We start from the raw sequence: 72,089 nt of genomic DNA, 5'->3' as shown, positions 1-72,089 counted from the left end.
AAGCCTCTTGGCAAACTGAATCCCATTGAGCGGTGTTGTTCTTTCGGAGTAATCTAAAGATAGGCTCAGCCTTAGTAGTGAGGTTGGAAATAAATCTCGAAATGTAGTTCAGCTTTCCCAGGAAACTGCGCACCTCCCTTTCTGTCTTTGGGGATGGCATTTATTGAATAGCTCGAACTTTGTCTGGATCTACTTCTATTCCCTTCTCACTCACTATGAATCCCAACAACTTCCCAGATTTAGCTCCGAACACACATTTGGCAGGGTTCAATTTTAGCTGATACTTCCTGAGTCTCTCGAATACTTTTTTTAGCACCTGCACATGGCTTTCTCCTTCCCTGGATTTGATGATCATATCATCCACATACACCTCCACTTCTTTGTGCATCATATCGTGGAATAATGTGACCATAGCACTTTAGTAGGTAGTGCCTGCATTCTTTAAGCCAAATGGCATGACCCGATAACAGAATACCCCCCATTGAGTGACAAAAGCGGTTTTCTCCTTATCCTGTTCATCCATGAGGATTTGATTGTACCCGGACGCTCCATCGATACATGAACATCTGCCCAATCCTACGGCATTGTCTACTAGCACGTCTATGTGCAGGAGAGGGAAATCATCCTTCAGGCTTGCTTTATTAAGATCCCTGTAATCAACGCACACCCTGACTCTTCCGTCTTTCTTCATTATCGGGACAATGTTAGCTATCCATTGAGGATACTTGACTACTTCTAGAAACCCAGCATCATACTGCTTTTTTACTTCATCCCTGACTTTGAACAGCGTCTCAGGGTTCATTCTTCTCAACTTCTGCTTTACCGGGATCGTTCCGAGAATTAGGGGAATCTTGTGTGTCACAATCTGGGGGTCTAAGCCGGTCATATCGTCATAGCTCCATGAAAATACGTCCAGGAATTCTTTGAGCAGACTGACCATATCTTCTAATTCTTCACTCTCCATAACTTTAAGTTCTCTTTTTATTTCTTCTATTCCAAAATTCACGATGTGCATTTCATCCCTGTAAGGTACCAGAGAAGGTTCATCTCTTTCATCCCTTTCTTTTACTAGTTCCTCCTCAGAATTACTTGAAGTAATGGCAGTTATGGGGATTTCAAAATTAACCAGAGGAATTTCTGAGTCTATTGGATTATTAGGTGTTAATTGATGAATGGTCCTAAAGAAATGAAAGCGGAATATATGATAAGAATGGATTTCAAAAGGAAAGGAAAAGAGAATTGGATATAAAATGCGTTATTAATTCATTAATATTCATATCATAAGAAAAAGGTCCATTTACAGTATTACACTTGTCACCATGGACAAAATGTTGAAAACCAAAAGTACTTTACTCGAAATTGAGTACAGGAATGTCCTCTGCCGTCCAGTTGTCCAGTTTTTGCCCTTCAGTTATTGGCGAGATTAGGGCTTCATACAAGGAATCGAGATGGATGACATTAATGGATGGTTCATCGGGTGATTCTTCAGTTTCCGTCGGATTTTCAATAACCGGCTTGGTGAAGACCTCTGCGATTTTCGGGACTACCTTCATTTTCCCGATCTTCTGATCAAATCTCTGATCCCGAACATACTTCTCATCCAGAATCGTCCATCCATGAGGGCGTCTTCCTCATAACCCAAACCGTAATGACCACCTTTTGGATAGCTGGTATAGGTTCGACAATCCCCTGTAATGTAGCGCCTAACCCCTTGCCCATCTCATACCCATTCTTCAGCATCACCTTTGCTACCATAGCCGTAGCCCCTTCATCCCTCAGGATAGTTTCTTGCAACACTAAAGCTTGAAAAGAGCTTTCCAATGATTCCTCAGCTGCTTCCACATAAGGAAGTGATTGCGGCTTGGTGACCAGCATGGCTTCCTCCCCTTTCACAGTGATGATTTTGCCATCCATAATGTATTTGATCTTCTGGTGTAAAGTCAAAGGAATGGCATTTGCTGAATGGATCCAAGGCCTCCCCAGCAACATAGTGTATGCAGGTTCAATGTTCATCACTTGGAACGTGACGTTGAAGGTGCATGCGCCGATTTGGAGTGGCAAGTCAATGTCTCCTAGTACCTCCCTCCTTGTGCCGTCAAAAGCTCTTACCACCATAGCACTTTGAAGTATGTTTGACCGGTCGACCGGTAGCCTAGCCAAAGTGGCATTAGGCAAGACGTTGAGTGCGGATCCATTGTCAATGAGGACCTTGGCAACTATGCAACCTTTACACTTTACTGTCACATGTAGAGCCTTAGTGTGCTTTAGGCCTACCGGGTCTATCTCTTCTTCTAAAAAAGTGACAAAGCTGGATGCCTGAATTTGTCCCAATATTTTCTCAAATTGCCCCAGTGTGATGTCGGGGTTTACGAAGGCCTGATCCAGAATTTTCTGCAAGGCTTGATGGTGCACCTCTGAGCTCAGAATCAGCGACAATAGTGAAATTCGAGCAGGTGTCTTTCTTAACTATTCAACAACGTCGTACTCACTTTGCTTCATTATTTGAAGCAACAGCTCCTCCTCTTCGTTTGATCCAGCAGGTTCTCCTCTCTCCACTTTCTCAACCTCCTCTTCTGTATTCTCTCGGGGCTCTCCCATTTTTACTTTCCCTCTCTTCTTTTCTTTCTCTTCACCCCCGTAACATCTCCCACTTAGGGTTATAAACTCAACTTCTTGCTCAAGTGGGGAGGATTTTGTGGTAGTGACGGGCTGGGGGTTTGATTTAGGAGTAGCATTGCTAGAGGGTCTGGCGTAAATCATCTTGAAGTGCTCATGAGGAGTGAAGCATGGTTTAGGAGGTACTGAAGGTGAGGCAAGGCTAGGAGCCGGTGCACTGCTTGACGCTCCTTGGGTGAAAACTTGGAAATCATAGTTCTAGGGTACAGTACGAGTGTTTATAACTGGGAGCTGGGATGGGGTTCGGATGATTGTTACTGGTGGTGATGATGTTGGGACAGAGAAGGTCATTCTGTGATTAGAGGCATTTTGGCTGAATCGGGCTCCATTTACCCTCCATTTTCGACCTTGCTTGGCATCTTAAGACCTTGAGGGACAGTAGGTTCTGGACCTCTTGTTTGAACTCCTCACAATTTTACAGCTCGTGGTCAGCTGCTCCTCCATGATAGGGGCATCCCGCATTATTTTCAGGCTCTGGTGTTTGAGGGTAGAGATAACCTTCCCTCAATGCCATTGTAAAGATTTCTTCAAAGTGAGGAATCAGTTGATCTATCTCCAAAGTTGACCCTTCTCCTTCTGAATCTATCATATTCACGCCACTGCCCGTACCGTGATTGGGCAATGGGTTTGAGGTGACATTGGGAAGAGAGCCATTCCTTTCGATTTTTAACCATCCGTTTCTGATTAGGGCGTGCATTCTCCCTCTGAGTGCCCCACAATTATCAGTAGAGTGCCCCTGTGCCCCTCCGTGATACTCACACTGGGCACTAGCATCATACCACCTGGGGTATGGCGGCTGAATTGGGTCAAGGGGAATCGGCACTATTTGATTTATACCGACGAGGTATCGATATATTTCGCTAAGTGGCAGGAGAAGAGGTGGATCAGGATTTCTTTGTGGTCTCGGGTTATTTTGAGGTGGTCTGGGTTGAATAGGTTGAGGAGGTGGTCTGGGCTGGTAAGTTGTCGGGGGTGGATACTGTGGGCGTGGGTGAGGATAATTTGGGAAAGGGGGTGGAATGTTTGCAATGGTTGGGCCATGAGGGGGAGGATATGGCCGGTAGTTATTTGGAGGTAATGAAGATTGGGTGTTCTGTCGGGTGATGGAATGCACATCACCCTCTTTCTTCTTGCCAAAACTGGCAGTTTTCTTTACAGGATTCTCAGTCAACTCCTGCAGTCATCCATCCTTAAGTTAGCTTCTATCCTCTCACCAGCTTGGATGATGTCTGAGAAGCTATTGGAAGTGTTTCCAATCATCAGATTGAAGTATGGAGCCTTCAATGTCTCGATGAACAGGGAGCAAAGCTCATTATCAGTAACCGGAGGATATACTTCTGCCGCTTTCTCTCTCCACCTATGGGCATATTCTTTGAAGCTTTCTCTTTCCCTCTGTATCAGGTTTTGGAGGTCCCTCCTTGTGGGGGCCACGTCACAGTTGAACTTGTATTGTTTCAAGAAAGCGTTAGCCAAATCTTTCCAGAAGCATAATTTGCTCCTGTCTAACTGAACACACCACCTCAAGGCTGCCCCAGAGAGACTCTTGTGAAAGAAGTGAACCAAGAGTCTATCGTCTTTCGTCGGGACAGACATTTTAGCGATATAAGTGGCCAAGTGAATGCGAGGGTCTGAATTCCTGGTGTATTTGTCGAAGTCCGGGACCTTGAACTTAGGCGGCACCACCACATCAGGCACTAATCTTAGTGACGCCACATCAACTGAAGCATACATGTTCAGTCCCTCTATCACTCTTAATCTCTCTTCTAGAGCGAATAGCTTCTTATTTTTTCTCGTCTTATTTTCCCCTCCTACTGCATGAAATACTCCTCCAGTTGGAAAATGAGGGGCGGAATGAACCAGAGGGATCAGGATTAAAGGGTATGGCTCTGCATTTGGGACAGTCGGGTAATGGGAGAAAGGTGGATCATTATTCAGGGGAGCCAGATTGACGGTGATTGTCGGATCCAGGATAGGTGGCTGAAAGGTGAAAGAGGTTGAAGCATGATGAGAATCAACCATTGTAAGAGGTGGGTGAGGTAGTGGTAAGTTAGGCTCTGAAGCAGGCTTATTATGGGACATCTCTCTCATTAGTCTCATGAGCTCTGAGACCTGGTCTTTCAATTCGAACAATTGTCCTTGTAGGTTCTGGACTTGTTCCTGGTCTTCCATTAGCCTTCTTGTTCATGACCTCATTAAGTACACTCGTCTAGGTTAAACTGCGTGTCTAGTCAGGCTTGCTTTGTTTGAAGCAATGTTGATTTTCTGTAGGAAGGAAAAAAAACCTTTTAGTAAATTTTGAATTTTGTTAAAAATTAAAAGGGTCCTGGTTTGGACAAAGGATACGGTGGCATCTGAGAGCCAAGAATGAAATCTGCAGAAGAATAATTGCATCAATTTTATCATGGCATCGTTCGATAGTTCGACGGTGAATGACTGGATTGAATGCGCATCCATGATACCTGTCCATATGGCGCATCCAATTTTTCGCATAACCCTAGCGAGAGGGTTCCTACGGGAGTCATACTATTCATTCACAATTTTGCTAAAAAATGGCCCAAAAGTTGTTCCATTAATTGAATAATTCGTAAATGGCATTCTTTACATTGGTCTAGGCTCAGGGAGGTTCTTTATAATGTAATGACATTTCCTGAGATATTCATAAAGCCTTTCTTCTTGTCTGGCGGGGTTGAATATCCTCAGGGCATACTCGGATTCAGGTAATATTTCTTGTTTCCCTTATGCTATCATTCTCTCCAGTTAGTTAACATTTTCTTTTAGCTCTTGATAGAGAGTGGTTTGTCTTTCTTTTTCCTTCCTTTCTTTAGCACATTCTCTCAGGATATCATTGATAAGCTGTACTTGCTCCTTCAGTTCAAGCTTCTTCTTTTTACTTTCTTGTTTATACTCCTCCATGAGTATCTCTTGGTATTTCATTTTCTCTTGAAGCTTGCCATTTTATACTTTTGCTTCTTTTATTATAGCATGGAGAGAGCTCTTTTCCCTTTCCCATCGTGTTTCTTGCTCTTCAAACCCTATCTTTTCGGTCCTTGCGTCTTCCCTGAGCCTTCTTACTTTTCTTTTGAGGATCTGTTGTTGGTCCTCTAACTATTTTATTTGTTCTTGTAATTGCGAGTTTTCGGTATTCGCCTTTTGTAGAGAGTCGGCCAAACGAGCGCTAGCTTCTTCTGAAAGGATGTTTTGACGAGGGTCGCTACCTTCAAATTTAGTTGGATCTGCAGTTAAGTGTCCTTGATCCCTGCTAGCCCTCCATTTAAGATAATCGAGCGTGACACTCGGACCTTTAGGCAACCTTTCCATCATAGTGATGTTTTCCCAGGATTTGCGAGCTACTTTCAATTCTTCTTCATTATCAAGCTCATGATAGAAATGACCTCGGTGGTATTCTTCAATACTGATTGCGGACTAGGTTGAACTGAACTGTCTCATTACTAATGCTGGGATATAATTTGTGTGTCCGGTCACTCCAATTAGAGACACAGAACAATTACTCCCTGTGCTGAACAAAATGGGTTGACTCGACGTCCACAATTTCTTCCAACAGTAGTCATGGCTGTTGAAACTAAGAATTTGTTCTCACTACTGCAGCTCATCCTTTGGGCTGATTACTAATCTGGTCATCTTTTCGATAAAAGGCTGGTCAAGATACCAAGTTAACCCCTTTGTCTCTACAGGCCACATGTGACTGATGATCCAGAGGTGCAACAATTGAGAACAACACTTGATGGACCCCTTGCCTTGTTGTCGACAGTAAGTAAGGGTTAATAAAGTCTCTGCAAGAATTGCTGGTATTGGGTTGACCTTCTGCTTTTCTACTGCCTAGAATATCTCCACAACGCTGCAGGTTATAATTCCCAGAGGCCCAGGGAACAATATCAAGCCATAGATCCCCAAAGCAAGTGCCAATGAAGCTCACTCCCATTGTTCATTATGGATGTGTTTATCTAACCACTTCTTGAGGTAAGTCCAATACCATCCATGCGTGTTCCCTTTAACAGTTTCTCTTGCCTTTGCTTCTTCTGGGGGAATTCCCAACATATGTGCGAACCGTTTCCAGGTCTGCCTATGTTCAAGGTGTAGGTAGATCCGATTCTGCACCGCATAAGGAATTTCTAGCAATGCCTAATATTCTTCCATAGTGGGGGTCGTATCGATATCATTGAAGGAAAACACCCCATACTTGGGATTCCAAACTAACAGCATGGCCTTCAATACTAGGACTTGGACTTTGACTCGCATCAAGGGCGCAATCCTTCCATATTTTTTCTCAAATTGTGCCTTGACCTGATCGGGAAGCGACCTCTAACTACTGGATAAACCTTCGAGGCAGGTGCTTTTGACTTCGACTTTGCTCAGATCCAACGGGGGTAACGAGTTGGCATCTGCCCTGATGATATCACTTCGTGGAGGTATTAAACTATGAGGCGATTCGGACCACGGTTTAGCATGCTATTCCGGTCTAGGAATTTTTTCTACCGACTGACTCGAGGATGCCATGTTAAAAAATGATGCTTATTCTTTTACAGACCTTAATTTGGTGATGCCTGCAAGGAAAATTTGTTAGCAGAACGAATTTAGGTAATTTTGAATTATACTGTTGGCAGGGTAACACCTACACATTTATCAAAGTAGAAAAGTGTGTAGGTCTTCCTAACAGTATGATCCAAGATTACCCTTAAAAATAAGAACATAAGAAAACACAAACAAAATAGGGTGAGAGCAAGCATGTCCCTTTTGTCCTAAAATAAGGAGAGTCCTAATATCGGATAGGTGCTACCTAATTGGATAGTTCTATCTTATGAGGTAGTTTGCTACGGCTTCCAGCTATTGTGATAGTTTAGCTCAAGGTCTAAATTTCTAAAAGCCACAAGTTCCCAAATTGCCCCCACTGTAAACAGTAGAGCCCCATTCTACCACCATAATACTAACGGGAGAGTTCCACGCGTATCACAGTAAATAGAATGAGTTTCAATCTAAGCAGAAGCCTTCACAGATACTAACGGGGTGAAACCCACGGGTACCGCTACATGACTCCCTCCTATTTTCCTAGAGGATGAGAAAGCCTGGGTATAGGGCTGAAGTGTGTGAGGACTTTGTGTGAGTGTTTAGTGTGTGAAGGGACACCTTTACCTCTTCCCAATACGGGGGAGTTTTTTTTTCTTTTTTTTAGACGAAGAGTGCTGTAGGAGATAAGACAATCAAGACAAGCAAAACTATTAGCAAAAATAGCAATAATTAACATATGGAATTTTGTAAATTAAGCCCACCTAACTTACGGTTTGATCATAAAATTAAATCTGCCTTTGGACCTCTGAACCGGGGTTAAGGTGGAAAGATTTTAACCTCCCCAGTGGAGTCGCCAAGCTGTCACAAGGTATTTTGCGGTCGCCTGGACGAACACTCAACGAAGTGGAAAAGAGTGAGGAGTCGCCACTTTAATTTTGAGGGAAATTAAAGAAAACCATTTGTGAAAATAAATTAAAATGAAACCACTTCAAAAACAGAGATTCTAGATTCGGGGTCCGTAAATGGGTGGGGAAGGTGTTAGGCACCCCTCCTCGTCCCTCAATGAGGGTGAGCAGATTTAACCTTACGCTCTTTATTAAAATCGATAGTTAGGGGGGGGGGGGGTTAAGGTGAAGATGTTAATCCCTTTGATAAAAGGGAATATTTGATTTTTCACTAATTCGGGTTACCCAGATACATAAATAAATGAGATGATCCTTAGTGAGTTGGTGTTGTGTATCAGTTTTATTTAAGGGGTTACTTTGCATTTTGTGCTGTCTTAGTTTGAATTTGAGAAAATCCGGGTAAAAGCTTTTCCGATCTCTAGGGATACTCTACTTAAAGTTTGAATGATGGATCTCGGATAAGAACTCTCCTCCAATCTCCACATATTTATTAAAATTCTGGTTGAGAATCGGATAAGAACTCTCCTCCGATCTCTTTAAATGATTATTAAAAGTTTTGATTAAAGATCGGATAAGAACTCTCCTCCGATCTTTTTTAAATATTTAGTAAAACTTTTAATTGAGAATCGGATAAGAACTCTCCTCCGATCTCTTTAAATGATTATTAAAAATTTTGATTAAAGATCGGATAAGAACTCTCCTCCGATCTTTTTTTTAATATTTATTAAAACTTTTAATTGAGAATCAGATAAGAACTCTCCTCCGATCTCTTTAAATGTTTATTAAAACTTTTAATTGAGAATCGGATAAGAACTTTCCTCCGATCTCTTTAATATTTATTAAGATTTTAGAGTTTTGATAAAGGATCTCGGATAAGAACTCTCCTCCGATCTCCTATTTGGTTTGGATGAGGATAAGGTAAGAACTCTCCCCCGACCTCTTGAACTTTAATTATGTTCGTGTCGCGCAAGGACCTTAGGCTAAGGGTTCTGGCATCCAAAGACACTGGGAACCCGGATTAAGCTTCTTTTAACTCATCGGTACCTTGTGACTAGATAGGGGAAACCAGACTTAATTTTTACCGATCTCCTATGTGGTCGCCTTACCAGTACCTTTTGGCAAGCCATATTTGCCCTATTTCATTTGCTAGTCTGAAATTCGATTTTACTCCGACTCCCCACCTTACCCAGTCACCTTCTTGAGCTAGTTTAGTGGCTCGTCTTTATAATTTTCTCTGATTTATTATCCGAACTTTCATTTAAAGAAACTCTTGTGTTAAGATATGGTTACCAACATTTTATCAAACTACCTATACGCTACCCGTAACCAGAACACCTACATTAAGACATAATAAAAGACCAAGAACAAATAAATAACATGAACTAATGTATCAAAAGATAAACTTAAGAGAATAACCACCTACGTGGGACCTTCTAACATAAGACAAACTTTAACGAAAATTACGAGCATAAAAAAAAAAAAAAGAAAATAGAGGCAAACATTGAATAGTGCAACGGTTCAGACACTCACCTGTAGGAAGTTGAACCTATTGAACTAACTATGGAGTCACGAATGTTGCAGAGTTGCGTGCTAATAATCTGGGGACTAATGTTCGCCTTGGAATGAAGAGTACCAAGTTAAAATGCAATCAAACCGAAATGACAACAACCAAGTTTGAATGAGGTTGAGCTTGGAAAATGAAAGTGGAAATAAAGGCAGAACTGAAACTAAGAAAGGATATCACAAAGTAATGAACGAACTAAAAATGGAGAGTTTTAGTATTCAATACTTCTTCAAAGAAAATACTTTAGAAAACTAGTTTCTGAAGTTTTTCCTATTTTTGAAAGCTTAAAAATAGCAGAGTAGCAAAACTGAATTAAGTTTCAAAGCCTTTCCACTATAGTCACCACCCTTTTCTTCGTTTCTCTTTTTTTTCCTTCAACAGTTTTCATGTAGGTATTTATAGGGACCGGGTGCTCCCAATGAAGGGTTAGGATTTTCTTTGAGGGAGATGGAAGGTTTGGATTTTAAAGGACATGATCTTATGCTTGGGAATTAAAGAGAATCAGAATGAATGGCTGAGATCCTTTTCAGAATATTTGTCCTTTCTCTTTTCTAATCTGACGGCTCAAAATTTTCTTGTCAAGGGAGATCCGAGGGCTAGGAATAAAAAGCGCCAGTCTTATCGCCTTCTTCTTTGATCCAAGGGCTCCGGGCTTGTCCTTACAAGTAAGATCAACGGTGGAGATCGAGATGTACAAGACTGCCATGACACGTCCTGGCGCCTGTCAGTAATGTGGGCAATTCTGCAAAGGAGGCGTGCGGTGGAGATTTGATCTCGTCTTCAACGCTTTAACTACCTCGGCTCTGATTATGACGACAGTTATTGGAAGTTGTCTTATTCTCTTTGCTTTTCGTTCTCCCCTCCCTTCTGATCTTTCTAATACGATCCTTTTCCGATCTCTCATACTGGGCCCACCTCTCCCGATCTTTCCCGCTCCAAAGTCTTCTCCTTTGTCCAGGCCGGTTCAGTCAAAGCATTTATTCCTTTGTTTTCCAAAGCGTCCGCTTCGTTTTCTGCTAGCAATAAATGCCCATACCTTCTCTATATATATACCTTCAACGAGACATTCTTCTGCATCTCATTTCTCCTCTCGCTTCTCACTTTCCTGTTCTAGCCGCTCCGGCAACTATCCCAGCCATGGCAGCTGCTTTTGATCTTTTTCTGACTGTTTACTTTATTCATCGACTGAAAGTTTATGACCCTGGTGATCGGAAAACTATGATGGCCATATTTGATGACAGTGAGAGAACCGGACTAATTTACTGATCCAGATCGAGAATATCGATCGTGTCAATCTTGAGTCAGTCGACCGATATAATCGGCGAACTGATTTCGGGTGAGAAGACTGCTAATTTCCTTCCTATTATTGGTGACAGCCCTTCGAAGTTCATTTGGCTTCTTTCCACATTGGGTGTCCCGACAGCGGCTCGGTTCGGAGTGATAACATTGACGATGACCTCTCCTATCCTCATGAGAGTCATAGTCCCCCCATCTGAGCTGTATATCTATCCGATGTCGATGGTCGGTCTCCTGATCAAACACATCTTTTGATTCAGCCACGAGACTAGGCTTTGACATAGGCCTTTACCAGATAGGATGTACTGCCGATCTCTAGAGATCGCCCAAATGATGTAATCTAACCTTTTGGAAATATAATCCAATCTCTTGGGATCACCCAAATAATGTAATCTGACCTTTTGGAAATGTAATCCGATCTCTTGGGATCACCCAAATGATGTAATCTGACCTTTTGGAAATGAAATTTTATTTTGATAATTATTATTTTATTATTATTGCATTGGTTATTTTTCGATCTCTGATATGTTTATTCGATCCGATTCCTTACTGGATAGCCCTTAGCCGATCTGTAATTCTAAACATCTACCTTAATCTGTCGGTCTTTAACCAGTCGATCTCCCTTTATTTAATTACAGAGTTTCCGAAATATTCGTGAGACGTGTTAGAAAAAGCTGGCGAATCCCGCTAACCGATGTACTGCTTGGGACACTGTGAGCATTAAATGCTCAGACGAGTATAAATAGGGGATGGGTCAGCCAGTTGCTCCCTTATATCATTTTCAGCATCCCACGAGTGATTCCAAAATTCTCTCGATTTTTCAAGTTCTTCCAACATCGATCACACTCCGGTAAGGGTTTTGATCTTTCTTTTAGTTTAAATTTTCTCTTTTCTTTGAAAATGAGCGGCGTCGATGGTCAGAGAGCGGCGAGCCCCCCTTCTGTTCACGTCTCATGGTCATCAGATGAAGTTGAGGTGGTCGGACCCAGTTGAGGTGGTCATCAGAGCGGCGAGCCCCCCTTCTGTTCCGAACCTCTTACATCCTCCATTCCAGCCCGTGGTCAAACAGCATCCTCAAGACGAACACATTCTTCAGGGAGAGAAAACCTTCCGGTGGATGAGCTGCCGTCAATCTTTCAAGAAACCAACCTGCAGTCATTTAGTGAAGAGTATAACATTCGAAGCAATTCATACGAACTTATCAGGTGTCATGGCGATCTCCGAACCGATCACTTCTTCAAAAAAAATGATATGATCATGGTATATGAAGAGCAATTAAAAGCCGGGCTGCGGTTCCCTCTTGACGACTTCTTCAAGGAAGTTTTGAAATTCCACCAAGTATGCATAGCCCAAGTTCACCCGAACTCATGGCGGATCCTAGTAGCCTTTAGAGGCCTCTGCCGAGCTAAGGGACTCAGTCCTACAGCGAAGGTGTTCGTCGATCTACATAGGCTAACTCGTCGAAAGGACGATGAGTACTGGTTCTTTCAGGCGAAACCGCATTGCGGGCTCTTTACTGACCTACCCTCCTCCCTGAAGAATTGGAAGAATCGCTTCTTTATTCTAAGGAGCAAGATTCCGAACGGTTTTGAGGGTTTCCCACGTAGCTGGCTGCATCTGGGCCCCTCACTTCTGAAGCGCATCACCTTAAATAGGGAAGAGGGCATAATGGTAATGGAGCTAAAAGATCAGGTGGCCACACAGAAGTTCTGTTGTTTAGATGCAGTGACGGCCGAACTGCATCATTGGACAATGCAGCTAATTATTGGCAAAGAAAGCGGGCTTCAGCTCTCTGACCTCAGCCTCGGTACTTTCTATATCTCTGATCTCTGGGCCTTAGCGAACTCACTGACTTTTTCTTTGTGCAGGCATGGCGGGCAGCGAGGCTTCCAAAGAGAGCCGAAAGCGGAAGAGAGAGGTCTCCAGAAAGGTGCGGGAGATGAAACACGCCAAGGCTTCTCAGACGCCCAGGCATGACTCAGTAGAGATGCAGGGAGGCTTATCCCGGCCCTTAGGACCGCCGGTTCCTGAAATAGAAGTGGTTCGGTCTCCTCCTCATCAATAAGAGCCACCACCACCCCCTCCAGTTGCTTCGAGTGTGGAAGGGGGTCCTTCCCAACCTACCTCGAGGACTCTCTCCCGCGGTGCTCAAGTACTGATCCATTCCCTAGAGAAGAACCGAACTGTTCGGGAGAATCTGGGTTTGGCTAAGGTTTTGGGGGCCTTCATCTGCCTTCGGGAGGATCGAGATAGGCTAACCCCGAACAGTCTCGATGATATCCTGACCCAGACTATGAGCCTGAGTGTGGAGAGTTTGGTGAACCACCACATTGTCCGGGAGAAGGCTCACCGCTTGAGGCAGGAGATCGAGAAGGTGGGTCAGGAAGCTGCTTCCCTCCGATCCCAACTTTCATCCGCCCAAAACTACATAGCTGAAATTGAGGGGTGGATGAAATTCTACGAGGATAAACTGGCTGAGCAAGCTCATGTTCTTGAAGAGGTTCGGGTGCTCCGAGCCGCTGATGTCGCTCGCCTCACTGAGGAACTCAAAGCAAAAGAATAAGAGGCAGTGACAAGGGAGGCCGGCGCTTATGTGAATGCCCATGGGGATCTCTTGGCCGAGCTCAGGAAGCGTTATCCCGAGGAGGACTTTTCCTGGATGGTGGACCTGGCTCCCCAAGACGAAGAGGATAGCGAGGAGGAGGCTGAAGGTGATAGAGGGGGTGAACAAAATGTAGAACAGGCTGGGGGTGACCTCCAGCCGAATGACTTGTATATATTTTAATTTGAAATGAAATGAAGTTCCTTTTTTGTTCTATGACTGGATGAGATCGGAAAGTATCTAAATTGCATAAGCGCCTGATTGTCTGAACATATTAGAATAGCTTGAAAGCCATTATTAATCTATGTATGAGAGATCGGTAAAACATTGTAAACATGAGATCGGCCTAAACCGAGAACAAACACTGAACGGAGCTTTAGATTATTAAAATTGGAAACCTGATCTGAACACTTAAGATCAGAAGCACCATTAAGCCGGATTAAAATCTTAACTTTATTGAACAACTATCTACAATATTTATGAAAGGGGGATCAGATGGCACGAAGACCTAATGTTGGTGCAATTTCATTTAATAAGAGATCGGATGTGTGATTGACTGGATAGGAAACTTGGTAATTGTCACACCCTACCCCTCTGTAAGGCATAACATGATCCCGTAGTATACCTAATGAATTACCAACTCCGTCTACTGATAACCCATTAAATATACTACAAGGGATTTTAAAAACTTTTCTTACTTCTTTTACTGTGGTGAGCACTATTTACAGGTGTTAAAAACTTTGGTGAACTGAAGTGAAACAACTAACTCAATTGGTTTATTTGGAATTTCTGTAAAAATTTTGGCAGAGTGCCATCTGTATTTTGGATAAAACAGTTCTTGTAAAACTCAGAAAAGTACTTCAATAATTTTCCAAATCTCAACTCCAATACATTTCTCAACACAACAATTTATCAACTCAATTCCATAGAAATTTTTCAAAGTCTGTGATAATGAAATATAATATGACTTTTACAAGTCAAAACACTGTAATTATTTTACAACTTCAAGGTACAAATTGAATTTACAACTGCTCAAAACCAAAAACAAAATGTACATACAGTGTCATACATTACAGTACAAAATGCAAAATATTGGTATACTCATTATACCCGAAAAATCTCTCGCTGGAGGTATATGCAGCCTAGTCTGCTGCCCTGTCTGTCTCTCTACCTGCGACAGCAATTAAAAAGCTATCGCTGAGACAATGTCTCAGTGGTGCACAACATTAACCAAATACAATTTAAATCACAATTCATAAGTCATGTAAATAGTGGATACTTAAAATCATAGTTAAATTCAAGACAATAATGTCAACAAGAATTTAAACTCCATTTGTCAATATCACAATAGTTTTCCATAAGTCAGATCATGTTTGAATTCAAAAGACAGTATATGTCAATGAGAGTTTGAATCAATTTCACAATCTCACAATACATAATAATGCAATTTAGTCGAATAATTTAAGAATACAGTGTTGCCAATTCATTCACAACTTAAGCCATGACACAAATTTCCGATCAATGCCGTGTTGTACACCACGACAAAGCAATCACAACCCCACTAATCGAAATCAATGAGGAAGGGAGCTAGCTATATAATGAGTACTCATCCGATCACCTCAACTGGTAAACCAGAGAGGGAAAAATAAACGATCACGACTCCATAAATGGAGAAGGAAATAAACGATCACAACCCCATAATTGGAGAAGGAATGATACGATACTGTCATGCTAAGTGTGAACACAAAATCAATTCCAAACATTTTATTCAAATGATTTGTGAGAATCCAATAAATTTCCAAAGTCATAATTTCATTCACAAAATGGCAACACAATTCATAATTAACTTCGATTTTCACAAATCACACTAAACTAATTTTCCCACAATTTCAAACCATTTACAATGCTTTTAAGCAATAAGTATCCATCAATATCATTCAAACAATTTCTCACAGTTTCAAATCATTTACAATGCTTTTCAAGCAATAAATACCCATTCAAAGACATTTCCACAATTTAAAACAATAATGTACAAATAGTCAATATTTATTTCAATTGAAAAATTCAAAAGAAATATTCGTTGTGCACAAACACAATTTAAAACAATAATGTACAATAGTCATAATTCATTTCAATTGAAAAAATCAAAAGAAATAGCCGTTATGCACAAACCTCTGATGACTGTCTCCCTGGTCTGGACTCAGTGTTTCCTTCTCTTTTCCTGAGTCTTTAGTAACTGAGAAACACAATTTGAAGTGTTTCAGTACTAAATTAAATTGTCTCTAACGATAATGTTTGGTAAATAATGCATTGAACTCAATTATTCACTTAATCACCTAATATACCGACCCTCGTTGCGTTTTAGGTAAATTAGGTTTTAGTGTCGTTAATATGTCACATTTGATAGGGTTTTAGGTTTGGTACGTTTTACCAAAGTCATTTCCTTGCTTAGTGCATTTTAATGCAAATTGCTGGATTTCCGGGACACTGGTTTGACCTAACCGGACGACCTAGTTCCCTAGGTTTTCGGGTCTCGGTCGAAACTACAAACTTGTAGATCTAGGTCTTATGGACCGCGGTGCAAAATTTCAGGTCAATCCGAGTTAAGTAGACCGAGTTATGGTCATTATACTATTGCTGGTCAAATGGTACCATTTTAGGTCAATTTTTGGTCAATTTGGTCAACTCTGGTTCGGCCAGTTTTTGGACCCGAACTTGTGCAAGTTGTTTAACTTGCTTATGGTCATTTCTGGGCTTTGGTGTCTTCATAAGACTTGTAGGTATGGGTCTTAACTATTCATGGTTAAAATTTCAGGTCAATTGGACCTGGTTTGAGTGAGTTATGGCCTAAACACTCACTGCTGCCCAATTGGTCATTTTTCAGGTCCTAATTGCACCTAATCCGAATTGGTCATTTTTTTAGGTCACCTTGCAAGCAGAATTTTGGTATGGTTTCTCAATGAAAGTTGGCACATTTTGTGCCTAGTTTCACCTCAAATTGGTCTCATACCAATTGAGGTTACACATTTAAGGTTATAGGCTAAAATGTACACTGCCCTCACTATGCCTTTCACACCCCACTTCAAACACACATTTAACTTGCAAAGTTTACTTCCATACCCTACCAATCTGTTTTGGTACATTACCAAAAGCATTATCTACTTTACATTAACATTATTTTGGGCAGATTACCATTACCCTCAACACACCAAATATCATTCACAATTACAATTTCTAATTACCATTACAAACACACCTAACCATTACAAATTTTACATACACTTTACAATATCAATCTACATACATCTCATCAACCTTCTAGGTCAATATTCTGCCCACACTTCCTTCAATATATACCATTACTCAAGTGTCCCCAAGCTGCCGCAAACCATTCTTCAACATTAAAGTGCCATCCAATTTACCAATTCCCATCCAAGTGCATAAATCACCATATAAACATGAAATAATTCACTAGGTTACTAATTCATCATGATCAACACCATTTCTCATCAATTATATGCACAAATATCTCATCAAAAACGTGACTCATGGCTGTCCAAAATGAAAACAACAATAACCCTTCAAACTCAAAATTTTCCTTCACCAAACCAACACCCATAACATGAACATAAACTTTAACAAAGAAATTCTCAAAAATGCAAACTTACCTTTAATTGTAACTTGCTAAACCTTCATCAAACTTCTCAAAATTGGTATCAATATCTTCCTTGTGATGTGTAGACCATTTTTTATGAAGGAACTTAAAGGATTGGAGTTGAAATGGAGAGAGGAAATCAAGCTTTACACAACACGTCCATGGAGGTTTCAAGGTTCTTCATTTCGGCAAGTTGAATGCAAATGAGGAAGATGAATTATTCAGCTGCATTTTAAGTGTACACATGTCCCACTATGTATTTAATTAATCCCCTTAGTGGTCCACAAAAAAATTAAATCATATTTTAAGCTAACTTCCCACTTATTCCACATTTAACCCATGATTTTCACTATTTATTTTAGGTACCACCAATTTAATTTTTCATTTTATTTTCTAAGTGTAATATTATTTATTTTTAATGGAAATTTAGGTCAAAAGACAATTCGGGATGTCAAATGACCATAATGCCCCTGTTCGGGTGGCATTCCCGATTTTTCAAGATACTGGTTTTGTCTGTTTTTCGATTTCTCACTTTTCTATGTACTAATTATTTAATTTTTCTTTGATCTTTCTAATTATATTTATTCTTCAATAAGGTTCTATTTATGTCCTAAAAATGTTTTCCGTGGTTCCTCGATCAGTGGTACCAACGGTCCACGCCGTGACTTCCCGGTGCGGTCACCCATCGCTAGGTTTCCTGGCTCACTTACTCGGTTACATTTCTTTGCTATGATTTTTCCTTTGTTTTTCTTGTATTTTCCTTTCTTGTATTTCAATATTTATGTCTCCTCTCTCATATCAAGGTACGATTCTAGGCATCCTAGCTGTCCGGACAACACTGGTCACTGGAGCAGTAGAACGCACTACCGAACTTAGGGGTGTTACAGTAATTGATTTGAGAGATCGGTAAGGATTTAAATGACATGGAGACTTAGTACTGGTTCAATTCCTTTTGAAGAGGGATCGGAAATGTGATTAGTTAGCAAAGAGACTTGACTTTGGTTTGATCCCAAGGAAGAGAGATCGGAAATGAATTGAATGACAAGGAGGCTCGGTGTTGGGGGTCGATTTCAAGGTCTATTGATTTCGTGGATCGGCCAAAATATGGTGTCGACAAGGTGTCTTTGAACTTTCACTTCCTCTCAATTTTCTTCAATTCTTTGATGACCAATCTTCCTCTTAAGTGATTAAATCAAGTTTTTGTGAAGCAAGTATGGGAGGATTTGGGGTTTAATGGTGGTTTCAAAGCTTGAAGCAAGCTTTAATGGAGGTTTACAATGGTGAGGGAGAGAGAAACGTAAATGGTGAGGAAGATGAGGCTTTTTACTTTTTTTTTTCTTTTCTTTTCCTTTGTTTTTATCCTTATGGAAGACTCAAAAATCTGTTTAATTAATTTATTAATTATATGACTTATGGCATCATGCATGATGTCATCTTCCTACACCTTTTTAACTTTTTTATTTTCTCTTTTTTTTTATTTTTCTATTAGTTCTTTAATTTAATTCTCGATTCCAAAATTTTCTTTTCTTCGATTTTATTTGACAGTTAGGTCAGGAGTCAGCTCTCGGGGTCAATTGACCAAATTGCCCTTCGCCGGTTCAACCCGGTTTGTAAATAATTCCATATTTCTTCCGGCTCCCTGACCTAATTATTTGAGTAGCTTAACTGTTCTTTTTCACGATTTTCTCTTTTCCACTGTGTTTATAAGGGTCCTAAGGACCGCGGCGTCACATTTTATGGTTCGAAATTTGAGTTTAAAAAGACTTCAAAGTCCTTCCCGAGAAGGTCACCCATCGCTGACTCTCGGCTCGTTTAACTTCTTCTGTTCTGTTTTTCTTATTTGTACTCAACTAATTGAACATTAATAATTATTTGTGATTATGGTTTATCTAGTTGTCTTAAGTGTGGTTCTAATCCCCTTAATTGTCCGGACCGATTACGGTCACTAGAACAGTGAAATATACCAGGCTATACAAATGGGGGTGTTACATGACATGTTCCCATAGAATACCTAATGAACTACTGAACTTCACCTACCGATAACTCATTAAGTACCCTACAAGGGATTTTAAAATAATTTTCATACATTTTGGAAGTGGTGAACATTTTGGTAAGAATTAAAATTATTTATTCAAAGCTTAAATACAAGTAAAAATTTTTGTCCATTTTAATTTTGTCGCAAATTTTATAAAAATTTTAACAGAGTTCCGTCTGTATTTTGAGAAAGCAGTTCTTCAAATACCTGTGAAAAACACTTTCAATAATTTTACACAACTCCCAACCACCAAATAATTTCAAGTCAACTCAAAATTTTGAAAACAAACCATTTCAAATAATTCCATCAACATTGTATGCACAAATTAAATTTACAGATATAAAATCCAAAAATAATATTATTACAATTTATTATATAACTGCTCACTTTACATTGATACTTATGACATTATAGTATTTACATTAAAATAATTACAAGGGTATAAAACAATACCCGTACAAAAGTGATCAAGAGTTCTTGTCAATCCCACAGCTCACTCAGTTGCTTTCTCTTTGCTCTTATCTGCGACAGCAAAATAAGCTATCGCTGAGTATAAAAATACTCAGTGGTGCACAATAAAAATTTAAAATACAATACATAAATCATTCATTGACAAAACACAATTTAAATATTTCTTAAATTATCAAAACTCATAATAACACAATTTTGTCAAATAATTTAAGAAACACAGTGTTGCCAATTCATACACAACTTAAGCCATGACACAAAATTTTCGATCAATGTCGTGTTGTACACCACGACAAAGCAATCTACAACCCCACTAATCGAAATCAATGAGGGAGGTGGCTAGCTAGCTAATGAGTACTCATCCGATCTACAACCTCAACTGGTAAACCAGAGAGGGAGGAAAGATAACCGATCTCACCCCATAAATGGAGGAGGAATAATAAGATACTGTCATGCTAAGTGTGAATCAAAAATCAATTTCAAACATTTTATTCAAATGATTCATGAGAAATCCAATAAATTTCCAAAGTCATAATTTCATTCACAAGATGGCAACACAATTCATAATTAACTTCAAATTTTCATAAATCACACTAAATCAATTTTTCAATGACAAAAGGCTCAAATAAGGTTTATTGTGCACAAAACTAACGTTAGTCGCCTCTAGGCCTTGACTCAGTCTCTCCGAGCTTCCAAGTCTTTTTCAGCTAAAACACAGAGTTTCACAGTGTTTCAGTACCATAACTTAGCATAAATCCAAAAATAAATTTAACTTCACTTTTATCTAGTTATAATGTGCTAAACTCGACGTTCTTTAAAATTTGTGTTTCGGTGTTACTATTCACTACACTATTCAAGTCAATTTGTTGACTTTCTAAGGCTTAACTTCACTCACATACCACATTTTGGTCACTAAACTTGTTGGTTTTGGTCATTTTCTCAACACTTAAGTCTTTTAGGCAAAATTGTCAATTTTCAGTTTTTGGTGTCTAAGGTATCACTGTTCCATTGGTCACTTGTCTGTTGGAATTTGGCAAAACTTCCTTCAAAGAAAATGTTCCCTATTGTCTTAAGTTTATTCTCCTTTTTGAATCACTCCAATTGGAGTTTTTTAGCTCAAGTTATATCCAAATTATTGTTACTGATCATGCTACAGAATTTAGTTCTACAGATTTATTGATCCAACTTCGTTCAGCAATTTGATCAAGTTAAGTCCATAATTTGGTCTAATTTTCTTCATATGAAATGTTCTACTATGTCTTAGGTTTCCATCAGTTCAAGAATCACCTAAATTGGAGTTTTCTAGAGAGAGTTATAGCCATTGAAACTTTACTGTTCATATGGTAAATCTGTAGTTCTGCAGGTTCAGTGTTTCAACTTTGCTCAGTAATTTGATTGGGTTAATGGTATAATTTGGGTTTGTGTTCTTCATGAAAGTTTTAGATCTATATATCATCTAACCACTGGTAAAATTTCAGATCATTTTGACCTGCTTGGCTCGAGTTATGACCAAATGAACAAATACTGTTTATTTGGTCAGTTTGTGCAGGGCAGCCTGCAATTTTTCAACTTTGGTCAATTTGTTCACTAGGTTATAGTCACTTTTTGGGCATGCTTCCTAAATGAAAATTGTGTCATTTAGTTCCTATTTTCATCCCCAATTGGTCCCATATCAATTGGACTTGTAAAATTTCATTTTTGATCCTTCAAAGTTGACTTGGTCAATTTGGGTAGGCAAATTAAAATTGTATTTTGACATCATGATGATGTCATCCAATGAGGTAAGCATGAGTTAATAAACTTTTTTTTTTTCAATTTTCTTTTTTCTTTTATATTTATTTTTTTCATTAGTTCTTTAATTTAATTCCCGACTTCGAAATTTTTCTTTCTCCGATTTTATTTGACAGCTAGGTCAGGAGTCAGCTCTCGGGGTCAATTGACCAAATTGCCCCTCGCCGGTTCATCCCGGTTTGTAAATAATTCAATATTTCTTCCAGCTCCCTAACCTAATTATTTGACTGGCTTAACAGTTCTTTTTCATGATTTTCTCTTTTCCACTGTGTTCGTAATAGTCCTAAGAACCGCAGCGTCACATTTTACGGTTCGAAATTTGAGTTTAAAATGGCTTCGCAGTCGTTCCCGATACGGTCACCCATCGCTGTGACTCTCGGCTCGTTTAACTTCTTATGTTCTATTTTTCTTATTTATACTTAACTAATTGGCAATTACTAATTATTTGTATTTATGGCTTCTCTAGTTGTCTTAAGTATGGTTCTAATCCTCTTAATTGTCCGGACTAACACCGGTCATCGAAACAGTGAAATATACCTAGCTATACAAATAGGGCTGTTACAATTCTCCCCCCCTTAAATAAATTTCGTCTCGAAATTTTATCTGGTATTAATCTCTGAACAGCTGTGGGTGTTGTCTCCTCATGTCCTCCTCTCGTTCCCAAGTAGTCTCCTGGCCCGAATGATGGTTCCACAACACTTTTACCAATGGTATCTGCTTGTTCCGTAGCTGCTTCAGCTCATAAGCCAGAATCTCTATGGGTTCTTCTTCATATGTGAGGTCTGGATTCACTTCAATTTCTTCTACTGGTAGTACATGAGATGGGTCTGATCGATACCTCCTCAACATAGACACATGGAAGACGTTATGTATCTTCTCCAACTCTGGAGGTAATGCCAACCGATATGCCAAAGGACCCACTCTTTCCAGAACCTCATATGGCCCAATGAAACGAGGACTCAGTTTCCCCTTTCTGCCGAATCTCATAATTCTCTTCCAAGCAGAAACCTTGAGGAAAACTTTCTCACCCACTACATACTCAATATCCCTTCTCTTCAGATCAATGTAGGACTTCTGACGGTCTGATGCAATCTTAAATTGATCTCTAATCACCCTGATTTTCTCTTCAGTCTGCTGAATAATTTCAGGTCCAATCATCTTTCTTTCACCCACATCACCTCAACACAACGGGGTTCTACATTTTCTGCCATACAAAGCTTCATATGGAGGCATCCCAATGCTTGATTGGTAGCTGTTGTTATAAGCAAACTCAATCAAAGGCAAGTGTGTATCCCAACTGCCCTCAAACTCAATCACACAAGCCCGTAGCATATCCTCCAAGATCTGAATTACTCTCTCAGACTGGCCATCTGTCTGTGGGTGAAATGCAGTACTGAAGTTCAATCTAGTTCCTAGGGCTCTCTGAAGAATACCCCAGAATCTAGAAGTGAACCTAGGATCTCTGTCTGATACGATGGATACTGGCACTCCATGCAGTCTCACAATCTCATTGATGTACAACCTAGCCAATCTGTCCAAACTGTAGTCCATTCGGACTAGCAGAAAATGAGCAGACTTGGTTAGTCTGTCAACAATGACCCATACTGCATCATGACTCTTCTGTGTCCTCGAAAGTCCCATCACAAAATCCATTGTTATTCTGTCCCATTTCCATTCTGGCACTGGTAGTGGATATAATAACCCAGTTGGCACTTGGTGCTCTGCCTTCACTTGCTGACAAGTTAGGCATTTGGAAATAAACTCTGCCACATCTTTTTTCATACCCATCCACCAGTAATGCTCCTTTAGCCCTCTATACATTTTTGTACCACCAAGGTGCATGGCAAAAGGAGACTCATGTGCTTCCTTCAAAATGATCTACCTCAAATCAACATCATTAGGAACACACATTCTGCCTTGGTGTAGCAATAGACCATCATCTCTTATTGAGAATTCTGGTTTCTTGCCCTGCCAGACTTCTTCCAACAGCTTCTGATATTTCTGATCATTCTGAGCAGCCATTCTAATCTGATCAATCAACACTGGCTATACATGCCATGCAACTGTTGTCTGTCCATCGTCATTAACCTCTAAGCTGGCATGTAATGATTTTAACTCATGCACCAAAGACAAAGGAGTAACCCGTAGACTTGCCATAGTCTTGCGACTTAAGGCGTCAGCCACAATATTAGCTTTCCCTGGCTGATAGTCTATCAGACAATCATAGTCTTTTATCAACTCTAACCATCTCCTCTGTCTCAAATTCAGCTCTTTCTGGGTGCCCAAATACTTCAAACTCTTATGATCTGTGTAGATGTAGCACTTCTCCCCTTACAAATAATGTCTCTAGATCTTAAGAGCAAACACAATAGATGCAAGCTCCAAGTCATGTGTCAGATAATTCCTCTCATGCGGTTTTAGCAGGCATGATGCATAAGCAATGATATTTTGATCTTGCATCAATACACAGCCTAACCCATTGTGAGAAGCATCGCTATAAACTGTATATTCTTTACCCGGGTGTAGGTAAAGTCAGTATTGGAGCTTCAGTCAAACATCTTTTCAATTCATCAAAACTTTGCTGGCATTTATCCGTCCACTGAAATTTCACATCTTTCCTAAGCAGCTTGGTCAATGGAGATGCCAACATGGAGAATCCCTTCACAAAATGACGGTAGTATCCAGCTAAACCCAGAAAATTGTGAATCTCTGTGATATTTTTGGGTGGCTTCCAATTAAGGACAGCTTCTATCTTGCTAGGATCTACCTTAATACCCTCTACTGATACTATGTGCCCTAAAAAGGATATCTCCTTCAGCCAAAATTCACACTTCGACAATTTGTCATATAGCTGTTTCTCCCTCAAAGTCTGTAGTACAATCCGCAGATGTCTATCATGCTCTTCTGCATTCCTCGAGTAAACCAATATATCATCGATAAATACCACAACAAACTGGTCGAGGTATGGTCTGAAGATAGTGTTCATCAGATCCATAAAAGCAGCCAGAGCATTAGTTAACCTGAATGGCATGACCAAGAACTCATAATGGCCATAGCAGGTTCTAAAGGCAGTTTTAGAAATACACTGCTCTTGTACTTTCAGCTGATAATAACCTGATCTCAGGTCAATTTTGGAGAACACAGTTGTACCCCTCAACTGATCAAACAAGTCATCAATGCGGGGCAATGGGTATCTGTTCTTTATTGTCACCTTATTCAACTACCGATAGTCAATGCATAACTGGAGAGTGCCATCCTTTTTCTTTACAAACAATACTGGAGCTCCCCAAGGTGACACACTAGAGCGGATGAAGCCCTTGTCAAGCAACTCTTGCAACTGTACTTTCAATTCTTTTAGTTCTGCTGGTGCCATTCTGTATGGCGTTATGGAGATTGGGTCCACACCAGGCATAACATCAATTTCAAACTGCACTTATCTTTCTGGAGGTAATCCTGACAATTCATCAGGAAATACATCCGGAAAGTCACATACAGTAGGAATGTCCCTCAGTGCTGGACTATCCACTTGGGTGTCTATCACATGTGCCAAGTACGCCTCACACCCTTTTCTAATCATTTTTCTGGCCATTGCAGCTGAAATGATGTTTGAAGGCAGTAACTGCCTCTCCCCATGTATTACTACATCACCATACTGAGGGAGACCAAAAGTGATCGTTTTCGCCCAAATCAATCATCGTATGATGCCTGGCTAACCAATCCATGCCCAAGATAATATCATAATCTCTAAAGGGCATTTCAATCAAATCAGATAGAAAAGTGTGTCCTTGGATCACCAAAGGACAGTCCCTATATAGTCTATTTACCCTGACCTCCTGGCCTAATGGACTAGTTACTAGCACATCATAGTCCATTGGTACACACTAAATAGTAGTAGAACACATCACACTAGCACTAACATACGAATGTGTGGAGCGAGGATCAAATAACACATGTACATCTTGGTCAAGGATAGAGAAAATACCAGCTACTACGTCTGATGTTTCAACTTCCTCCCCTCTGACGCATGGTATACACTCTGACTGGTGCGCCACTGGATACTGGCTAGTTAACAGTGCTTTGACTCCCAAGATTGTTACCAGGACCCCTACCTCTGCCTCTACCTCTAGCAGCTGATTGTGACCCTCTAGGTGCAGAGACTTGGGTTCATCCTTCAGATGTAGCAGAAGGTCTAGACCGGCGAGGACTAATGCAATCCTTAGTGAAATGTCCGCTCCCTCCACAGTTAAAATATGCACCGGTAGCCTTGAAACAAACCCCACCATGAGTTCTACCACAAGTTTCACACTGCCGTACTGATAGAGCTCCTCAGGATGCTTGCTAGGTCTGCTGACTAGACCGGGGTGGTCTTTGGCTAGAGAATCTACCTCTGCCAGATCTACGGTAGCTGGATCCTCCAAACTGTTTCCTCTTCCCTAAACCACTCTCAGGTGCTTGTCCAGTAGTCTTTTCAGTCTTCTCTTTCTCTTGTATGCCCTTCTTCACTGCCCCTTCTGATTCTATCCTTTCCAATTCCAAGGGCTGTGAGATCAACTCAGAGAAATTCTGATGTCGGAAATTCACAACTTGCATTCTCAGATTTGGCCTTAACCCGGACTCAAACCTCCTATATCTGTCTCTGGGGGTGGAGACTAAGCTTCCAGCATAGTGGCTCAATCAAGAGAAGTCTCTCTCATATTCTGCTATGGTTCTGTCCCCTTGTTTTAAACTCAGGAATTCTTGTAACTTCATATCCACATATGCATCGGGAACCCACTTCTGTCAAAACTCCCTCAAAAAGTCTGACCAAGTAAGGACTGGAGGTTCTACTAGGCTGTGGGGGATGGTCTTCCACCATTCATATGCATCCCCTTGGAGAAGAAATACTGAATATTCAAATTTTAATTCTTTAGTACACTGCAGCTTCCTGAAAACCCGTTCCATTCTTTCCAACCACTGTTCTGCCTCCATTGGATCCACAGTGCCTTTAAACTCGGTGGCCCCAAATTTCATCAATTTTTCATATTGCCGAGCTGAGGGCTGTGGTTGTGCTACAGGTTCTTGCATCTGAGCTTGGGGTGGCATATTTCCCGCTATTTGCTGGAAAAACGCAGCCATCTGCTGTGCAAACTAAGTAGGGAACTGCAGTGCTGGAGTAGGAGCTGGAGTAGCTGACCCACTCATGTTCTGGAGTGCTGGGGCTTCCACTTGAACCTCAGCCTCAACAGATTGTTCCACGGAATGATCTCCTTCTTCCATTCCGTTTGTGACACCCCTTACCCGTGTATAGTATACCCGAGTAAGTAATGCCACACGGTGTACTGGCACACTCTAATATACCTTACTTAATTTGTGTCATGCTTTTGAAGCTAATTTATGAAATATGATTTATTTAAGCCATTTATCGAAATTATTATTTATTTGGGGTTCCGAAAATTTTAAAGGAAATCCGGCGGAGTACCGGCTAAAAATGGAGAAAACAGTTCTTCGGAACCTGTTTAAAAACACTTCCAAATAATTTCCAAACAATCCCAACTTCAATTTATCAACAAAATCTCAATATTAGGATCTCAACAACATTTCAATTCCAGTACTCAATCATCCATCACATGTGATGATCACATATAAATCACAAGTAAACATTTACTTTTCCATTCACAAGTACAATTTTCATAATTTACATAAACATCAATATACATTACACAAGTTTAATTACATATGAAGAAAAATCAATATTTAAGTTACAAAATGTCAAAATGACACCTATTGTCCTACCAATGCACAGCAGAAGTTGAGGTGACACGGACACTGAGTAGAACTGCTGGATGGACTCGCCCAGTCTGTGGTCTACTGGGCTCACGGTCGGTATCTCCAGTACCTACGCGTGGCAAAAGCAACGCGCTAAGCAATAATGCTTAGTGGTGCAATAATATAATAAAAGAAAATAGCAAGAATTTAAATGTGTTGTGAATGTATATGTTTCATTTGCTTGGTATTTGTATATTATTTACTTTGTCCACTTTTATTCATTTGGTTGCCCCAAGTAACCTACACTAGACGACTGGACTGGATAACGGGTAAACTGGCACTGGGTATCTAATACCTCGGGCCGTCACACCATCGGTCGCATATGCATCACCCGGCAGGCAATGTACTACCAAGCTGTAAATAATCTCAGGCACAAAGCCAAGTCTCAATACAAAGTCAGAATGGCTGAAAGCCATGAAATCACGGAATGGCATATTGCCATGTGCAGTACTGCTAATTGAACCCTATTGGCATGCCAAAAGGGTATTGTTTTAGCAGTACTGCGAAAGGCTTTATGCCTGTATTCATGGCTTTATGCCCGTATTCATGGCTTTTATGCCCGTATGCATGGCTTTTATGCCCGATTATGTGATATCATGGCTTTTTAGCCATACTGACTGCATACATGGTTGACGTTCTGCGTCCCATGGTATGACGGCCCGAGGCACCATGGTGTCCAAAGGCCAACGACCCGTTATCCAGTCCAGTCGTCTAGTATAGGTTACTTGGGCAGTCAATTAAAGTATTATTCAATTCAGGCGGCTAAGTTAAGTTAAGTATAATGAAAATCCAGTACAATTAAATTAAGTATTGAATGAATAAGCAAAAGAGATTAGCAAAAGAAACATAACAAAAATATAAATTGCGTAACTGCATGGACTTGAAATACAATACAGATAGAATAAATTATATACCTGCTAGTATTACTGAAAAGTTATAAACTAAGCACTTCCAAAGAGGAACAAACTATTATATAAGATCGTTGATACTAGAAATACCATGCCAAATTAAATTGATTCTTGAGTATCTGAATTATCATTTATTTCTTTCTTTACTTGTATATATTATTTCTAGTTATATTATTTCACCACTAAGCAGAAATGCTTAGCGCGATGGAATTGCTTCCTCGCGCAGGTACTGAAGGTAAAACCAGTAGACTGTCGACTGAGATTTTTAGAGTCCAGATCTACAGAAGTGTCAGAAGAGTTCAAGATTGTCACCTCCTCAGCAATGCATGTAGATAGGGCTCATTTTATACATGTTATGTATATTGTTCATTCCTAGCACATTATAAATTATTTGTATATCTTGTACAAAATAAACTCATGTAATTAACCTATGAATTATGGAAGCTATTCAAAGTAAGTATTTTAGTATGTGAATTGAATTTGAGTTATAATGAGATTATACTTGTGAATATTGAGATATTGAAAATCTAATAAGATTTCTGAGAAATCTGGATACTGCATTGAGATACATTATGTTTGAAAATTTTTGAGACTATTAAGTTTGAGAAATTGAGTATATATTGAAATTGTCTTTGGCAGGTTCAGAAGAACTGTTAGTCCAAATTACAGCCGACACTTTGTCGGATTATCGTTAAAATTTTTAAAATTTCCAACTTAGTTAGATTTTGATAAAAGTAAAAATAGCCTAAATCTTCAATAAAGTTTTTGAATAAATAAATCAAGGACTGTAATGAAATCAGATAAAATAGAGTGCTCCGGCACACTGAGTGGCATAACTTGCTCGGCTACACTGTAGTCGGGTAAGGGGTGTCACATTTAGTGGTATCAGAGCACGGTTTAGGCGTTTCTGGACCTAGATAGATTGCATATCATGCATTGCATTCATAAGAGTCGAGGTGACACTATTGCAGATCTGTATTTCCTGTTTATTTTAGGTTAAGGTATGGAATAAGAGAGTGAAGAGACAATGAGATAGCGAATGGAGATGAGAAAGAGATCAGATTTAAGATGAAAAAGGATAAGTACATAACTGTTTGAGGATAGGATTGAGACTAAGGAGAAAGTGAAGTAGGATAACACGGAAAGGTGAAGAAATAAAGAGGTAGTAGCTCCTTGGCTATTTACATTGGGTAAATTTCGAGGACGAAATTTAAATTAGAGGGGAAGAGTTGTAACACCCTCCCGGTAGCAACTCCGTACATTCTACTGTTCCGGTGACCAGTGTCAGTCCGGACAGCTAGAACGTCCGGAAAAATATTTAAACTAAAGTGAGGGACCAAAATTAACTCAAATATTAATAAGAAAAATATAGTAAAAATTTTAGAAATAAAATACAACCAAGTTAAATGAGCCGGTGCCCAAGCGATGGGTAACCAGAGGGAAGTTGCGGTTCTCGCAACGAGGAGCCCTAGACCTGGGGGAAAATTATAAAATAATTTTTGAGACTCCAGAGAAGGGTCATTGAGGTTCCTATGGCATTAGAATGCCAAGAAAATATTTAGAAAAATTTTTCAATCGGTACAGACAATTTTGACCCGTTAAGCCAAACGGAGGGCATTTTGGTCATTTCGCCTTCAGAGACGATTTTTGGCTGACTTGTCCAGTTAAGTAAATAATTATTATGGTCTAAAATATGAATAAATATTACTAAAAATTAAAGTGAAAATGGGTAGAGAAGAAGAGGAAAGAAAAATGACAATAAATGTCAATTTTGACATCATATGATGTCATCTAAGAGTTTCCCACCAATCACATTTAACGAACCATTTACTTAACCAATAAAAGAGACAAATGGACTTAAAAATTCTGCTCTTCTTTTTCTTCATCTTCTTCCAATACGTGACCTCTTCCATAGCTAAGCATATTCAAGCTTTTCAAAGCTTGATTCACCCATTTCTACCCAACAAAATCATAACCTAGCTTCACAAAAAATTAACCTAGCAACTTGAGCAACCTCTAGGCAGCCAAAAGAGGAAGAAAGAAAGGAGTTTGGGTGGCTGGAAATTCTGCCCCATTCAAGGTTAGTGCACCTATCTATTTAAAACTCTTTATTTCTATGTTAAAGACTTGAAATAAGTAAGGAATTGTAAATAAAATGAATAAAAACTATGTGTATGTATGCCATCAATTTTGGCTGCCCTAAGGAAGGAACAAAGGTGGAGTGTTTTTGATGGTTTTAATGGACTTAGAATGAATTAGAGATTATGTTTAAGGTGTATATACACATAAATAATGAATGGAAGTGCTTAATTAGGTGTATGTGTGAATCATAAGGGAAAACTAGGGTTTTGAGAAGTGAAAAATTGACTTGGCTTAGGAAATTGTTAGAGAACATCTTAATGGTCAATTAGTGACCATTTTAGGTATGTTGACCATGAATTGGACTGAAAAATAGTATAGCCAAGTGAATGTGTAGGCTGCATTGTGAGTGCAGCAGAGTGACTGAAATTTCAGTCCACTTGCACAGCCATAACTTTGGCTGTGTAGGTCCAATTGATGTTTGGCCAATTGGACATGAAACTAGGCTTGTAATGGCACATTTTTGCTGAAGAAACCATGCCCAAAAGACCAAAGCAAGAGGACCAAAACTTGGCCCCAATCCGGATACCCTGCAAACAGCCCCTGCAGAAATGACCAAATAAATAGTAACTGTTCATTTGGCCATAACTCACTGTAGATATGGTCAATTGACCTGAAATTTTTACAGCAACAAGTTAAGACATAGACAAACAACTTTCATGAAGAAATCTACCCCAAATTATGACCAGAACCTAATCAAATCATTGAGCAAAGTGAAGTTTACTGTACTGAGATTTCCAGAATTTTCATTTGAGCAGCAATGTTTGGAGGACTATAACTCTCTCTAGAAAACTCGAATTTAGGCGATTCTTGAACCAATGGAAACCTAAGGTATGGTAGAACATTTCATAAGAAGAAAGTTAGACCAAATTATGAACTTAACTTGATCAAATTACTGACCAAAGTTGGACCAAAAATCTGCCAGACCCAAAATCTCAGCATGAACAGTGCACGTGAACAGTAAACTTATTTTGGCCATAACTTGAGCTACAAAACTCCAAATGGAGTGATTCAAAAAAATAAATTCAACTAGACAAAATAAGGAACATTTTCTATGAAGGAAGTTTTGTCAAATTCCAACAGTAAATCGACCAATGAAACAGTGCAACTTCGGAGCACCAAAACCGAAAATTGGCAATTTTGCCAAAATGACCTAAGCTTTGAGAAAGTGACCAAAACCAACAAGTTTTAAATGAAAAATGTAGTATGTTTGAAGTGCCAAAGTCAATGTACATATTTTCTATGCAAAAGTCAACATTTTAGTTGACTAATGAAGTGAATAGTGACATGAAAACTTGAAATAAGCTTGGAAATGGATTTGGTAATTGATTCCAACAAGTTTTAAATGCAAAATGTGGTACATTGGGAGTGTTAAAACCAATGTACCTATTGTCTATGCAAAAGTCAACATTTTTGTTGACCAATGAGGTGAATAGTGACACCAAAACTTGAAATTCAAAATTTGAAATTAGAAATGCATCTAGGGGACTTTAAATTGCAATTGGCAATTAATACTAGTAAATGTAAAACTCAAAATGTGGGATCTTGGTGTAATTAGAATTAATATATCCATTAAGTATAAAAAAGTCAACATTTTGGTTGACTAGTAAGGTGAATAGTAATCAAAATGATTAGTAAATTAAGATGAAGACCTAGAACCAATTCTAAGCTTAAATGCTTAGAATTGTATGACAAATGTGGACTATGCATCCTAGCCAAAATTGTTAAAAAGAAATTAAGGCCATAAATTTGAAATCCATGAAATATTTATGGATTACTTGAAACATGAAAAATAAGTCACCTAATTGATATGAATAGATAGTTAGGGCTTATATGCCCATCACAAATGGAATTCATAAAATATTAATAACTCAACTTGAAATATAAAATTTGCAATTACATAAGTAGATTATTGAATGTATAAATGAGAAAAGGAAAATTGTTTTGAATACAATGGTACATGTGAACCATTGTTTAGAATTGGGATCAATATGAATAACATAATGAATGGATAAATAAACCATATAAATGTATGAATGAGACATTAGTTCTCATTATTGTAAAGAGGAGAAGTATTTTGAGTACAATGGTATAAAAGGATAATTGATGTGAATTGTGATCATATAAATGATCAAATGAATGTATGAATTATGATTGAAATTTATCATGAAATAATGAAGTCATAAAGCACAATATATTAATATTTTAAAGTATCAAATGCCCTAGTATACCTAACAAGATTGGTTTGGATAGTTTGGCATGCTAATAGGGTATTGTTTTAGCAGTACTGCGAAAGGCTTTATGCCTGTATTCATGGCTTTATGCCCATATTCATGGCTTTTATGCCCGTATGCATGGCTTTTATGCCCGATTATGTGATATCATGGCTTTTTAGCCATACTGACTGCATACATGGTTGACGTTCTGCGTCCCATAGTATGACGGCCTGAGGCACCGCGGTTTCCAGTGCCAATGACCCGTTATCCAGTCCAGTCGTCTAGTATAGGTTACTTGGGCAGTCAATTAAAGTATTATTCAATTCAGGCAGCTAAGTTAAGTTAAGTATAATGAAAATCCAGTACAATTAAATTAAGTATTGAATGAATAAGCAAAAGAGATTAGCAAAAGAAACATAACAAAAATATAAATTGCATAACCGTACAGACTTGAAATACAATACAGATAGAATAAATTATATACCTGCTAGTATTACTGAAAAGTTATAAACTAAGCACTTCCAAAGAGGAACAAACTATTATATAAGATTGTTGATACTAGAAATACCATACCAAATTAAATTGATTCTTGAGTATCTGAATTATCATTTATTTCTTTCTTTACTTGTATATATTATTTCTGGTTATATTATTACACCACTAAGCAGAAATGCTTAGCGCGATGGAATTGCTTCCTCGCGCAGGTACTGAAGGTAAAACCAGTAGACTGTCGACTGAGATTTTTGGAGTCCAGATCTGCAGAAGTGTCAGAAGAGTTCAAGATTGTCACCTCCTCAGCAATGCATGTAGATAGGGCTCATTTTATACATGTTATGTATATTGTTCATTCCTAGCACATTGTAAATTATTTGTATATCTTGTACAAAATAAACTCATGTAATTAACCTATGAATTATGGAAGCTATTCAAAGTAAGTATTTTAGTATGTGAATTGAATTTGAGTTATAATGAGATTATACTTGTGAATATTGAGATATTGAAAATCTAATAAGATTTCTGAGAAATGGATACGCATTGAGATACATTATGTTTGAAAATTTTTGAGACTATTAAGTTTGAGAAATTGAGTATATATTGAAATTGTCTTTGGCAGTTCGTAAGAATCATAGTCCAAATTACAGCCGACACTTTGTCGGATTATCGTTAAAATTTTTGAAATTTCCAACTTAGTTAGATTTTGATAAAAGTAAAAATAGCCTAAATCTTCAATAAAGTTTTTGAATAAATAAATCAAGGACTGTAATGAAATCAGATAAAATAGAGTGCTCTGGCACACTGAGTGGCATAACTTGCTCGGCTACACTGTAGTCGGGTAAGGGGTGTCACACCGTTTTCCCAAATTTTCTACTTCCTGAGATCAAACACAAGGAGGTTGACCTCCGTTAGTGCATATTCATGATGTAAATATGTCATATGTATCAATTAAAGACACTTGAGCAGTTGTACTTATCAAATAAATGTTCACATAAATAGTCAAAATTCATTGAAAAACCATGCTCTGATACCACTAAAACATGTCACACCTTACCCCTCTGTAAGGCATGACATGTTCCCATAGAATACCTAATGAACTACCGAACTTCACCTACCGATAACTCATTAAGTACCCTACAAGGGATTTTAAAACAATTTTCTTGCATTTTGGAAGTGGTGAGCATTTTGGTAAGAATTAAAATTATTTATTCAAAGCTTAAATACAAGTAAAAATTTTTGTCCATTTTAATTTTGCTGCAAATTTTATAAAAATTTTAACAGAGTTCCGTCTGTATTTTGAGAAAACAGTTCTTCAAATACCTATGAAAAACACTTTCAATAATTTTACACAACTCCCAACCACCAAATAATTTCAAGTCAACTCAAAACTTTGAAAACAAACCATTTCAAATAATTCCATCAACATTGTATGCACAAATTAAATTTACAGATATAAAATCCAAAAATAATATTATTACAATTTATTATACAACTGCTCACTTTACATTGATACTTATGACATTACAGTATTTACATCAAAATAATTACAAGGGTATAAAACAATACCCGTACAAAAGTGATCAAGAGTTCTTGTCAATCCCGCAGCTCACTCTGCTGCTTTCTCTTTGTCACACCTTACCCCTCTGTAAGGCATAACATGATTCCATAGAATACCTAATGAACTACCGAACTTCACCTACCGATAACTCATTAAGTACCCTACAAGGGATTTTAAAACAAGTTTCTTATTTTTGATAAGTGGTGAGCATTTTCTAATAAGTATTTAAAACATTTAGTTAAAATTAAAACTAGTTAATATTTTTTGTCCATTTTATTTTTCCGCAAATTTTATAAAAATTTTGGCAGAGTTCTGTCTGTATTTTGAGAAAATAGTTCTTCAAATACCTATAAAAAGCACTTATAAAAATTTTTCTCAACCACTACTTCAAATTCTCAATCAATCTCAAATCTCAAGATTCCACAATCAACATTTCTCAATTTCCAAAATTCAATAATCCTCAAAATACTAGCAATTCATTTTATTCAAATTAAATAAAATAGTTCCACTCATATTTCATTAGAGACAAAATAATTTATATATATATACATCATTACAAAATTTACATCAAAGGAAATTCAAACTAAATTTTTATTACAAACTTCATATAAACTTTGTTCAAGCTGCTCAAGACCCATTTTACATGTCCATACATTTATGTGCAATACATACATCAAAATAAATATTTACAGGCAGGGTATAAATTATACCCGATAACTTCAAGCTGATAGATCCTCAATCCTCAAGACTCGGTCACGCTCCTCTAGTCTCTATATCTGCGACAGCAATAAAAGCTATCGCTGAGTACTAGGACTCAGTGGTGCACAACATACTAAAATAATCTTTATGCAGAACTTAAATCACATTTATTCAAAAATTTGACTGAACATGAAAATTAAATACAAATCATGCGTTATGAGATTTTAATCCTAACACTTTCATTTTGAAGTATCAAATCACATTTCATAAAACCCACAGTTAGATCATGCCATTCGAAATAAATAGAATCTCAATAGCCAGGAGCTAAAGAGAAATCACATCACAAGGCTAGCTACCTGAAATATATGGATATCCGTTCACATCCTCTTCTACTGGCACACCTCAACACTTCTCCAGAGAAGGAATTAAAATTCGAAACTAATTATCCCCACTAGTCGTGCTAGTGAGGAGTTCAAATATATGGTCATGACACTGTGGTTTCAAAACTTATCTTAACAATTTGCTAAATATTGTCATTTCAAATATACATAATAACTTTCAACAATTTAAATCAAACATCATAAGAATTCCATAATCCAATATTTCACATTATTCAAAACAGTATGCAGAAGATAATTTACAAAAAGTATACGTTGTGCACAAACCTCAAGCGAGTCGCCTCTTGGCCTTGACTCGGTTCCTCGGGTTCTTTCCCTGTATTCTTTTCAATTGAAACACACAATTTTATAGTGTTTCAGTACCATAACTTAGCATAAATCCAAAAGTAAATTTAACTTCACTCTTACCTAACTCTAACGTGTTAAACTCAACGTTATTGAAATTTTGTGTTTCGGGTTACTATTCACTATACTATTCAAGTCAAATTATTGACTTTTTAAGGCTTAATAGGTATGGGAATTCCAACTTCACCCACATACCACATTTTGGTCACTAAACTTGTTGGTTTTGGTCATTTTCTCAAAACTTAGGTCTTTTAGGCAAAATTGCCAAATTTTCAATTTTGGAGTTTACAGTTACACTATTCTATTGGTCACTTTTCTGTTAGAATTTGGCTAAACTTTCTTCATAGAAAATGTTCCCTATTGTCTTAAGTTTATTCTCCTTTTTGAATCACTCCAATTGGAGTTTTGTAGCTCAAGTTATGTCCAAGATACGGTTACTGTTCATGCTGCAGATTTTAGTTCTGACAGATTTATTGATCCAACTTCGTTCAGCAATTTGATCAAGTTAAGTCCATAATTTGGTCTAATTTTATTCATATGAAATGTTCTACTATGTCTTAGGTTTCCATCGGTTCAAGAATCGCTTAAATCAGAGTTTTCTAGAGAGAGTTATAGCCATTGAAACTTTACTGTTCATATGGTAAATCTGTAGTCCTGCAAATTCAGTGATTCAACTTTGCTCAGTGATTTGATTGGGTTAATGACATAATTTGGGTTGGTGTTCTTCACAAAAATTTTAGGTCTATATCCCATCTAACCACTGGTAAAATTTCAGGTCATTTAGACCTGCCTAGCTCAAGTTATGACTAAATGAACAAACACTGTTCATTTTGTCAGTTTGTACAGAGGCAGACTGTGATTTCTCAAATTTGGTCAATTTGTTCATTAGGTTTGGTTCACTTTTTGGGCATACTTTCAAAATGAAAATTGTGTCATATAGTGTCTATTTTCATTCCCAATTGGCCCCATACCAATTGGACTTGTAAAATTTCATTTTTGGTCCCTCAAAGGAATTTTAGTCATGTTGCCAGCAGCATGACCATACTCCATCCGAATTTGGCGTTGATTCCAACACCTCTAACACTCTTCATTAGTTCACAAATGACCATTTCTCAACTCAAATAAGGTTAACTACATCATATGGCTCATTCACAAATTTTTCTCCCCAAACCCTAGGTGCCAAGAACCCTAAATTTTCAACTTCTCAATTCTAAGCAATTCAAGGCAACCTCAACCTATACATCATATAAGCATCACTAATCAAGCTAGAAGGCATGTTTAATTAAATCAAAACACATCAATTCCATAAACTTCCAAGGCTGCCAAAAATTCATTATTTCCATACAAGCATCAATTCTTCCATTTCATATGAAATTTCAACTCAACTTCACTTAATTAAACTAAAGAAAAAGATTAAATTAACTTACCTCTCTTGTGAGATTTCCAAGCTAACCCACTCTTCACTTTCTTCCTTCCTATTCTTCTTCAATCTTCTTTTCTAGGGTAACTTAGAAGCTTTTTAAGATTTAGGGTTGAAATTTGTGGGGGAAGAACTAAATTTTTCAAGCTTTAAAAGCTTGTTAATGGAGGAAAGTGAGGGTGAGGGAGAGAGAGAGGTGAGTGACGGGTTGAGAGATAAGTTTTCTCTTTTTTTTTTTTCTTTTCTTTATGCTTCTTTTATGTCTTATGAAAGACCAAAAATCTAATTAATTAAATTCACAAATTCTTATTTTTATGGCATCATGCATGATGTCATCACCTTTTTAACTTTTTCATTTTCTTTCTTTCTTTTTTTTTATTTTTCTATTAATTCTTTAATTTAATTCTCGATTCTGAAATTTTCTTTTCTTTGATTTTATTTGACAGTTAGGTCAGGAGTCAGCTCTCGGGGTCAATTGACCAAATTGCCCCTCGCCGGTTCAACCCGGTTTGCAAATAATTCAATATTTCTTCCGGCTCTCTGACCTAATTATTTGACTGACTTAACAGTTCTTTTTCATGATTTTCTCTTTTCTACTGTGTTCGTAAGGGTCCTAAGGACCACAGCGTCACATTTTACGGTTCGAAATTTGAGTTAAAATGACTTCGCAGTCCTTCCTGAGACGGTCACCCATCGCTATGACTCTCGGCTCGTTTAACTTCTTATGTTCTGTTTTTCTTATTTATACTTAACTAATTGGCAATTACTAATTATTTATGTTTATGGCTTATCTAGTTGTCTTAAGTGTGGTTCTAATCCCCTTAATTGTCCTGACCGACACCGGTCACTGGAACAGTGAAATATACCAGGCTATACAAATAGGGGTATTACACTCTTTATCTGCGACAGCAAAATAAGCTATCGCTGAGTATAAAAATACTCAGTGGTGCACAATAAAAATTTAAAATACAATACATAAATCATTCGTTGACAAAACACAATTTAAATATTTCTCAAATTATCAAAACTCATAATAACACAATTTAGTCAAATAATTTAAGAAACACAGTGTTGCCAATTCATACACAACTTAAGCCATGACACAAAATTTTCGATCAATGCCGTGTTGTACACCACGACAAAGCAATCTACAACCCCACTAATCGAAATCAATGAGGGAGGTGGCTAACTAGCTAATGAGTACTCATCCGATCTACAACCTCAACTGGTAAACCAGAGAGGGTGGAAAGATAACCGATCTCACCCCATAAATGGAGGAGGAATAATAAGATACTGTCATGCTAAGTGTGAATCAAAAATCAATTTCAAACATTTTATTCAAATGATTTATGAGAAATCCAATAAATTTCCAAAGTCATAATTTCATTCACAAGATGGCAACACAATTCATAATTAACTTCAAATTTTCATAAATCACACTAAATCAATTTTTCAATGACAAAAGGATCAAATAAGGTTTATTGTGCACAAACCTGACGTGAGTCGCCTCTAGGCCTTGACTCAGTCTCTCCGAGCTTTTAAGTCTTTTTCAGCTGAAACACACAGTTTCACAGTGTTTCAGTACCATAACTTAGCATAAATCCAAAAATAAATTTAACTTCACTTTTATCTAGCTCTAATATGCTAAACTTGACGTTCTTTAAAATTTGTGTTTCGGTGTTACTATTCACTATACTATTCAAGTCAATTTGTTGACTTTCTAAGGCTTAATAGGTATGGGAATTCCAACTTCACCCACATACCACATTTTGGTCACTAAACTTGTTGGTTTTGGTCATTTTCTCAACACTTAAGTCTTTTAGGCAAAATTGTCAATTTTCAATTTTTGGTGTCTAAGGTTGCACTGTTCCATTGGTCACTTTTCTGTTGGAATTTGAAAAAACTTCCTTTATAGAAAATGTTCCCTATTGTCTTAAGTTTATTCTCCTTTTTGACTCCAATTGGAGTTTTGTAGCTCAAGTTATATCCAAATTACGATTACTGTTCATGCTGCAGAATTTAGTTCCGCAGATTTATTGATCCAACTTCATTCAGCAATTTGATCAAGTTAAGTCCATAATTTGGTCTAATTTTCTTCATATGAAATGTTCTACCATGTCTTGGGTTTCCATTGGTTCAAGAATCACCTAAATCAAAGTTTTCTAGAGAGAGTTATAGCCATTGAAACTTTACTGTTCATATGATAAATCTACAGTTCTGCAGGTTCAGTGTTTCAACTTTGCTCAGTAATTTGATTGGGTTAATGGAATAATTTGGGTTTGTGTTCTTCATGAAAGTTTTAGATCTATATCTCATCTAACCACTGGTAAAATTTCAGGTCATTTTGACCTGCCTAGCTTGAGTTATGACTAAATGAATAAATACTATTCATTTGGTCAGTTTGTGCAGGGCATCCTGTAATTTTTCAACTTTGGTCAATTTGTTCACTAGGTTTTAGTCACTTTTTGGGCATGCTTCCTAAATGAAAATTGTGTCATTTAGTGCCTATTTTCATCCCCAATTGGTCCCATATCAATTGGACTTGTAAAATTTCATTTTTTATCCTTCAAAGTTGACTTGGTCAATTTGGGTAGGCAAATTAAAATTGTATTTTGACATCATGATGATGTCATCCAATGAGGTAAGCATGAGTCAATAAACTTTTTTTTTCAATTTTATTTTTTTTTATATTCATTTTTTTCATTAGTTCTTTAATTTAATTCCCGACTTTGAAATTTTTCTTTCTGCGATTTTATTTGACAGCTAGGTTAAGAGTCAGCTCTCGGGGTCAATTGACCAAATTGCCCCTCGCCGGTTTATCCCGGTTTGCAAATAATTCAATATTTCTTTCGGTCTCCTGACCTAATTATTTGACTGGCTTAACAGTTCTTTTTTTTTATTTTCTCTTTTCCACTATGTTCGTAATGGTCCTAAGGACCGCAGCGTCACATTTTACGGTTCGAAATTTGAGTTTAAAATAGCTTCGCAGTCATTCCCGAGACGGTCACCCATCTTTGTGACTCTCGACTCGTTTAACTTCTTATGTTCTGTTTTTCTTATTTATACTTAACTAATTGGCAATTACTAATTATTTGTATTTATGGCTTCTCTAGTTGTCTTAAGTATGGTTCTAATCCCCTTAAATGTCTGGACCGACACCGATCACCGGAACAGTGAAATATACCTGGCTATACAAATAGGGGTGTTACATTATTTGCTTTCAAAAATGTGAGGTTCAAGACGATCCATTAGGTTGACCGGCTCTCCACTCGAGAATGAGGGTATTGGAGTACTACCTGCCAACCTTATTGTCAGGGACCAAACAAGCAAAAGTGGAAGGGAAGAATCTTCAAGAGGTTCGAGAAGGTCTTTTGAAGTTAGTAAGGAAATCTCCAGTGCACCTAGAATGTCAGTAGATGCGTGAAGGGGTTCTTATGGTCTTCAACAATAGCATGAGAACCTTAAGATTTTTTGGTATGAAAAAGATTGGAAAAGATAGTTTTATTGAGGGAGTAGACGAGTCAGAGTTTGTATCCCCATCTTTATAAGCCTTGAGCTATGGGTTTGGATATAGCTATCCACGATAGGGAAGTTTTGGAAACCCTGGGTTTATGGGCTATCCTTAGTATCCCTCCTTTATGCCCTACCCACCTTACTTCGCATTGTTTAACTTGTATCCGATATACCCTCCTCAACAAAATCCTCATAGCTCTTAAACCACCATGGGAACTTTGAACCCTATGGAGAGAGTCATAAGAGAGCAACCACCACCACCACTAACTCTTATAGCTCCAGTAGTTCCAATACAATAGATTGGGACAAGTGGTAGAGGTAAAGCAAAAATAATAAACTACCTGAAACCTAATGCACCTAAATTCAAGGAAGAAGATGATCCTTTCGAGTATGTAAAGGTAGTTAAGATGACAGCAGATGAGTTGGGTGCCAGTAACAGTAAGGCCATTCAAATGGCTAGCTTTACCTTAAAATGTAAGAAGGCAAAGGAATAGTACAAGGTTTACATTGTTGATAAAGTTGATAGTATGACCTAGTCTCAGTTTGTGGTGAAATTTACCAACTAGGCTTTCCTAGAAAGCTCTAAAGAGTTGAAGGTGGTAGAGTTTAAGCAGTTGAGATAGACAGCTAGTACGAGTGTGAAGGAGTGCACAGATAAGTTTGTGGATCTCCTACACTATGTAGGGTAGGAGTATGATACTAATAAAAAGACGGCTAAGAGGTACATCTAGTGGTTACATTTTAGATACTCTTCCTTAATTTTAGCTGCTGAAACCCACAACTTCTATTCGATAATAGATGCAGCAAGGAACATGGATGCTAGGGCTGTCATCGAAGTGAGTCTAGATCTGAAAAGTACCAAGGCTGCATAGTCTACCATTCAAAAAGCTACAGATGTTAAGAGGTTTAGTTACATGATTAAGGCTATTTTTGAATTCAGGATTAAGAAGGAAAAAGGAGAAAAATTTAGTAAGAAACAAAAGAAAAATAAGTTATGAAGCAGAATTAAGTCAGGCCTTGGGATGGGAAGCCCATCTAGTTCAGGTTCGAATGCTTTTGGTTGTGTTAGATATGGGAAACCTCATCAAGGATCTTGCAGGATCGAAACCTTTGAGTACTACAGATGTGGACAAGAAGGATACATGGAAAGGGAGTATCCCAATATGGAAAGGGTGGCTTCTCAACAAGCAAGATCAAGCAGTGTGGCCCAATCGGCATTGAGACAAACTACTGTGGATCCCTCATCAGGACGGGGATAAGGTAGAGGATGAGGTTCTTCATTCTCCATAGCAGGTTCATAAGGGAGGGGTTCAATAGCATCAGCTTGGATCTTTACCATGACATAACAGGAATCCAATACCTCCAACATTGTGGTGTTAGGTAATCTTTGCATAAGAAGTTTCAATATGCATGCTTTGATTTATCAGGATGCATCACACTCTTTTGCTAACCCTATCACAGTCCTAAGATTAGGATTGATAGTCTCAAGTTTAGAATGTTCATTGCTGTTAGTGGACCCATGTGAGACCTTTCAGTAACAGGATTGATCTATTATGCTTTTCTAGTGATAGTTGAAGACAAGTGTTTTCCACCTAACCTGGTAGTTCTAGAATTGATAGATTTTGATATCATTTTAGGAATGGATTGGCTCTCAGCCAACTATTCTACCCTAGACTAAAAAAGCAAGACAGTAAAGTTTAGAGGACATGATAGGTCAGTTCTAGTTTTTTAAGGAGATCAGGTAACAATTGTAAAGGGCATGATCTCAGCCATCCAAGCCAAAAATATGCTTCACAAAGGGTATAAAGGGTTTATAGCACATGTTAAAGAAGTAAAAGAAAAAGAAGTGGACCAGGATCAATTCCTGTGGTAAGAGAGTTTCTAGATGTTTTTCTGGAGGAACTACCTAGGTTGCCACCTGAGAGGGAGATAGATTTTAAAATTGATCTCATGCCTAGCACTAGACCCATATCTATCCCTCCTTATAGGATGGCCCCTATAAAGTAAAGGAATTAAAGGAACAACTATAGGATTTAATGGATAAGGGGTTCATAAGACCAAGTACTTCTCCTTGGGGTGCTCTTATTCTGTTTATGAAGAAGAAAAAATGGATCCCTAAGACTATGCATAGACTATAGACAATTGAATAGAGTAACCTTAAATAACAATTGCCTTTTGCCCCATTTTGATAACCTATTTGATCAGCTAGTAGGAGCTAGCTATTTCTCTAAGATAGACTTAAGGCCTAGATATCACCAGTTGATGATCAACGAGACAGATATTCCAAATACTGCTTTTTGGACTAGATACAGGCATTATGAGTTTCTTGTGATGCCATTCCTGTTAACCAATGCCCCAGCTGCATTTATAGGTCTCATGAATAGGGTATTTAGACCTTTTCTGGATCACTTTGTGATCATCTTTATTAATGACATATTAATGTATTTTAGAATCCCTGAACAGCATGCATAGCATTTAAGAATGGTTTTTCATATGTTAAGGGAGCATCAGCTGTTTGCTAAGTTCTCTAAGTGAGAGTTTTGGCTAAAGAGTAAATCATTCTTAGGATATGTAGCGTCAGAGAATGAAATAGAAGTAGATCCCAAGAAGGTTAAAGCAGTGGCAGATTGGCTGAGACTAATTACAGTGACTGAGATCAAGAGTTTCCTAGGTTTGGTGGGCTATTATAAGAGATTTATGCATGATTTCTTCAAGATAATTGCTCCAATGACTAGGTTAACTTAAAAAAAAAACAAGAAGTTTGAATGGAGTGATCAGTCTGAAGAGAGCTTCCTGAAGCTTAAAGAGTGTCTGATTTTGGCACCATTACTAGCTTTGCCTTTAGGCAATGAAGATTTTGCCTTTTACTATGATGCCCCCAGAGTGGGTTGAGGATGTGTTCTTAAGTAGAATGGCAAGGTAATAGCTTATGCTTTGAGGCAGCAGAAAAAGCATGAAGCTAATTATACCACTCATGATTTAGAGATGGTGGTCATAGTCTTCGCCCCAAAGATGTGGAGACACTATCTATATGGGGATAAATGTGAAATTTTCATAGACCACAAGAGTCTTTAGTACATCTTCAACCAAAAAGAGTTGAATCTCAAGCAAAACAAATAGATAGAACTACTTAGTGATTATGATTGTACCATCTAGTGCCATCTGGGGGAGGCAAATGTTGTTGTAGATGCTCTTAGCTGAAAATCATTTGATATTTTAGCTCATATATCTATAAAAAGGCAGCCTATCGTGAAAGAGTTACACTAGCTAATTAAAGAAGGTTTACTGCTAGAGTTATCGATTAAGGGTACCTGGATAGCTCATATGAAGGTGGCACCAGTGTACTTAAGACAAGTAGCAGAAAGGCAACACGAAGATCCCGAGTTAATGAAGATATCTAAAATAGTACAAAAGGGTGAAAAACCTGAGTTCTAATTTGATGGGAAAAGGGTGTTAATATATGGCAGTAGATTGTGTGTACCGGATGATATCGAGCTCAAGGGAGACATTATGAGAGAAGCTCATAATACTAAGTACAACATCCATCCTGGAGCCACTAAAATATGTTAAGACCTTAAAAAAAGGTATATTATTGGGCTTCCATGAAGAAAGAGATTGCACAGTTCATGTCTGCTTGTGAAGTTTGTCAGAAAGTGAACCTGGAACATTAGAAACTAGTAGGAATGCTTAACCCATTACCCATTCCAAAATGGAAATGTAAAAATGAGACAATGGATTTTGGTTTGGGGTTATTAGTAGTCTCTAATAGACATGACTCAATATGGGTTATAACAAACAGGTTGACCAATGTTGCTTACTTTATTCTAGTAAGAGCTAACTACCCTGTGGATAAGCTAGCTCAAGTGTACGCGGCCAAGATAGTATGGTTGGATGGAGCTCTAGTGACAATAGTCTCTAATAGAGGACTGTAGTTCACATTAAGGTTTTGGCTTTGTCTTTAGAATGAGCTAGGCACCAGGTTCAAATTCAGCATAACTTTCTACCCTCAGATAGATGGTTAGTCAAAAAGAACCATATAGACCCTGGAAGATATGCTAAGAATGTGTGTACTTGACTTTAGAGGATTATGGAAAAAGAATCTTCCTCTAGTTGAGTTCGCATAGGACAATAGCCATCACTCTAGCATTGGAATGGCACCATATGAAGCTTTATATAGAAGGAAATGTAGGTCTCTTGTGCGTTGGGAAGAAGTAGGTGAAAGAGCTTTAATAGGAATGGAGTTAGTGGAAATCACCAATCAAGCCATGCCCTTAATCAGGGCAAGGTTAAAGACAACAGCTAGTCGACAAAAGAGCTATACAAATCTCCATAAAAGAGAAGTGGTTTTTTAAGAGGGGGATATGGTGTTTCTAAAGGTATCTCCATTGAAGGGTGTCCTTCAATTTGGGAAGAAAGGAAAACTATCTCTAAGATATATTAGGCCGTATGAGGTACTACAAAGGGTTGGAAAAATATCTTCTAAGCTAGCCTTGCTACCAAAAATGGACAAAAGCCAAATCCAGTGTTTCATGTTTCTGTATCGCGAAAGTATGTGGTATATGCGAATAAGGTTATAAATGAACCCAACATGGAAATTTTAGAGGATTTTTCTTATTTTGAACAACTGGTATGAATTGTGGACACAGATTAAGAAGCTAAGGAATAAGGAGATAACTATGGTCAAAGTCCTTTGGAATCACCATAATATGGAAGAATGCACATGGGAGACCCATGATTCCATGTTACACTAATATCCTCATCTATTCTAGGTATGTTTTGCTATGTTAGTTATGTTATGCTTTAAGTGTTTATGTTGCTATGTGTTTGTTTTAAACATTTGAGGATGAATGTTTTTAAGGGGGGAGAGAGAATGTAACATCCACCATTTCTTGACATCAGAATTTCTGTCATTGATGGAATATTCTGAAGAATTTGAAGATTTCACAAACAAGGAAGTTGTGGTAAGAAGTGAATGTATTTGTGTGTATGATGTTTTCAAAATGTATTTAAAAATGAAAATGTTTTAATAGTTTTGACCAAAGAAAAGTTTAAGTGAATTTTTGGGCAGAAGAAACTTTCACAGCTAAAGTCCTTTTTACTATTCAAATTCATTTTGGGTAAAATGGACTCTGATAGCCGAAACTAAAACTTTTGGCAGTCGAAAGTCCCTCGGCAAGTGAGGGTATAAAATGCCAACAACTTATTTTTTTGTCTGAAAAGTAACTTAAACTCTCACTCCACTTTCTCTCTCAACTTGTTAGACATGCAAAAGACTTTCCAAGTAGATTTTCTTGACTATTGCATGTGATGAAGCTTAATTTCATCTTCAGGGAAGCTTGGTGAACGTGGATTGAAGTTAGAATCATTAATTCACTTTCTTCTCCATTTCAAGGGAAAGAGGTAATTTCTCTTTCTTTTGGTCTTTTAGAAGAATTCAAGTATGCCTAAGTGTATGAGATTGTTGGGTTTTGAATTTCATGTGATTTTTACATGGTTTTAAGTTTTTTATTTGGGGAAAAGAGTTGCATGTTGAGTTTTTTAATGAAAGTATGTTTTTCTTTTATGCATTGTGGGTATTTAATTATTAAATAAAGTTTTTATGGACCTAGAATAGTTAGTTTCCTTACTTAAACCTAGGGATTTCATGTGTTATGGAAATGTTATTATTGTTTGAATCTTGAGCTGAAGCTCCAAATGGTTGCATGTGAGTTTTGAGTGTGAATTCAAGTTGTTTTAGGCCTAATGAAGGTGTTTATATGTTTGAATTGTGCTTTGGAGCTTTGGGGTATGTTTTGGAGGTTTTTAGAAGAGAAATTCTACTGTTTTTGACTTTCAAATTCTAGAAATTCCCAGATTAATCTACTGAAGACCATTGTTTCGGCAGCCAAAGCATATAGTTTCTCTGAAAAATCTGGAGAAATTCTAGGTTCAACAGCCGAAGTCTAGGACTTTGGCAGCTACAATGGCTACTGCTTGAAATAGGCACCTGATGATTAAAGGTTCGATAGTCGAAGTCTAAGACTCCAACAGCTAAACTTGGTTCTGCCAGCAATATTTCTCCTTCGATTCTAAGGTTCCAAAATATGATTTTATGATTCCTAAAGGCCTAGAATGAGATGTTTGTTATGTATTTATAGTTCTAGAGCTTCAAATAACTCATTAGGTTTCGATGGTTATAGGATTGTGCTTGAGGGATTCGGGAAGCTAAGGATTTGATGTTAGCTACTGTTCATGTTAGGTGGTTGATAGGCTACAGGAGTTGAATAACTCTAAGCTCAAAAAATTTAAATTCTTCAAATATGATTCATGATCATCCACATGCATCGTTTTATTGTTTACTGGGGTGTATGAATTTAGAGCATGAATATATTATATTTTTACATAATTGTTATTAGTGCATGATGGAATATGGATGACCCACTGACTCCCCTCATGATTATGACTATGTTATGTTATGTAAGTTATGGATCCATAAAATCTAAGAGGAGATCTTTACGATGCCCCTTGGTGCATGCACAGGTCAAGTTTTAAGCAAAAGTCCTTAGGAGCTTCTACATGGGCCCAACACATTGGATATATATATATATATATATATTAAGCAAAAGTCCTGAGGAGCCTCTATATGAGCCAGGCACATTGGATTTGAGGAATCACTGGTGACAAGTCCATCTTATGTGAAATGTTTATGATGTGAAAACTCATATGAATGATGCATTACATACATATGAAATGAATGTTATAATTAAATGTTATTAGCTAGTTTACTCAATGAGCTTGTGTAAGCTCACCTCTTTCTCCTAACCTGAGGTGTAGGAGTGCAGGAATAGAAGAGTCTTTGGGCTTAAGCAGCAGGAGTAAGCGTAAAGTGTTTTTGTGTATGTTGTATGATTAATGGATATGTAATATGTAAAAAAATAGTTACTGTGTTGGTATTCAAGTTTTGATAGATGTTTTATCTTATATATGAGTGATTTTTTTATGTATGTCTGAAATCTAAGCTAAATCCTCATGCAAGTATGTATGTATGTATGATCTAATTACACTTTAGTGATTTCATGTAAGTAAAGGTTCAAATTTTGAGCCCATTTTATGTTAATAGTGCATGAAAAAACTAAAGTGTAATGGTTTGGAGTATGCTTGGATTGTGAGATACAGGACTATGTTTATGTTTAAGAAGTTTTAGGCTTGCTACGGGTTCTGGCAGCCTTAAGCTGACCCGATCCCTAGCACCAGTAATGGCCACCTGGCTGGGTCAATACAAAGCTTCTGTATGAGCTAGGCACATTGGATATTGGAAACCATTGGCGACAAGTCCATCTCATGTGAAATGTTTGTGATGTGAAAAACTTATGTGATTGATGCATTGCAAATGTATCAAATGAATAACATGACTAAATTACGTTTGGTTAGTTTACTCACTGAGCTTTTTGAAGCTTACCCCATTCCCTTAACCCCAGATGCAGAGTTGTAGGATAGAGATGTCTTCAAGGAAAGCTAGCAATAGGAGAAGCTATAAAAATGTTTTATGTGTATTGAGTTTATAGAATGGACATGCAAATTATAATGGTTAGATGTTGTGCTTAGTTGTAAAGAATTGTACTATGTATTATTAAGTTAAGATATGCATGAATGTTTACCTTAACCTATAAGCACATTCATAAACTTTTCACAAATGTACAAAAGGAATACACTTTAGCAGTTATGTATGATATAGAAGGGTTCAAATTCTAAACCACTTTTAAAAGAAAATGACTATGTTTCAATGTAAATGCTAAAGTGTGTTTATTTCTTAGGTTTTGGAATATGTATGGATTGAGCTTATAATTAACAAGTTTTAGGCTTGCTATGAGTTCTACCAACCTTAAGCTGACCTAATTCTTAGCGCCGGTAATGGCCTCTGGTTGGGTCATTACACTAGTCATACCATGAACAAAATGATATAATCAAATAAATGGGCCGAAGACATAGAATTGCCTTACCCGATTAAATAAGTGGACCGAAGACATAGAATTGCCTTATCCTTTTCCCCTTATATTTAAACATCTCATTTTTGGAGTATACACTAAATCATTCTCATCAAGGAGTCTGTGAGTCCACTAGCATGCATGCATTTCCATTTATCTATTTGGGACTAGTGGGTCATCCATGAACTACTATGTTGTGCTTAGTTGTAAAGAATTGTACTATGTATTATTAAGTTAAGATATGCATGAATGTTTACCTTAACCTATAAGCACATTCATTAACTTTTCACAAATGTACAAAAGGAATACACTTTAGCAGTTATGTATGATATAGAAGGGTTCAAATTCTAAACCACTTTTAAAAGAAAATGACTATGTTTCAATGTAAATGCTAAAGTGTGTTTATTTCTTAGGTTTTGGAATATGTATGGATTGAGCTTATAATTAACAGGTTTTAGGCTTGCTATGAGTTCTACTAACCTTAAGCTGACCTAATTCTTAGCGCCGGTAATGGCCTCTGGTTGGGTCATTACACTAGTCATACCATGAACAAAATGATATAATCAAATAAATGGGCCGAAGACATAGAATTGCCTTACCCGATTAAATAAGTGGACCGAAGACATAGAATTGCCTTATCCTTTTCCCCTTATATTTAAACATCTCATTTTTGGAGTATACACTAAATCATTCTCGTCAAGGAGTCTGTGAGTCCACTAGCATGCATGCATTTCCATTTATCTATTTGGGACTAGTGGGTCATCCATGAACTACTAGCACATCACAAATAAATCATTCTCGTCAAGGAGTTTATAAGTCCACTAGCATGCAAATGTAGCATCTTTGTGATAATAAAATGTATATACAATTGCCTTTAGAAAGCAATATATCTAATAAGAATGTACTTTCATGATGCATGAGCATGCATAGCATGTCATAGGCAATAAACTTAAAGAAAACATTTAATTAAAAGGTTTCAAGTATGTTTTACTTACCAAGGGTTGCAGGACTTTGCTACCTCACCTATTACTAGATGGCCCTTAGATCCCTTAACTTGAAGTTCTTTATGCCTTATCTTCAAGTCTATAAGATAAGGGATTAAAGGATTCTTAGTTTAGGACTTAAATAAATTGATTTAGATTTGGGATTCTTAGTCAGGGCATGTTTGGTGACCAAAGTTATAAGTTTGGCAACCAAAGTTTGCCATGCACTTTTTACATGACTATTCACATGAATCAACTGCCTAACATTCATGGTTTGGCCATTGAACCTAGATATACCCAGAATTCGTCCACAATGCAAAATCTTAGGGTTTAAACCCTCAAATCCAATCATCAAGTCCTAAAGTCTTATTCTATCCATTATAGCATTTTAGACTTGAAACAACTAGAAATATTATTTATTTACTTAAATCTTTAAATTTAAACTCAATTCTCAACCTTAAACCAATTCTTAATTACTTCTTTTACAAAATACTACCCTAAAACCTTTAAACAACTAAGAAGAAGGAGAATAAAGCTTACCTCTTTTAGCTAGGATTTCCGAAGGGAAGAGTTTCTCCACTTCTTCTTCAACCCACTGACAAAGGAGAGGAAAGGCTTTACCTTTTTTTTTTTTTTTTTTTTGAGCTTTAACGTGATTCTTCTTCATAGATAGGCTACATTATAGAATTGCAGGGCTAGAAGGGAAAGGAAACAGAGGGAGAAGGGAGAAAAGGGGAGAGATGTGGAGAAGGTGAGGGAAAGAGCTAGTGGGACACTAAACCCTTCGGGTTTTATTTTCTATCGTGAGCAACTTCAGCGGCCAAACTTAAATTTTGGTGACAAAATAGTCTGGACAAGCTTATTACACTTTTAATTCATCTTTTCTTATTCTCTATCCAAACATTCCACTTCCTTTGAGTTTTCTTTCTTTTTGAACTTCGTGGGACATTCCTTATCCGGTTACCATAGGTTAGGGGTGTTACAAGGTAGCTCAGAGTATAGACTAATTATTAAGGTAGATTTGAAAAATTGTTTGGTTTTGTTGCAAAATGCTTAACAATGTTTTGATAAGCTGGTTTGATTGTTGATGATATCCTAGCACTTCTACCATATTTTTACAATCGAATTATGCAATAGAAAAAAAAAAAAAAAGGAAAATAATTGAAGTATACATAAAAACACTAAATAATCAATTTATAATGATAATTGATTCAAAAATATTGATGACATTCAAAAAATAAAAGGCTAATGACAAAAAAAATAAAATAAAATCTTTATATTAATTATTAATTTTAGGTAAAACTTTTAATTTTATCAATTTAATCATAAATCTTTCTAATTTTTTAAATTTTAATAATAAATTTAAATTAAAATAATTAAACTCAACAATTGATAAAAATAATCCAAATTTTTTTCTTTCATGATCAATTTTAGCTATTCCTTGCGATTTTATTAATTTATTCAATAATTTTTGTATTTTCATTAATAATAAATTTCATAGTAATAAAAAAATAAATGAATAATATATCAAATATTATTAACTTTTTTTTTCTCACTTTTTGCACTTATATTTCTAATCACATTTTCTTATCAATTTTTTTCCAAATTTAAGATTAAAAAAATAAAAAATCAAATATTTAAACATGAAAAATAACAAATAATATAACCAAATGTAATTATAACTTTCAAAGGATGGAGAAAATAATTAAAATAATACTTTTTATCAAATTTAGAATAACCATTAAAATTGATATAAAAAAAATAAAAGGATTGACTAATATTAATAATGTAGATAATTATTTAAATTACTTTTATCAATTATATAATTCAATTAAACTATTTGCTAAAATTGAAGCTAATGTGAAAATTTGAGATTAAATTGATGAAATTAAAAGGTTTAGCTAAAATTAAAAAAGATCATAAAGATTTTAATTTTTTTTAATCATTTAGACAAAATAAAATATAGCCTGGTTCGCTATAGTGACTGAAAACATATTATATTCACAGGGTAGATTTAAGCTCAAATATTCACTGCATCAATCTCTACTCAAAATAAGTAAATAAATAGAGTTAACAAAAAAATAAATAACAAAAGAAATTATAACATAATGAAAGGCTAGAAGAAACTAAAAACAGAATTCTACCATTCATCTTTCTGCATGACTTCTTGAGTTATGAAAGTTTAATGGACTAAAAGTAATAAGGGTTAATCTTAGATACTACGGACTAGAAAAAAAAAATTCTAAAAGTAAATGAATAAAGTAAGGAAAGATATAAAGAAATTACAAAAGAAGAAATATTTTAATTGATAAAATTTTATTTAAATTAATTATATAAAAATAAAAATTTAAATTTAAATTTAAATTCAATTATTAGTCTAAGGCTCCCTTTGTTTGAAAGAAAACATTTTCTTTGTTTTCCATTGTTTGGGGGTATTTAAAAAATTTAGTCAAAGAAAAATAACATCAAAATAAAGGAAAATGACTTTTCATTTTTAAAATTGAAAGTCATTTTTCTAACCTCACTTTCTCAACATTTATAATACTTGACTTAATAATTTTTGTGAATAATGACATAAAATATTGGACATATATGAAACAATAAAAAATATTTTTATAGAAAATATTTTTATGAAAAATAATTTTTGTAAAAAATATTTTTTATCTACAAATTATTTTCTATATAAAAAACGAAACATTAATCTTATTTTAATTTGAGCTCACTTTACAATTTTAAAATTTGGTTGCACTTAATATAAAATTAAAAAACTGATTATATTGTAGTAAATTAATCTTTCATTGCTGAAATATGTCACATTAAATATTTATGATATATATTAATATTCAATAATTTTTATTACGATTAAAACAATTTGTTATTATAAATTTTAATTTCCAATACTATTTATTGTAAATAATATAATTCTTTTAAATTAAATATAACATATTATCACTACAAGAAATTAAAAAAATAACTATTAAAATTACCAACTAGCCTGTATTTCATTTATAATCAGGATTACCGATAAATTATCGATGAAATTTTTTCGTTTACAAATTCTAGCATAGGTAATTTTTATCAACGAAAAAAATATAGTCACTAAATTTATCTACAAATTATTTCATAAGTAAAACAGAATTTTTTATAGGTAATTTTGTGGAAGATTTTACGCTTATAAATTATCGATTATTTACCGATAACATTTTTTATTGGTAATTACCGATGACAACACATTATCGTAGGTAATAACCAACAATAATTTTTCATAAATAATTTTTATTCCATATTTTTTAATTTAATTTTTTACTTTTTGATTTAATTTAATTTTTTAATTTAAATTTACTTTTAAATTTAATTTAATTTTTAAATTTAATTTTAATTTAATTTAAAATTTTTATTTAAATTAATTTTTAATTTTTTTATTATTTTTAAATTAATTATTAATTATTTTAATTTAAATGTAAAATTATTTTTAAATTTTTTAAGATTTAAATGATTTAAAAAAAATTGCTAGTGGGGCCCAAAGTAAGCCCCACATGGTGGCTATGCCACGTTGCCCTATATTGGAGAGTGGTTTTGTAATGCCCTCACTTTATGTAGTCCGTATATTCTACTGTTCCGACGACTAACGTCTATTCGGACAGCCTGAATGTCTCCAACTACACTCAAACTAGAGTGAGGGAACATAAATTGACAGAATACAAACTAAGAAAAATTAAAGAAAAGTAAAAGAAGCGAAGTACAACTCGGTTAAATGAGTCGGGGTCACGGCGATGGGTGACCTAATGAGAAATGACTATAAAGACAGTTAGTGACCTTATAACAGTGGGAAAACCCTGTGAAATAATTTTTGGGACTCCAGAGAAGAGTTATTGAGCTTTTAACAGCATTAGAATGCCAAGAAAATGTTTAAAGAATTTTATAAATCAATATAGACAATTTTAACTCGTTAAGTTAAACAAAGGGCATTTATGTCATTTCACCTTCAGAGATGATTTTTGACCAACTTGTCCATTCAAGTAAGTGAGATATATGACATAAAATGTGAATAAATATTGATAAAAAATTAATTAAAAAAATGAGTAAAAGAAAGAAGAAAGAAAGATAAACCGAAAACCCGGTAAGAGTAAAATTTGGTCAATAAAATTTAAAGGTTACACATTGACTAAAAATGGGATTTATGAAATTAATAAAGCAAGATTAGTTTAATTAATTGAAATTATAAAAAAATTAAATATAATTGTATTAATAGTTAAACCAAAATGATTAGGAAATTTAAAGTAATTACAAAATTGCCATTTCTCTTTAATTACAAGTATGACATTATGTTATTAAATATTATAAATATCATTTAAAAGGCTAAAAATAATAAGAACTTTGGTCTTCTTATCCAGCAATCTGCCGTCCTCACTCTCTCTCAATTCTCTCTCAAAATACTCCATTAAAGCACATACCAAAAGCTTGAAACTTAGGTTTTTCACCATGATTTCTTTGGGAAATCATTAGAAAATCCTAAATGGAAGCTTGAATTGCATGAAGCACTCAAGAAAACACAAGAAATTGAAGGAAAAGTGAAGTTTAAAGCTTGAAAAAATTCTACTCATAAGGTTAGTGCACTAAACAAGTTCTTTTCCTTCTTTAATCTTTGTAAGCATGCTAAATCAAGTAGAAAATTGTATGAAATCAAAAGAAAACCATGAGTAAATAGAACCTTTAAATTTTGGTAGCCATGAGAAAGTTTGAGAATTATTGGTTTTTGATGAAATTAAGTGGTTTATTTATGTTATTGATGAGTATAGATTATGGATAAAGTGATTAGTATGAGTTTGGTATGTGTAAGCCATGAATTGGAAATTTGAAGTTAGGGTTTTGGTGAAAATTTGGGAATTTTGTGAATGGCTTAAAATTGATGATGTTGAGATGAATTGTTAACTATTAGAAGTGCTATGAATGTGAAATGAAGTTTGGGAGTTGGGAGGATTTTAAATTGGGAGTGCTGATTTTTCTGTGCAGAAAATTGAACCTTAAGTCTAGTGTGGTCCTTAAGCCATAAGTTGAATTGTGTTGCTCCAATTGGTGTGAGGCCAATTGGAGATGAAACCTAGGACAATTTGTCATATTTTTTTATGGAGAAATCATGCCCAAAAACTATCCCTAACCTAGCCTAAAATTGGCTTGAATCCGAGTGTCTGGACCTAGAAAAATGATCAAATGAACAGTAAATGTTCAAATGGCCATAACTCACACTAGGAAGGTCAGAATGACTTGATTCTTGAACCATTGGAAATTTTAGACATAGGAGCACAACTTTCATGAAGAACACAGAACTCAGATTTGCCTTTAACTAAATCAAATTGCTAGCACAAATTAGGTCAATAAAACTATTCAGAACCAAACTGCCCAAGAATTCTGAACTTAGGCATACCCGACCAGTTTTGGCAAAAAGGCCATAGATTGGTCTACAAAATTGCAAATGCAATAAAACTAGTGCCAAAATTTTTATAAGATATAGGTCTACAATACTGGTGATTTGAAAAGAACCCAGAACCCAAGGGAACTTGGCCAAATTGCTAGAACAATTCAGCACATCAAAACCTGAAATTTAACTAAACTACCATTTGACCCCAGAACAGTATTTATATCATATCTCCTACTAGGAAATCCCAAATGGGATGAACCAAACTATTCTGGAAACCTAAGAGATAGGGATTCAACTTTGGTTTAGAAACTTTTCTCAAAATTTGAGTGTAAGAACCCTAAAATAAGAGTCAAAGCCACTGACCTGAACCTGAAATCCTGTAGACACAGGACACCTGAGTCCATGCTAGTTAATTTTCTATAATTAATTCTATAAGACCTGAAAAATTGTAATTCAAAATTATGAGTAATCATAAGACATAGGGTAACAACTTCTATGAGGAACATTAGGCCTGAAAGTAGCTGTAACATGCCCAAATAATTAAGAAAATATTGACTCCAAAATCTGTCTGGTTCTAGAACTTGAGTGAGTTAAGGAACTAGTTTTGGTTATTTGACCATAACTTTAGTTCTAAAACTCCAAATGACATGATTCAAAAAGGAAAACAAAGATAAGATATAGAGAGACAACTTCCATGAAGAAAGTGTAGCCAAACAGTGGCCACATCTTGGCCAATTTGCTAGGAGAAAATAAGACACCAAATCTGGACCTAAAGAAAGTTTCAAGATATTATTTGATACTTGACATGTAAATTACCTATATGAATTGCTAAATGTGTAAGTTACATGAAAATGAAGGGAAAACCTATTTTCTCACTATAAATTAACATGAAACTACTATAAAGCACTAATAATACATGACATAAAATAATAAGATTATAAGTAATTAATAACTCTATTTTGCCCGAAGTACACCTAGACTTATTTATATAGCATGGATTGATTGGTATACCAATTAGGGACTACAGATTGCAGTACTGTCCACAGGAATAATCATTGATAGACAATATATATCTGATATGATTGTTCTACAGGCTTTATATTTGCCCGTTGGCCATTATGCCTGATTTTATTTCTGGCTTTATGCCTGCCCGCTGGCCTTGTGCCTGACATGACAAATATACACATGATAGGCATACGGATGTCTAACTTGTATACTCCCATGTATCCAGTCTTTATAGTCTGTCATAGGTTACTTGGGCACAGATATTAGTAATACATTTTAAATTTAAACAAGTATATAAAGAGATCACTGTCATGGATTTAATAATACTGAATATGAAAAATATGAATAAAAAGATCCCGATAATTTGTTGCTCACAAAGTTTCATAAATATGTAATTAATTCAAAAATTTAGTAAATTGTATATGGATAATTATTTCAATTATTTTATTATTTTTATTTCAAATTATTACACCACTAAGCAGAAATGCTTAGCGCGTTGGTTTTTCCATCGTGTAGGTACAGGAGACCACCAGCAGCCGCAGTAGAGCTTATACAGGGCTTTTGGTAGAGCTCAGACTGTTATTTTGATAGGGCTCATGTATAGCTAAATTTTGCATTTTGGGTATTATATGTAATTAAATGATGTAAATCATTTTGTGATTGTAAATAGAATTGTAAATATTGTATTTGATTTTATATGAATGAAATGAAGTATTTTATTTACTTAAAATGATTATGAGTATTTATGATCACATGAAATAAATATGGACTATTTAATAGGTAAATAAGGAAACCTGCCATGTACTAATAAAATAGAGAAAACTCCGTCCGGGTCTCCACAAAAATAAGATGTGAATAAAAAAAAATTTCTACATGTAAGATAATAAAATTAAATGGACATTAAATTAATATTGTACATGACAAGACATAATAGGGCGCTTCGACACCGAATGTAGCACACCTTGCTCGACTACACTGTAGACAGGTGAGGGGTGTTACAGGTTTTTCTTTTATAAAGAAGCTTACTTATCTTTTATCTATTTACAAACGATGTGAGAATTTCACAGTTTTTGTGATTTATGGACAAATTACCAACAAAATCAAGTTCATTGGTAATTACTGATGAAAAATTTTTATAGATAAAATTTTTTAAGCTTTTTAAAATTTTTCATTTATATTTTCTTCTTAGTATTGCTGACTAAATATATTTCGTTGGTAATTACCAATGAAAAATTTTCATAGGTAAAATTTTTTAAACTTTTTTAAAATTTTCTTTTTTATTTTCTTCTTAGTATTACTAATTAAACATGGTTCGTTGGTAATTATCGATGAAAATTTTTTTATAGGTATTTATTTTAAAATTTTATTTTTTATTTTCTTCTTAATATTACCTAAAAAAAGAGTTCGTTAGTAATTACCGATGAAAAATTTTCATACATAAATTTTTTTAAGCTTTTTAAAATTTTTCGTTTCTATTTCTCTTCTAAGTATTGCCGACCAAATATATTTCGTTGGTAATTACTGATGAAAAATTTTTATAGGTAAAATTTTTTAACCTTTTTAAATTTTTTTTATTTTTTTCTTAGTATTACTGACTAAATATGGTTTGTTGGTAATTACCGATAAAAAATTTTCATAGGTATTTATTTTAAAATTTTATTTTTTATTTTCTTCTTAATATTACCTATAAAAAATGAGTTCGATGGTAATTATTAACTAAAAATTTTCGTAGGTAAAATTTTTTAAGTTATTTAAAATTTTTCTTTTATATTTTCTTCTTAGTATTACCAACTAAATATAGTTCGTTGGCAATTACCGATAAAAAATTTTTATAAGTATTTATTTTAAAATTTTATTTTTTTATTTTTTTTCTTAATATTACTTACAAAAAAATGAGTTCGTTGATAATTACCGACGAAAAATTTTCGTAGGTACATTTTTTTAAGTTTTTTATTTTTTTTTTAATTTTCTTTTTAAAATTACTGACTAAATACGAATTAGTCGGTAATTGCCAACAATTCTTTTCATCGTTTTTTTTTAATTTGGTTACTAATTCTACCTCTAATAGTAGACGCTACTTTTACTTACAAAATTACGTCGTCGATAAAGAGTTCGTCAGTAATCGATCGATAATTTTATCGATACAAATTGATTTAATTTTTATTTCTCTTTTTCGTTAGTAAAGTATCAATAAATCGTTGGTAAATTATCAATAAAATTTTGTAGTCATTAATTCATAGTTATTTTTTAAAATTTCTTATAGCGTATGTATTAATGGTATTACTATAAAATTAGATAAATTTATTAATTATTTTATTGTTTAAGACACAATTTTTTTTTCTATTTCTATTTTTGTCATATAATTATTTTATAAATGTATTTTAATATTGTATTTATTAATCTCTTTACTAAATTAACTTAATTATATATGTGTTTACTTTTTTAATTATTTTATGCGATATTAAAGTCTTTTTTCTCTTGCAATGTGTTTTTATGTTAATAATCTTTTTCTTTAAAAATATATTTTTATTGTTTATCCATTTATGATAGGATTATAGCAGATTTTTTTTTGCTTGTTTTAACAATTAGTAATAAATTTACTTTGACCTTATAGTTTAATCATGTTTTTAATTATGTTTTTGTGAAATTAAAATTTATAGTATTTTAAATAATATAAAAATTATGAATATTTTTAATTATTTATAATTTCATCTCTCAATACGAATAAATATATATCTTTATTGTTTTTAATAAAGAGTTTTTTAAAAAAAAAATTTATATATATACATATATATGTGCATATATATTCTCAGAAGGATTATTGTCATTTAAATTTTAAATTTTTTCATCAATAATTTAATACATGCTAATTAATATTTAGAAATTTAATTTAATAATACATGAAATTTGTTTTTAATATTAAAATAAATTTATTTTCTAATAAAACATATTAACAATTAATTTGTAAATTAGAAGTAATGAACTTAATTAAAAAAAAAAAATCTAAGGTCTGCTCACTTGTGAAAAACTAGAAAAATTGAAAAATAGAGTTTTCGTGTTTACATGTGCCAGTTTATCAAATAGAACAGTAGAAAACCAAATTTTCAAATTTTAACTAAGATTTAGAAAATAACTTTTTAAGTTGTTTTTATTATTTTCCTTTATGACAAAGATTTTGTTTTGCAACTGTTAGCTAAAGGGAAAATCATGTCTTTTTTAATATTTTAATATTTAAAATTGAATAATTATTTAGAAAAATATTTATTTATAATGACAAAAAAATTAATCTTACTATCATAAAATAAATGAATAACACATATTAAAAAAATTTTAAAATAAAATAAAATTTTAAATATGTTTTATGATTATTTATTTTTTAATGATAAATGATATGAATAAATTTTTTAAAATTTTTTTAAATTATAAAATTTCTATTTTGTATAGGTAAACACGTATTTTTCATATATTATAAAAAATAAAAATTATAATTTTTTAAAAATGAAAAATAAAAAAGTTATTTGTCACAATTGTACACACCCTAAACAACCCTTGTTGAGTAATAAAAATTATGTTTAAGAGAATATATCATCAAAAGTTAATATAATAATGTTATTAATTCGTATTAAAATCACACTTTAATATTAATTATTATATTTATTTCCTTGCGCATGACTGATAAAACATTATCACCCATTAATCAATAATGCAATATTGAAAAATAAAACTTGAAAAGCATATAACTTTTTTTTTTTTTCCCAATGTCTATGTATATTATCCCACGTAGACAAACATAATTTATAATTGAGGTATTTAATAAATTATATTCAAAAAATTTTCATATAATTTAAATTAATTATTTATATAAATAAAAATATTACAGTTAAATTAAGATTTGTATATATAATTTTATTAAATATTGACGTTTGCAAATATATATATAATTAATATATTTTAATAATATAAGTAATATAAAAGATTAAGAATATTTTTAAAAGATCATAATTTCGTTTTCTCATTTATATATATGTATAGATAAATTATAGATAGATAGATTAAGTTAGATAATTTTGCATTTTCCACCTTTAAAAGATTTTCTCAACCGAAAAATGAGTGGGTTGTGTCTATTCCGCGCGAATATTCTTGCTTTTACCGGTAGGTTCCTTTTTAGAGTTACAAAAAATTTACAACCAATATCGGCCATTGAAATTAGCAATTTGAAAATGTAATGAAAATAAACTTGAATTAGACTATTGAATCTCAGCTTTCAACTGTTTTAGTTATAGGCAGTTTCAATTTTGATTAAGGGTGGCTTAGATTTCGGTTTTAACTAGTCATGTTATCCGTGTGTAATGCAAATAATTTATTTTTTATTTTAATAATATAATTTAATATTTTTTATTATATTTTATATTTTCATAATTATATTATAAAATTTTAATAATAATAAAATTTCAATTAATTGTACTTTTATTTCAAATTTAATAAATAAATAAATTGATTAATTGTTTTTTTTTATTAGTTTTTAAATTATTTTGTGTGTATTAATAAAAGGACATAAAAGGATAAATAAAATAAAAAGAAAATACATATGCCAATTTGACAACTTTAGAAACATCAATATTAAAATTCTTATATTTTAAACATAATAATAAGAAATGTTTTTAAAAATATATACTTAAATTTTCTAAATAAGTAATTGATTTAGTGATATACATTATGATAAATATAGTTTTATAATGATTAAAGTTATAAACTTAAAAAAATTTAAAATTTTTTAAAAAATATTAAAAATAATTTTAAATTTTAATAGTTGAATAAAATTTTAATAGTTGAAATTAAAAATATTCATTTTTTTTAGTAACATGCGTTGCGTCGTTTATTCGTTATAAATATTCATGATTTAATTATTTTATAAGCAAATTTTTGTTAATTTTTATATAATGTAATATTATTATAATATATTAATTCTTAATAATAAATTTTTTTAATATGTTGCACTTCGAATTTTTTTATTTAATAATACAAATAATGAAAATTTTGTAAAAATTTCTTTTTTTAATATAATAAAGTTTAGTTATATTATGTTATAATGTTTGAAAATTTTTATTTAAATATTTAATGCACTATTAACTCTTAATAAATATAAATATTATGAAAATGTTTGTAGACATTAATTTATAATTTTTTAAAATAATATTAACAATATATATTTTGTAGTTTTGAACTATACATATTTTGAAGATAATAATAGTAGTATCTATAATGAAATAATAATATATCAATTAAAATCCTTTATTGCTCTAAAATAGTAGTGTTTATAATAAAATAAAATATGTATACAAGAAGCTTAAGAAATATTATTAAAATAAATTAACGTAATAAAATCCTTTATTATTTTTTAAAAGTAGTGTTTATAGAAAAAATTAATAAAGATATAAAAAATATTTATAATCAATTATCTTTATAATATGTGCATTTTACTTTGTATTAAAATAATTCTAATATATTATTACTAAGTATAATTAATTATTTTAAAATAATATTAAAATTTTAATTTATGTTAACTATTATAGTATTAAAAATTAAAATTTTTAAAGATTTAGGGACAAACATTGTTGCTAAATGTTATTAGCAACGATGCTTCATGGCCTTGTTCATAAAAGTATCAGTGACGAATTTTGTATCGCTAAAAGACAATGTCGTATGGATAAATCTCTGTGATAAACTATTAACAACGAAATTTGTGTCATAAAAGTAAACAAAGTCTTTGTCGTTAATATATGTAGCGACAAATTATTTCTCTTTTTGATATTTTTATAAATAATAAAAATAATAGACGCCATTTTTTGAAATCCCAACTTTCTCACTTTTATATATATTATATAAAATATTTAATTTTATAATTATAAATAAATATTTTGAATTGTAAAAAGCTTAATTAAGTAAAATTTAAATACAAATAGGATTAAAAATTTTAAATTTATGTAAATTTTAAAATTAATTAGATAATAAAAAATAAAATAATTGTCAATAGTAAAAATAATGAAAGGTATTTAGGGAAATCCTAATGTTCCATTCTTGATATATTTACATGTTATATAGATTTAAATAAAATTAATATGATAACCTAATTTTTATTGTTAAATTTAAAAATAAAGATAATAAAAGAAATGTCATATGATAATTTTTTAAGTATACATGCTAGTCAATGTGATATATTCTCGTGACACACACATATATATATATATATATATATAAATAAAGAGTGAGGAGTGAGGCGTGAATTTATTGGCTATTAGAGATGAGTAGCTTTGTTGATAGCCAATAAATTCACTCCTCCCTTTTCTCTTTATAATATAGTCTTGCTTAGTGGCGAAAAAAGGATTAAGAGAATTCATGTCTCGATTTATAGGGATGTGAAAGACTTGAAAATTGTGATTAGCATTTTGCTCAATAGTAACAATGTCATTTCTTTTTTAAATTTTAAATTTATATATATATATATATATATATATATATATAAAGAGTGAGGTGTGAATTTGTTGGCTATCAGCGAAGCTACTCACAATAGCTTACTATGAGTAGCTTCACTGATAGCCAACAAATTCACGCCTCCCTCTTCTCTCTATAATATGGTCTTGCTTAGCGGCGGAAAAAGGATTAAGAGAATCCATGTCTCGATTTATAGGGTTGTGAAAGGCTTGAAAATTGTGATTAGCATTTTGCTCAATAATAACAATGTCTTTTTTTTTTTTTTTTCAAATTTTAAATTTACAGATTGAATAAATAATATTTAGGGTCATTTAGTTTATATATTGAAATTGAAATCAATATTAAAATTAAATTCACGCATAATCGAAAAATGAAATGTAAATTGTCTTTTATGTTTGATTCACTGTGAAATCGAAGTCAAAATCAAAATCAAATATATTTTGTACTTTAAGAAATCAACTTAAAATTATTTTTTTTATATTTTTATGTTTTTACTTTTTAAATTTAATTATTATAAGAAAATATAAAAATAATATTTTTATTGTGTTACATTCTAATTAGGTATAATTAATTATAATTATAATGTTTAATTTTAATTATTTACATGAAAATATAAAAATAATTATTTTATATTTTAATTATTATTATTATAATTATTTTATTTTTTATTTTAATTAATTATTTTAATTATTAAGATTATTTTAATTATTTTAATTATAATTATTTTAGTTATTATAATTATTTTAATTATTTATAATTATAAATTTTAATTAATTATTTGAAATATAAAAATATCATTTTTATATTTTTATTTTAATTAATAATATGAAAATATAAAAATTGAAATATCCAAATAAATAGATGGATAATAATTGAGCATTTAGTCTTAACAAGATAATTTTGATTCACAGGTTTAAAAGGAGAATAATGATTCTCTTAATTGTGAAAATCAAATAATTCCCTAAAAAAAAAAGAGTTTTTCAACACTCATAAAGGAAATAATTCCCATTCATTTCCATTCCCATTCCTTGATGAAACTAGTTATTAGAGACTACAAAATTGTCATTAACAAATAAAAATCAACTAAAAATACTAGTAAAGCCAAAAGAATAAAAAAATCAGCTAGAATTTCTTTTTATTTTTCAAAAGCATACATACATTCAGCTCCTATGGCTTTAGGCCGCCCCAATACATGTAAATCTTGTTTGCGAAACATAATAGGTAAGCTTGGTTGATTTTGGTTTTAAGAAAAAAAATTTGAAAGCTAAAGGTGAGCAATTGCTGACCAAATTAATGATTTCAATTCATCTGCAATAATTTTCAGTATTTTCTAGGGGAATGTTGAAAGGGGAAACCAAAAAGCCTAGCTAAATCAGATCTTTTTTATGGTATTAGAAGATGGAAGGCCTTCCAAGCGAATGTAGTCATACATGATGCCCTGGAAAGGGCTGGTACTGCTTGCTTGGGTTAAAAAAATTGTGTTATTCCCTTGAATAATCTGAGCTCCTGGTATATCAATATTAAAGAGCCTGTATATCCCATGAATGCCATGCCTTGCAATTGTGTTGTCCTTGCCAAATATTCCGGTTGAAAATAGAGAAGAATTCGCATTCGGATCATTAATTCGTACCTAAAATGGAAAAAATTTTATTATTTTATGCTACATTTAATATTTTTGCGTAGACAAATTGCATACCAAAGCAAAGAATCTTGACTTAGCAAATTAACCTGCAAATCTGCAACATTTGCTGTTGCAAGTGCCAAACGAAGTTTATAAGTCCCACACTGATCAACTCCATCTAGCTTGAACTTGATTTGCCATGTAGTTCCTTGATATGTGTTGTTATTAATCTTCCTACAATGCAATATCAAAAAGATGACCCAGAGCATAACGCATCCCACCTGGATGCATTTAAGCAACAATCGATCACTATAATTCAAGAAATCGGCTTAGCAGATGAACCTGGTTACTTGTTGGAAAAACCAATCTTTTGCGTAATCACTTGTGCCAATTGTGAACACCAAATCTCCATCAGGATACAACTCTGTATATCTTTCCCATAATCCATACTGTCTAAACCTGCAAATAGGATTTGCAGAAGATGATAAATATTTTCTGCTAGATCATCATTACTCAATTTGATATCAAATTCATCTTACAAATTTATTTGAATTGAATTTTAGTACAAGAACAATTCCAAAAGGAGCCAGAGAGTATACTACTGAAGAATAGTTAACCTGTCAGTGTGATTGAGATAAAGCTTGTTAACATAATTTGGATTAGGATCTGGAATGTAGAATTCTGCTGCAGAACGATCAGGAATACCTATTTCCCACAGTGTGGAGCCATTCCTTGGAGGCTCATATACAAGATCGCCAATGGTAATATCGCAACCTGCTTATACATTTTCAAACAAATTAAAAAAGCAAGACAAGAAACCCGGAAAGAGGATCATTAAAAAGTGTGGAAATTACAAAGACCTGCTGATATGTTAATAACAGTGTCATATTTGTAATCTCCAATAAATCCAGGAACCCATGCATAGAGATTGTAGCCACCAGGCCTTACATTACTGATTGTGAATTGCCCATCTTCATCTGCTATGACCCAGAACTGGTAACCCTGAGAAGAAGATAGCAAATTGGTTTGTTATATACCAAAAAATCATGGGACAATTACAGTTGAAATGCAAAACACAAACATTATGGCACCTTGGATTCTAATTGCCAGGAACCAACATCACCTGGGGGTGCCAGCCCCACATAAGCTCCATCTGCAGGAATGTTCTCATCGCTGAGATGCCTATATATTTTCACCACAATTTCTCCATTATGAGAAGATTACAAAAGATTAAAATAAACAAACAAGGGTAAAGGCATATACCTATCTATGACTAGCAATCTGCCACAGACATGACCCCGTTGATCCGACGGTGAAAAATCTTGGGAAGCAGGGAAGTCATAGGGCCAGCATTGAACTTCAAGCATCATCTAAATTAATTTTTATTTTTTGTATGAATATGGATATAGTTGACTAAGAAAAGGTGAAAAATGATTCAGGAGAAACCTGCTTTTTAGCATCTTGCCAAAGAGAAAGAGGGTCACCGTGGTCCGACAATGAATTAAGATAGACAAAAACAGGGCCAAATACTTTCTTCCATGGCTCATTCGCTCCAAATTTTGCTATCATGTCTGCTCCCACATAATGAGTGCTGTGAAATACCTGCCATTGGATTATTCACTAGAGCTCTTCAACCCACTCAAAATCATACATAAAATGTTTTTTCACTTATGTTTATTTATCTTAAATTGAAAACATTTAATTTTATGGGTTTACATTCTTTTTGTTTTTTTAATTTTTTGATGCTCAATTAACAAAGTTATAAAATAGAAAAGCAGTTTGTTGCAGTTTGGTGATACTCTTCTTGATATAAAATCTTCTTACATGAGATGAAAGTTTCCATGTTCTAACAGTTCAAGTGAAGTAACCATTGTATTTCCAATGTACCTAGAAGGAGGAAAAAACCAAGCCACCAGAAAAGAGAGAAACAAGAAAGGAAAAGTTGTTGCTCACCGAGAGGGTTGTAGGGCCCACATGGGAGGTAAGAAACTGCTTTAAGGGCCCACCAGACCTGAACTCATAACTGGGTGTAATTAGCCAGAAACCAACGGCAGAGTCATTGCTGATCCACCCGTGAACCCCATTGTTCCTACTCTCACATGAGTATTCGTATTTGTCATCTACCTAACCAGAATTTGGTTCACGGGTGGAATTTCAATTGTTAATATTACTACTTCATGCCCAAAAAGAAAAGATGAAGGAATATTAATACAAGAGAAAATTACCTCTCCCTTAAATTCAGGTTCAATTGGATTAACGAGCAAGACAGCCTCTGGATACGCTAGAACTTGACCTCTGCCCTCCAATCGGTCATTAGGTAATGGCATGTATCTTTGCCTGTCATCTGCTATGGCCATATAGTGAAACCTGTGAGCATAAAACTTTTAAAATTAAAAATTCACCCATAAATTTTAATTTAACAAAAAAAAACATTTTTGGCCTTTCAAATTTTCAAAATCAAAATTTTACTTATAAATTTTAGTGTATTTTTTTTAAAATTATTATTTAGCCCTTTAATATTTTTATTTTTATTTTGATCTGCACTTTTATGTAAATTTTATTCAAACTTCTAGTTGCGTCCCTGATTAGATGGTAGTTAGTGGCTGCTCATTTTCTTCTTTTATTTCTTCCCTTGGTACCTACTTGTTTGGTTGCCTGTCAATTTATTCACTTTCCTCACTTGTGGATGTTTCACTTTCTAAGGTGCTGGCAAATTTTTCCAAACAAGCAATCTAACCATTCTATATTATAATAAAGGGAATAGAGAAAATTTATCTTACTTGTCTTTTCTAAGCTTGAATGCAATCCTTGTATTATCAAGGTCAAAAGCTGGCCACTCCTTCAAGTGCTCATAAATGGCGTAAGTGTAAAAGCCTGACGAACCACTAAGTATTACATACCTGATAAAAAAAGGGGTGGAATAATTTTCACTAATTAATTAATTAACTAACTATATTATTAGTAATAAAAGGACTCAAGGGTAGTTTTGAAATTTCACCTTTTGTCAATATTCAATGGAACAATCTTCCCATGAAGGGATGAATTCCATGTTCTTGTGAATGAGAGTTCTATTTGTTCCTCATTTTGTAGTATCACCTTAAAACTTGTTCCATCCATCCTGCATAATATCATCTTGATGATTTTAAGGTATAAATATACTTTGTTATTCAAATTATAGAACTTCTATAAAACATTGAATTGAATTTTTTTTTTAAACAACAATGAATTGAAAATTCAGTTTGTATATTTCATTACACTTAATTAATTACACTCTAACAAGAATGCTCTAATTTTTTATATGTGCTGCTTTGGCAAATGCAGTAAGATAGAATTAATTTCAAAATTTTAGACTTATTGATAAAAAAAAGTCAAATCTTTTATGTTTCGTAATCTAATCAAAATGTTTAAATCTTCCAAAAAAAAAAGAAATTTTTAAAAATTTTTAAAATTTTATCTAATTTTTGTCAATAAAATTTTGACTATATTTTTCAATTTATTTATAACTAAAATTGAAAATAATGAAATATTAACACCATTATCAACTTCCTAATAATTTTATTTTAACAATAATTGATCTGATTCTATTAAGATTAGCAGTACAGTATTTTTAAAATATGCGAAAAGATTTATTATTTTTTTTGATTCAATTTTTCAAATTAAAATATTATCAAATCAGTTGATTTGACGAAATCTAAACAAAGAATGGAACAGTAAAAGTACATATTTGTACCTGTCAAAATTACCCTTTTTTCGTGTAGTTGATTCATCACTCCATACAAGATCCCAATACCTTCACAAATTAATTAAATAAAAAAAAATTACATCATAATATGGAGTTAATTCATAAATATATGTAACGCAACAACAATTAATTTGACTATTATACTATAGAGATTAATTATGTAAATTTCTTTTTGTTATTTAATTATATTTAAAGTTAATTTTGGATTAATATTTATAAATATATATATATAATTAAAGAATGATTTAAAATTCCATTCCTAGCATACTCATCATGCCATCATTTAGAAAAGACTTTTTGAGGCCATTTTCACATTCTCAGCTACCTTTCACACAGCTAAGGAATAAAGCTTTTTTCCACAATAACAAAAACAACTATGGCGACAATTTTGCTCATCCTATTCAGTGGGACAGTTGCTTCCTGCCGCCAATCCTACTAATGACTTTTAAATTTTAAAACAGCCTTCCATTATGAAATAAATTAAATTAATTGATTATTTACAGGGAGAAGAACAAAGAAAAATCGCAAGTATCTGTATAGAGAGTATACCCTCTCTCAGCTTCATCGTTAAGAACTTCGAGCAAATTGCTGAGGCCATTGTACTGTATTCCAATGATGAATCCTTCTGGGTTTGATATTGTGAGCTGGAGGAAGCCATTATCCACCACCACCTGAAAAGGAATAATTCATCTTCATTAATATCAACTCTCTGTCGTATTTGTTGATTAGAACCACAACCCAAAAAAAAAAAAAAAGAAAGAAGGATTTTTTTTTTTTTTATTACATAGTTTTCTTGAATTTGAAGTCGCACAGCCTCTGGAATTTCTTGGTGGACATGAAAACCTGATGAACTTGAATTCTGAACCTGCTGCTGAGATGAAGAGAATGAACCAGGGAGCTCTGAGAGAAAGAAACAGAGGGACAATGAAAAGATGATAAAGAATCTGTGTGAACCCATGATATATAAAAAAAAAAATTAATGATAGCATATATTTTTCTCTATTCTTGCCTCTTTTCAGAACCTCCCCATATAAGGTTTCGGTTCCTCTGCTTATATAGAGCAGATGGGAAGAAAGGAATATGGAAAATAATAATTCCCCAGGTTTGCCAAAAGGCAAGCGAATCTTGCTTATTTGCAGTTTATAAAGGGAATTAATGCTAATATTTGAAGGTTGGGATACGGAATTTCTGCATTTCTCTCGCCTTATAATTATTTCCTTAAAGCCATTAATAAACATGCCATGCCAACTATATTCGCATTCGCAAATAATTATAAATCATCACCTTCTTTCTGTCTTTCGTTCTTTCCTTTTCTTCTTTTGATTAAAAAGTCAATTAAATTAGCGATACAAGAAGAAAAATCCAATTCTCACAAATCTCAACCCACCTTTCTCATTTTGGCACTCAAAACGTATAATTTAGGCAGTAATATAATTATCATCAGATTGGGCTCACAGTGAAATGCTCATCTCATAGTATAATGGTCCATAAAATATTTTCTAAATTGATGGGTTCTCTATGCATATTTACATATACACACACATATATATATATAGATGTTTTTCGTTAGTTTGTGGCAACCACTGTTTGGTGCGTGAGGTAACAGTTACTTCTTGGAGAGAAAAAGTAGAAAACATGGGCACATATGATACGCATGGTTCAAAGTTGTTTCCTTCTGGTCTTTTATCAACTATAATGTAACTACTATGACTATTCTATACAGGAAGTCTACTCCAAAATTTCCTTTACTATTATTAAATAAAAAGTCATTTTCTGCAAAACTTTCGTTGGGGCAGTTAGTTTGGTTGGTTTGTTTTTGTAATTTTTATAGTTTGCCCTTGAATTTTGTCCTGGATTTTATTTTCATTTCTTAATTTCAATTTATTACTAAAAAATCTCTCAACTTTGATTTTATTTCACAAAAATCCCTCTAACATACTATAAAAGGTTTCCAAGTTGAAAAAAAAATTATGTATTTACTTTTTTACCTCATTTTCTCTTATACTAAAAAAAATACCAGTTATTTCAACTACCATTTAAATCTATCATAAAAATATCAATGCCGTCATAATTTGCTTTCTGAAAAGAAGAAAGATTTACCTTTCACAAAAAAGTACTAAAACTGCATTTATAAATGTCCACTATAACTTAGAGGGATTTTTTAATTTGGAAACCAATTTTTTTTTTTAATATGGAAAAGATTAGGGATTTTTTTAATGACAAATTAAAATTAAGGGATAGAAGTAGAACACAAATAAAGCTCAAGGCCAGACTATAGAAATTACCCGTTTGTTTTCACATGATTAAGCTGTGTTCAGTAAAAACACAAGAAATGAAAAAAAAAAAAAAACCATTTGATTTGCTTTGCTCTGCATTTCTTTATTTTTGGTGATGCAATTTCCACTCTACAATGAATAGGGGCAATTGGAGGCAATTTTGATATGTTTTTATTTACACCAAAATAATTAATTAATTTATTAATTATTTTTAAACCTAAGAATTAATTAAATTAATTTTTGTAAAATTAATTTAATTAATTTTTTTTATTAATTTAATTAATTTTTTTTATTAATTTAATTAATCTATGGCCTAAGATAATTATTAAGTAAATATCTGATGGTTACTGGATGGTTATTTGAGAGAAGGAAGTTGGCAGCAATTCTAATTCCAAGCAGTTCCAAGAAGTGGGCAAGTAAGTGCAGAACGTAAGCCGGTATCTTCTAGATTTTTCTAGCTACCTGCAAGGAAAGCTATAAGAGTCAGATATGCAACAACATGAAAAGCCCCTAACATCAAACAACAACAACAACAACTCAGCTGGATTCTAACAGTCTTTTATTTTTATTTTATCAGTCTTTTATTTTTTCAAAGCTCTTGCATTTAGTTTCAAGACTTGTACTTTCATTTTAAGCAATCAAAGCATTCAATTTCAATTCACTTCTTTTAATTCTTTGTTATTCATGAGATTAATAAAGCTACGTATAGTAGAGTCAGTTCTTATAATTATTTGATCCGAGAAGTCAGAGCGCAATCCCAAGTGATATACTCAGTATATAGTATGCTTATGCAACTATAAGCTGTGAGATAGTCGAAATTGTTTTCCATAAGAAAAAATTTTTGGGACGTTCAGTGGGACCAAAGTCTCATCTCAACAAACATCACCACTATTCTTTACCAAAAATTAGCAAACAGTTTTGGGCATGCCCAGTGGGACAGAAGATCTCACATTTCACTACCATGCATGTTTTTGATGAAGTTTCACAAAATGCCTTATATTGATGAAGAAAAATTTGCATCAATCATCACTGATGTCTTGGAGAAAGGCATAGGAAGGCAAATGGATATAACCTTTGACAGATTAATGTACATATGGGGAAAATGGTTTCTTCTATGCGATTGTTGTTTGAGATACTCAGAGGGAACTTAGGGGGCAGACTCTGCCATAAACTCCCAAGGTAGTTCTGATGGAAGCTGAATTCAAAGCGAAAGTAAGTATCAATGACATCACAGGAGAGAGGAACAGGTGGCTAAGCATTTTAGAGCATCAATCAAACCAATCTTCCTAGTAGTAAGAATGATGCTCCTACCTAGATTCTCAACAATTCTAATCCTATCAATCACTCAGTAATTTATGATGCAAAGGTAATTGCAAATTCTCAAGTCTTACCAGTGCCTCAACAAGTGTACACGAACCTAGTGACCTTCGGCTTAGTAGGCAATAATCACAGAGGAACTACCCTCTCTATAGTGCAGGTACCTTAGCCAACCACACCAATGCCTTAGGCACCAGCACCTGTGGTTTAGGTTCCTAATGTCACAGCTCTAATTGATAAGGCCCTAAACAAGCCAAT

The 72,089-nt window shown here is 34.3% G+C and overlaps 1 protein-coding gene and 1 long non-coding RNA gene across 3 annotated transcripts; one reads left to right on the top strand and one right to left on the bottom strand.

Annotated features, from left to right (window-relative positions):
• Positions 1 to 54,356: 54,356 nt before the first annotated feature.
• LOC131170528 (uncharacterized) lies at positions 54,357 to 57,113 on the top strand. The gene is made up of 2 exons (XR_009141291.1): positions 54,357 to 54,566; positions 56,900 to 57,113. It is a non-coding gene; the product is annotated as an uncharacterized LOC131170528 (long non-coding RNA).
• Positions 57,114 to 63,985: 6,872 nt separating this feature from the next.
• On the bottom strand, positions 63,986 to 69,332 carry LOC110661550 (uncharacterized). Of its 2 annotated transcripts, none has more exons than XM_021820210.2 (15): positions 69,023 to 69,321; positions 68,788 to 68,909; positions 68,227 to 68,286; positions 67,495 to 67,614; positions 67,277 to 67,396; positions 66,722 to 66,863; positions 66,450 to 66,620; positions 65,943 to 66,098; positions 65,760 to 65,866; positions 65,588 to 65,678; positions 65,357 to 65,498; positions 65,114 to 65,270; positions 64,839 to 64,955; positions 64,604 to 64,730; positions 63,986 to 64,505 (listed from the first exon to the last, which is right to left on the bottom strand). In XM_021820210.2, the coding sequence occupies exons 1-15, from the start codon at positions 69,194 to 69,196 to the stop codon at positions 64,248 to 64,250; spliced, it is 2,064 nt and encodes a 687-aa protein (XP_021675902.2). In that variant the 5' UTR covers positions 69,197 to 69,321; the 3' UTR covers positions 63,986 to 64,247. The 2 variants fall into 2 exon arrangements, 1 of the variants encoding a protein (XP_021675902.2); XR_002496131.2 differs by having other exon boundaries at positions 64,359 to 64,505; positions 64,604 to 64,726; positions 69,023 to 69,332.
• Positions 69,333 to 72,089: the final 2,757 nt, after the last annotated feature.

Source organism: Hevea brasiliensis, chromosome 2, assembly GCF_030052815.1.
Source record: "Hevea brasiliensis isolate MT/VB/25A 57/8 chromosome 2, ASM3005281v1, whole genome shotgun sequence".
NCBI classification, from domain to species: Eukaryota; Viridiplantae; Streptophyta; class Magnoliopsida; order Malpighiales; family Euphorbiaceae; genus Hevea; species Hevea brasiliensis.
This window is presented reverse-complemented; position numbering and strand designations above follow the sequence as displayed.

Excerpts from the sequence above, each read along its gene's own strand:
- LOC110661550 (XM_021820210.2), bottom strand. The coding sequence starts at position 69,196 with ATGGGTTCACACAGATTCTTTATCATCTTTTCATTGTCCCTCTGTTTC. Across the intron at positions 66,864-67,276 it reads TTCAAGCTTAGAAAAGACAA|GTTTCACTATATGGCCATAG; the intron begins GTAAGATAAATT and ends TTATGCTCACAG. Across the intron at positions 64,731-64,838 it reads TTTTTCCAACAAGTAACCAG|GAAGATTAATAACAACACAT; the intron begins GTTCATCTGCTA and ends ATTGCATTGTAG.